We start from the raw sequence: 72,089 nt of genomic DNA, 5'->3' as shown, positions 1-72,089 counted from the left end.
AGACTGCAGCCCCAGTGGAAATGCCCTCATGGACAGCAGAGACTGACCCTTCCAATCCTTGTAAGTTGACCCTGGGAAGGACAACATGCTCTACTCCAGCCACAACCGGAAGCTGGCTCTTCCACATAGTACTGAAGCCTGAGGAACCTCGGTGTGGGGCTCCTTATTGTTGGACCAGGGGGGCAGGGGAGCTAAGGTCAAAGGAAAGCCAGGACAAGTCGCCTGAAGGTTTGATGCATGTGCTGCTATGAGTCATACAGAAAGAGGTTTAAGTCCCTTGGCTGGGAGAGAAGCTATATGGTAAATGAAAAGTATATATGTGCTCATAGCTACCACTGTGGAATGACCTGTGAATATTGATCATGTGTCCAATAGGCTACTTGGAAAAGGACACTTTTGAAAGAAAAAAGTATATTTTAAAAGAGGACTACTTGTTACTTAGTCCTCACTAAAGGTATAAAGTATAGAAGTACTTTAAAAGTTAAAGGTTTCTAAGTTACAGAAAGTTTGTGCAGGTTATAGAAGGTTTACTCAGAAAAGAAAAGTAATAAGGTGAGACTCCAGTATAATAAATGAGGTTCTGGAGATCTCAAAGGGGGGAATAAGGAAGGAAGCACCCCCCCCCCCCGAACCAAGAAGCTTCAAGGACGTTTTATGTTTTAGGCCAAGCGTTCAGAGATATTTTGTAAAGGACACTTTTTGTAATTGTTGATTGTAAAGGACACTTTTTGTAATTGTTGATTGTAAAGGACATTTTTTGTAATTGTTGAAATTGTATGACTGTAATGTACATCATTCCCAGCATTGGAATGCCAGTGTAGATAGAAAAGCAAGCAAAAAAGATAGAATGTTGACCAAATAAATTTGTAAAATATGATTTTTATACTTGTGTGTGGTTTACAAGGAGGGCCAGGCAACACCAGCTAAAAATGGTCAGTGAAGTTACGGATTGCCTTCCTGCTTTGGAAGGGCTATTATTTTGCTAATAGAGAGGTTTTCATACTAGAAAGTTTAAAAAAAAAGAAGGAAGGAGAAATCAGAGTGCCCCCTCTTCACTAAGGAAGAAGAGAAGCAATGAGGAATGCAGGAGGGAAGGGAGCTCACAGGAGATTATCTGAATAACCCCTTCCTCTCTCCTTTTCTTGAAAATTTTTGAGACCTTAATGGGCGAATTCCAACGCTTATTCTCTGATCTCACCTAAACCTCCTCCCATCCTGAAATCGTGTGATTGACGTGTACCTCTAGACAAAGGAATCATGAGCCCCTTGCATGTGAACTTGTGTTCTGTAAAGGGTATATAGGATGTAAGAAATCTAATTTCGGGGAGCACATGTCTTTGGAGCCACTAGCTCCGCGTGCTCTGCTGGCTTTTTAATAAATTCTCTTTTCCTCTTATAAAGTTATCTGAGTTATCTATTCTCTGTTGGGTCACTCTCCTGCAACAATATAACAGAAATTACAGGAACTTTTTGTAAACCCAGGCAAAAGAAACATATTTTCTGTTAAGAACTTTAAAAGGCATTAATTAAATTAAACTAGTAGTAGTATTAAATGCTTTCTAGACCACCTGGTTAAAAAACATTCAGAATAACTTGTATTTTATAGTATTATTAATCGTTGCAGAGGAGGCAAAACTTCTTATCTGTTCTTGGGAGCCTACTGAGCCTCAACTTGGACTTTAAAAGTGCCCTTCTTTTCCTCTACACTGAGGTCCTAGAGGACCCTCCCATTCTCACAGATGTTAACTCCCCTGTTGTTCTCAGAACCACAAGTTTTTAGACCTCCAGAAAGAGGCTTTAAGATATTTAAATAGCCTGTTTTCTCTTTTCTGAGTTTTACTGTCTGGAAAGGTGGGGTGAGATCTCCCCCCTGCTTTGAATTATTAACTTATTTATTTTCCACATATAATAGTAAGAATTTCAGACAGACAGACAGACAGATGAGACAGACGAGGGCCCTCAAACTGAAATTGATTCTCCTGGATCACAGACCTGAGTAGTTTTACATACAGACAAGACAGTTACAGTACAGAGACATGAGCATGACACATAAACAAGTCTGATGAATCCTAATAGAGTTGCTACTTGGCACTTAACTCTGAAGACAAAGAACACAGAGAATAGCAGTTAGTGCAGCAAGACCTTACAGAGTCCAGACCAAGAAACAAGTTTAGGATCCAAAATTCCATTCTATTTAAGTTTAAATGAGCGCTCCTTACATTTCTCATTTTAAAGCAACAATACCCAGAGTATTTGAATACAGGAATGAAACTATCTTATTTAGTTTAATATTAGAGCCGGCATTTCCAATTTTGCATGCAAGAACTTGGTTTAGGCATCAAAAGAGCCACATCTTGGCTCTCCTAGGTAGATAGAGTTCATTCATTGCTTCTTTTTTCCAGTCGTTCAGGAATTATCATCCCAATAAGTGGGCATTTGGCCCGGTGAAACATTGTGAGGTATTTTTGTGTGTGTGTGTGTCTGGTACCATTTTTGTCTCTTGTTGCTATTTTAGAGGTACGACTTCCCATCCTAACTGTGTGCGGCTCCTGAGGGAGGCTCAACCCCTCTTACTGGAGGTTTCTTGCTTCCTGTTCCTGATTAAGGAGTACTACACCGCACTGCGGCTTTTCTTACCTTGGTCCCTGCTTGGAGTTCCCTGGTTGCCGTGGTAACTTCTTTTAGGGCCCCTCCCTGCGTTGCCCAGAGTCCGGGTTTGTTCGCTGCCTGGGCTGAGCTCTGCTCCTAGCCGAGGGCCACCGCAATGGAGCAGCGGATGGGTCTCTCGACAAAAGTCCTGGGACCCCTCCTGAGGTGAATGAGGGTCCTGGACGAGCCCCTAGATTGTTAGAGATGAAATTAAGCAAGACTCATGGAGACAAAATGCCTTGGCAAGGCAACTCTAATAACTTCTGCAGAGGGGTATGCTGCTGCTTTTCAAAGCCAGCTAGCAAGCACACGGGCAGAGGGAAAATTCTGTTTTTATCCCTAACGCAGGCCCTAGGATGCTGGGTCTTGCTCCGCTGGCTGGACTGTTGACTGTACAATCTTATTTTTTCTCGATTGGCTAGTTTAAATGGCCACACCAAGGTGGAAGGGAGAGATGGAGATGTTATTCACTAGGTAAGGGGGTTGAGGAATGGTTGGAAACAACCGGATAACCAGACAAAGGGGGCTGGATGGAGGATTGATAAACAAGTTAGCTATTTCTCATCGTATTCTTCTGGTCAGAAGAATCCAGATGAAGGGTGTTGGGAATTAGTTGAAGAAAAGAACAGTGAGTTAAACATTTCCTTCATGCTCAAGCCAGATGAGCCCACACTCAAGCTGGCAATGTTGGGGTTTCGAGCCTGGGTCCTCTGCATCCCAGGCTGATGTTCTATCCACTGCACCAGTGCCTGGGCAGGCTGGATAAGCATTTTAATTAAATATCATGAACAACATTCTGTTTTATTTATGGGAGGACAGATACACTTTGTTTTGGGACTAAAAAAAGTTTAAATAAAAATATGGATAGTTTATTGTTACATTAATGTAATGTTATAGTAAATATATAGAAATATAGAAAAGATATAGAAATAAGTTAGGATATAATATTAAAAGCCATTAAGGCAAGTGAATAAGGTTATGCCATGACCAGGTGGTGGCGCAGTGGATAGAGCGTCGGACTGGGATGCGGAAGGACCCAGGTTCAAGACCCTGAGGTCGCCAGCTTGAGCATGAGCTCATCTGGTTTGAGCAAAGCTCACCAGCTTGGACCCAAGGTTGCTGGCTCGAGCATGGGGTTACTCGGTGTGCTGAAGGCCCGCGGTCAAGGCACATATGAGAATCAGTGAACAACTAAGGTGTCGCAACACGCAACAAAAAACTAATGATTGATGCTTCTCATCTCTTGATTCCTGCCTGTCTATCCCTCTCTCTGACTCTCTCTCTGTCTCTGTTAAAAAAAAAAAAAGATTATACCGTCTGGGCAAGAGCTAACCTAGTGTGTAGAGATGTGATAGGCAAGGCCATGCCCTCTGTGCAGGGCCCAGTCAGTGTGTGTGTGAAATGATATGTAGATAAAAAGAGCTCCCTGCTAAGAACTCCTCAAAAGTGTCTTGATGTGATAATCCTGTAGATTAACACCTGTTTGAAGGTGTATGCCAGAAAGGGTACTTAAGCCAAGGGGGCCCCAGCTCCAGTCAGTCATCCAGACTCCAGTGTTGATGTGGACTGTCTCCACGTCGCTCTGACCAAGGACACCCGAGAGCAGCACGCCAACAGGGCCCCCTTAATCTGTACCCAGGCATGCCATAAGGATTTGTGAGTAATAAACTGCCTGTGTGATTCTTGCAACTAGCTTGAGTGTTAGTCGTGTCCTTCCTCCAGGGGCGATACGTCTCAGTACCAATAAGTAGAATTCCTCGTAGCTGCCCCAAGAGTAGTCTTGAAGAGGCCGCCAGCCCTGCCGTTAAGGAGTGTCCCACTGCACAGAGAAGTCGAATCGATGACACCTGATCGATGTAGGGCTCGGGCTCTACTGGGACAGCTATATACTTGGCACAAAGTACAAGTAAGCAAACTCAGTCTGAGTGCCCTGTCTATTGGAGTCTTAGGAATTATATACTCTTAGCTTCGAGGCTTTGTTTCCCTGTTACCAGAGCTAATAATGGACAGGGTTTCAAGGTTTCCTTTTGTAGTTTTTCTTGTAACTATTGGGATACTTTGTTATCTTGTTTTGTCCAAACTGTTGATTCCCTTTTTCAGTGGATGAGATAAGCCCCCTTGTTCCCCTTCCCCTTTTCCTGCCATGATAATTGTCTGTCCTGCCTAACAGTGAGCCAGCTCTTGCTATGTGAGCATCCTGGGCCGAGTACAACACGGAGGCAGGTCTGGGGCCCTGAAGGAAGGCGCACAAGGACCGGGCAGAGCCCAGTTTACCCTCCATCTTTGCAGTTCAGGTTCAGTCTCTTATGTCTTGTTAGGGCACCTGCTAATTGTCCATCCCACGCTCTATCCTGCCGAGCCTGCATTTTGGGGGAAGAAGTGACCAGAGCTTGTTCTGGGCTCTTTCTTCCACTCCTGAGCCTGGGGTGGTGGGGGGTGAGGCCTCTTTACAGGACCCCCTGTGGGGTCTGGACCCAGTGGAATTCCCCCAGCTCTGCTGGACCTGCCAACCACTGGGGTTATGTTCATGGATCCTCACTGCTGGAGCAATGGCCTCCTAACATTAATTTTTTTTTTTAAATTGAGGTGAGATTCACACAGCATAAATTAATCATTTTAAAGTGAGCAATTTGGTAGCATTTAGTATATTTACAATAATGTGCAACCATTACCTCTATCCAGTTCCAAAATATTTTCATCACCCCAAAATAAAACTGTCCCCATTAGCAGCCACTCCCATTTTCTCTTTCCCCCACCCCCTGGCAGCCACCCTTCTGCTTTGTCTCTATAAATTTGCCTGTTTTAGACATTTCATAGATATGGAAATATACAATATGTAACCTTTTGTGTCTGGCTTCTTTCACTCAGTGTAGTGTTTTCAAAATTCACCCACATTGTAGCCTGTGTCAGAGCTCCATTCCTTTTCATGGCTGAATAATATTCCATTGCTTGGACAGATTACATTTTGTTTCTCTGTTTATCCATTCTTTGATGGGCATTTGGGTTGTTTCCACCTTTTGGTGATTGTGAATAGTGCTGCTATGAACATTAGTGTACAAATTTCTGTTAGTCCCTGTTTTTCAGTTCTTTTGGGTATATTTCTAGGAGCAGAATTGCTGGACCATGTATATACTTTCTGGTGAGGTGTTCAAATGTTCAAGTCTTTTGTCCATTCTGTAATTATTATTCTTTTAATAGTTTTTAGAAGATAAAAATGAACATGAATGTAAATTCTTCAGTTTTTTTTTTTCTTTCCTGAAGTGCCCTATATGGCATAGTTCCTGTGTGTGTATGTGTGTGTGTGCATGCCTGCATGTGTGTGCAAGCACACACCACCCTTCCCATTGCAGTCTGTGTGAATGGAATCCCTCGGAGGTCAGTGCAATGTACAACCTGCTCCACTGTTTTCCTAGCAGTCCTATATGATTCTCATTGCAACAGCTTGCCTGCCTTGCCTGCTCTACTTTGACAACAGCTGATGCTGGTCTATCCTCTTGCTGTGAGATGTAGTCCAACCTCACCTGGTTGGCATCAGGATCGTTTACAACAGAGCTTCAGTTGACCTTGTCGGTCTCCTCTATAGTTAGTTCCCATCCCCTCTCTATCCTAAAATCATGCTTTCTCAAGCCCCAGGACCTTTGTATATTCAGTCCCTCTGCTAGGAGTACTCCCATCCTTCCAGATTAATGATTCCTCATATTCTGCTCTCCAGGCCAAGTCCAAGGCTCTTCTTTTCTTCAAGACATTTGGCCTTCTCTGCTGACCAACCCCAGAACCCTCATTTTGTCCCATCCTTAAACATCTGGGCTGGAAGTGTCTGTGTCCAGCTTCGTGCTCCCACTCTGACTAGAACTTCTCAAGGGTAAGGTCTTGAATGGAGCTTTCTCTGCTCAGCATGGGGCTGGACACAGATGGCTGGCAGGAGGACAGGAACTGTTGTTGAAATAATAAGCATGAGTTTCAAAAAGGACCATGTGAGCCAGTATTTATGTTTTTGTGATGAGATCATATGAATTTTGAATTGAATGGAAAGACTCCACAAGAACAGGCCTACCTGCTCAGGCAGGCACCTGTTTCTTCATTCATTCACTCATTCAATTATATTGAGCATCTACTACGTGCCAAGCCCTGGGTCACATAAAGAAAATATCTTGCCCCTCACTCAGCTCACAGTTGACAGACAGAAATCCAGATTTGTACAAATCATATATTTATGATTATAATGTGACCAGGGTTATGAATATGTGATGCTAAGAGACAGGGTAATGGTAGCCCAATTTGTGGTCAGAGAAGGTTTTACTGAAAATGTGATACTGAAATGAGACACGAAGAATGAACAGGAGTTTAGAGGGGCAAAGTGGTAAGGGAAGTGAAGTGATTCAGGTCAAAGGAACAGTATTTGCAAAGGCAGGAGACTGGGTGGGGCATCCCTGGGCACCTGCACTCTTGGGAGCTCTTTCCTGCCTCATAGCAACCATATTAAAAAGCACCCATATTGTATCTATTTCTTCCTCTGTTTAGAAAGAGTAGAAAGAATAGTTATACTCTTTCTTTTGCAATTATGTCGTTGCCATGAAAACCTCATTTACTTATTGCACATCTACAGGAATTCTTGCAAATGGAGAATGTCCACAGATAACTTTTCAAAGTAATAACCTTTTGGGGAAATGTTTATTTTTAAAAATTTTATTGAATTTATTGGGGTGACATTGGCTAGTAAAATTGTACAGGTTTCCGGTGCACAATTCTACAGTACATCATCTGTATATTTTAGATTTTTAAATTTATTCATCTTTAGAGAGAGAGATGAGAGAAGGAGAGAGGTGGGGTGGGGAGGAGCAGGAAGTATCAACTTCCTCATGTGCCCCAAACAGGCTAGTCCAGGGTTTTGAACCAACGACCTCAGTGTTCCAGGTCCACGCTCTACCCACTGCGCCACCACAGGTCAGGCTACAGAACATCATCTGTATATGGCAGTGTGTTCACCACTCTAAGTTAAGTCTCCCTCCATCACTGTCTATCCTCCCACGACCCTCTTTCACTCCCCTCACCCATCCCTCCTGCAATTTTGGGAAATGTTCAAGTCAACACTGAATGAAGTTGACATCATGTTAGCTAAAGAAGAGATTTCATTCAAATGTTTGCTTTTGATTTATCAGCCTTGTTTTTATATTTTCAAGCATCACGCTGTTGTTTTAAATTATTTCCTGGTCTTGAAAATTTCAGAGTATTTATTGGAAAACCTACTGGCGTGGCAGTATGCCAGCGCCCCACAGTGTCCAAACTGGGAAATGCACCCTGTGGGGCTGTAGATCAAACCCAACTTGGGGCTGCAGAGAAATCAACTTAAAGCTATTGATAGCCACCCCCTCGTTTTTTACTCATAGTTGTCCCATTTCCACCAAACTCAACTTAGAATTAGAAGAAAGTGCCTTTCTCCCCTGACACCCACTTGTCTGCAGTGGTGGGATTCAAATAATTTAACAACTGGCTCCTCTGCCCTAATGACCATTTTAAGTATAAAAATAGACACACCAGAAGGTAGTTTATTATTTCATGCATTTAATACTTAAATAAGAACAATAAAAGAGGTAAAAAAATTAGATTATGTTATAAGAAAGAGTTTTAAAATATTAATGAAAAATATTAAATAATACCTGACAGAAAACAATAAAACTGTTAAAGATATTTCCATATTGCTTCTTGATTGGTGTCCTCACTTGCAGTTTTTTCACCTATGGGTGGATTGAACATTACTACAGGGGCTTAGAATACACTGTTGCATAGATGAATGTTAAAAAACAGTAAGGGAGCCTGACCTGTGGTGGCGTAGTGGATAAAGTGTCGACCTGGAATGCTGAGGTCACTGGTTTGAAACCCTGGGCTTGCCTGGTCAAGGCACATATGGGAGTTGATGCTTCCTGCTCCTCTCCACTTCTCGCACTCTCTCTGTCTTCTCTCTAAAATGAATAAAAATTTTAAAAAAGAGTAAGGGATGTAAATTTGTGATTTCCACATTGGACGGCTGTCCAGACGCCCACCTTAGAGAGAACCCTGATTCCAAGTATCATTTTAACAACTGGTCCGCCGAACTCAATAAAAAATTAGGTATCGATTCTGCTGAACCGGTGTGAACTGGCTGAATCCCATCACTGCTTCTCTGCCTTTGCACCCAGAGTTTCCTCACCATTTTTAAAAAAATTTATTTTTGTTGATTTTAGACAGAGGAAGGGAGAGAGTGAGAGAGAGACAGGAACCTCAATCTGCTTCTGCATGTGCCTTGACCTGGGATTGTACAGGCAACCTCTGTGCTTTGGAACAATGCTCACTATCTGGTCAGGGCTAACTATTCTCTTTATTTTGCCATTACTCCTGTTTTTTAGAGGAAGACTTAGAAGCACAAGGAAGTGAAATCACTCAGGTCTTTTTGGTTTCAAAGCCCATTCTTATCAAACATTATGATTTTGGAACATGGCCTACAAATATGAAGACTTTCTGATCCCATTTATACAATATGTAGATTAATTAGTCAGGGTTCAGAGAGGCAAAGTCACTTGTCCAAGGTCACACAGCAGGTCTGGTTGATTCCAGAGCTCCTGCTCTTTCTTTTAGCGCCCACCTGTTTACCTCTCTCCCCACTTATCTGGCTATGATGTCAGGCACTAAGCCCAGGGTGGCACATATATTGATAGTTCTCCTTTCTGGGTCTGGAGATATCTGTTGAGTGGTGAGCTGGATTCCATGGAGAATGGAGTCTGGGGCTTTGAATGATAGGAAGGTAGGTCTCTTGTCCCTCAGGAATGAACTGTAGCACTCACATCCCAATCCCTATGCTCTGGGCTTGGCCATGAGTGCCTTGTTAGAGATCCAAATACCAAATAATTGTCTGCCCTAGATGAAACCACTGCTAGCTATGGCCTCTTGGGGAAAGCAAGCAACACTCATCAGTTCTTTCTTGTCCTTTTTGCTCCACTTCTGCTGATCCTGGGGTGGTGAGAGACCCTGGTTTCTGAGGCACTTATCCTGGGGAGAACTTTCCTTGAGAGCTCTAGAAATGGTAGAATTCCCAGTGGTAAAATATGCCTCTGGAGAATCTTAGAACCAACTTACTTGATTTTGAAATGCTAGGGCCCCCTAGCTATTGGTTTGGAATACTTGCCAGAGAAGAGTCAGGGATTGAAGAATGAATTCATCTACATTTATATCTTCTTGATGAATTGACCTTTTTATCATTATGAAATGTTCTTTTTAAAGTTAATTAATTTTTTTTTTTGTATTTTTCCGAAGCTAGAAGTGAGGAAGTAGTCAGACTCCCGCATGCACCCAACTGGGATCCACCCGGCATGTCCACCAGGGGGCAATGCTCTATCCATCTGGGGCATTGCTCCCTTGCAGCTGGAGCCATCCTCAGCGCCCAGGCTAACTTTGCTCCAATGGAATCTTGGCTGCAGGAGGGGAAGAGAGATAAAGAGGAAGGAGAGGGGGAGGGGTGGAGAAACAGATGGGTGCTTCTCCTGTCCCCTGACCAGGAATTGAACCTGGGACTTCTGATGCTCTACCTCTGAGCCAACCAGCCAGGGCAAAATGTTCTTTTTTAACTCGGACAATTACTCTTACTTTCTTTCTTTATTATTATTATTATTGATTTTAATTTATTGTATTTACATAGATTCAAGTATCCCATTGAATATATCTCCTTCTCCACCCACCTCCATGTACCCCTTGATACCCACTTTGCCCCCTACCCCAATGCCCTACCCCCTTCCCTCCAGGATTTGCTGTCCTGCTCTCTTTGTCTCTGTTATGTATACATGATTTCACTAATCCCTTTCCCCTCTCTGATCCCATCCTCTTTTCCCCTTTCCCTCTGGTCCCTTTGACCCCGCCTCTGCCTCTATTCCATTCCTTAATTCACATTGTTCATCAGATTCCTCATATGAGTGAGAGCATATGATATTTTTCTTTCTCTGCCTGGCTTATTTCACTTAGCATAATAAGCTCCACGTCCATTCATGTTGTTGCAAAAGATAAGATTTCCTTATTTTTCATGGCTGCATAGTATTCCATTTTGTATATGTATGACAGCTTTTTAATCCATTCATCCACTGATGGGCACTTGGGCTGTTTCCAGACCTTGGCTATTGTAAACAATGCTGCAATAAATATGGGGGTGCATGTCTTCTTTTGAATCAGTCATTTGGTATTCTTAGGATATATTCCTAAAAGTGGGAGAGCTGGGTCAAACGGTTGATCCATTTTTAATTTTTTGATGAAACTCCATACTGTTTTCCACAGTGGCTGCACCAGTCTGCATTCCCACCAGCAGTGCAGGAGGGTTCCCTTTTCTCCACACTCTCACCAGCACTTATTGTGTGTTGATTTGTTAATGAGCACCATTCTGACTGGTGTGAGGTGGTATCTCATTGTGGTTTTAATTTGCATTTCTCTAATGATTAGTGATGTTGAACATTTTTTCATATGCCTATTGGCCATCTGTATGTTCTCTTTGGATAGAACTGTATGTTCTATTCAGTTCTTTTGCCCATTTTTTTGGTTGGATTATTTACCTTTCTGGTGTTGAGTTTTATAAGTTCTTTATAACTTTTGGTTATTAACCCCTTCTCAAACGTATTGTCGAATATGTTCTCCCATTGTGTGGTTTGTCTTTTTATTTTGTTCATATTGTCTTCAGCTGTGCAAAAGTCTTTTAGTTTGATATAGTCCCATTTGTTCATCCTGTTCTTTATTTTACTTGCCCTTGGAGATAAATCAGCAAATATATTACTGCGAGGGATGTTGGAGAGCTTACTACCTATGTTTTCTTCCAAGATGTTTATGGTTTCATGACTGACATTTAAGTCTTTTATCCATTTTGAGTTTATTTTTGTGAATGGTGTAAGTTGGTGGTCTAGTTTCATTTTTTTGTATATACCTGTACAATTTTCCCAACACCATTTGTTAAAGAGACTGTCTTTACTCCATTGTATGCTTTTACCTTTTTTGTCAAATATCAATTGACCATAAAGAACGTGGGTTTATTTCTGGGCTCTCTGTTCTGTTCCATTCATCTGTATGCCTGTTCTTATGCCAGTACCAAGCTGTTTTTGAGTACAATGGCCTTGTAGTATAGCTTGATAACAGGGAGTGTAATACTCCCCACTTTATTCTTCTTTTTCAAGATCACATGAGGCTATTCATGTTCTTTTTTGGTTCCATATAAATTTTTGGAATATTTATTCTATATCTTTGAAGTATGCCATTGGTATTTTAATAGGAATTGCATTGAATTTATAGATTGCTTTGGGTAGTATAGACATTTTTATTCTTTTTATCCATGAACACAGTATATGCTTCCACTTGTTTGTATCTTCCTTGATTTTTTTTATCATTGTTTTATAATTTTCTGAGTACAAGTCTTTAACCTCGTTGGTTAAATTTACTGCTAGGTACTTTATTTTTTTTGTTGCAGTAGTGAAGGGGGGATTGTTTCCTTAATTTCTCTTTCAGACAGTTCACTGTTGGTGTATAAAAATGCCACTGACTTCTGAATATTGATTTTATATCCTGCCACCTTACTGAATTCATTTATCAGGTCCAGTAGTTTTTTGACTGAGAATTTAGGGTTTCCTATGTACAGCATCATGTCATCGGCAAATAATGATAGTTTTACTTCTTCTTTTTCAATTTGCATACATTTATTTCTTTTTCTTGTCTGATTGCTGTGGCGAGGAATTCCAGAACTACGTTGAATAAGAAGGTGAAAGGGGGCACCTCTGTCTTGTTCCTGATCTTAAGGGGATTGCTTTTAATTTTTTCCCATTGATTATGATGTTGGCAGTGGGTTTGTCATAGATGGCTTTTATCATGTTGAGGTATGTTCCCTGTATTCCCACTTTGCTGATAGTTTTGATCATAAATGGGTGTTGGATTTTATCAAATGCTTTTTCTGCATCCATTGATATTATCATGTGATTTTATCCTTCCTTTTGTTTATATGATGAATCACATTTATTGATTTGCGAATATTGTACCAGCCTTGCCTCCCCAGAATAAATCCCACTTGATCATGATGTATGATTTTTTTCATGTATTGCTGGCTCTGGTTTGCTAATATTTTGTTGAGAATTTTAGCATCTAAGTTCATCAGGGATACTGGCCTATAGTTTTCTTTGTAGTGTCTTTGCCTGGTTTTGGAATGAGGATTATGCTCCCCTCATAAAAGGAGCTTGGAAGTCTTCCCTTCTCTTGAATTATTTGAAATAGCTTGAAAAGGATAGGAATTAGTTCTTCTTTGAATATTTGGTAAAATTTGCCTGTGAAGCCATCTGGCCCAGGACTTTTGTTTGTTGGGAGTTTTTTTGATAACTGTTTCAATCTCATTTGTTGTAATCGGCCTGTTTAGGTTTCTGATTCTTCCAGATTGATTTTTGAAAGATTATATGTTTCAAGGAATTTGTCCATTTCACCTAGGTTGTCCAATTTTTTGACATACAGTTCTTCATAGTATTTTCTTACAATCCCTTGTATTTCTGTTGGGTTGGTTGTTATTTCTCCACTCTCATTTCTAATTTTATTTATTTGAGTCCTCTCTCTTTTTTTCTTGGTGAGTCTGGTTAAAGGTTCATCAATCTTGTTTACCCTTTCAAAGAAACAGCTCTTGGTTTCATTGATCCTCTGTATTTTTTTTTTAGCCTCTATATGATTTATTTCTGCTCTGATATTTATTATTTCCTTCCTTCTACTTCCTCTGGTCTTTATTTGCTGTTCTTTTTCTAGTTCTTTTAGATGCAGGGTTAAGTTGTTTATTTGAGTTTTTACTTGCTTCTTTTTTTTAATTAATTTCATGGGGTGACATTGGTAAATCAGGGTACATATGTTCAGAGAAAACATCTCTAGGTTATTTATTTATTTATTTATTGTATTTTTATGAAGCTGGAAACAAGGAGAGACAGTCAGACAGACTCCCGCATGTGCCCGACCGGGATCCACCCGGCATGCCCACCAGGGGGCGACGCTCTGCCCACCAGGGGGCGATGCTCTGCCCCTCCGGGGCGTCGCTCTGTTGCAGCCAGAGCCACTCTAGCTCCTGGGGCAGAGGCCAAGGAGCCATCCCCAGCACCCAGGCCATCTTTGCTCCAATGGAGCCTCGCTGCGGGAGGGGAAGAGAGAGACAGAGAGGAAGGAGAGGGGGAGGGTGGAGAAGCAGATGGGTGCTTCTCCTGTGTGCCCTGGCTGGGAATCGAACCCAGGACTTCTGCACGCCAGGCTGACACTCTACCACTGAGCCAACCGGCCAGGGCCATCTCTAGGTTATTTTGACATTTGATTATTCTGTATTCCCATCACCCAAAGTCCAATTGTCTTCCGTCACCTTCTAATTTTCTTTGTGCCCCTCCCCTCCCCCAACTCCCTCCTTCTTCTCCCCACCACCCTATAACCCCCACATCTTGTCCATGTCTCTGAGACTCATTTCTATGTCCCACCTATGTATAGGATCATATAGTTCTTAGTTTTTTCTGATTTACTTATTTCGCTCAGTATAATGTTATCAAGGTCCATCCATGTTGTTGTAAATGATCCGATGTCATCATTTCTTATGGCTGAGTAGTATTCCATAGTATATATGTACCAAAGCTTTGTAATCCACTCGTCCACTGATGGACACTTGGGCTGTTTCCAGATCTTCGCTATTGTGAACAATGCTGCCATAAACATGGGAGTGCATTTCTTCTTTTCAAACAGTGCTATGGTGTTCTTGGGATATATTACTAAAAGTGGGATAGCTGGGTCAAAAGGCAGTTTGATTTTTAATTTCTTGAGGAATCTCCATACTGTTTTCCACAGTGGCTGCACCAGTCTGCATTCCCACCAGCAGTGCAGGAGGGTTCCCTTTTCTCCACATCCTCGCCAGCACTTATTCTGTGTTGTTTTGTTGATGAGCGCCATTCTGACCGGTGTGAGGTGATATCTCATTATGGTTTTAATTTGCATTTCTCTAATGATTAGTGATGTTGAACATTTTTTCATATGCCTATTGGCCATCTGTATGTCCTCTTTGGAGAAGTGTCTATTCATTTCTTTTGCCCATTTTGGATTGGATTGTTTGTCTTTCTGGTGTTGAGATTTACAAGTTCTTTATAAATTTTGGTTATTAACCCCTTATCAGATGCATTGTCAAATATATTCTCTCATTGTGTAGTTTGTCTTTTTATTCTGTTCTTATTGTCTTTAGCTGTGCAGAAGCTTTTTAGTTTGATAAAATCCCATTTGTTTATCCTGTCTTTTATTTCACTTGCCTGTGGAGACAAATTGGCAAATATATTGCTGCGAGAGATGTCAGAGAGCTTACTGCCTATGTTTTCTTCTAAGATGCTTATGGTTTTACGGCTTACATTTAAGTCTTTTATCCATTTTGAGTTTATTTTTGTGAATGGTGTAAGTTGGTGGTCTAGTTTCATTTTTTTGCAGGTAGCTGTCCAATTTTCTCACCACCATTTGTTGAAGAGGCTGTCTTTACTCCAATGTATGCTCTTACCTCCTTTGTCAAATATCAGTTGTCCATAAAAGTGTGGGTTTATTTCTGGGTTCTCAGTTTTTTTCCATTGATCTATATGGCTGTTCTTATACCAGTACCAGGCTGTTTTGAGTACAATGGGCTTGTAGTATAACTTGATATCAGGAAGTGTGATACCTCCCACTTTATTCTTCCTTTTCATGATTGCTGAGGCTATTCGTGTTCTCTTTTGGTTCCATATAAATTTTTGAAATATGTGTTCTATATCTTTGAAGTAAGTCATTGGTATTTTAATCGGTATTACATTGAATTTATAAATTGCTTTGGGTAATATAGACATTTTAATGATGTTTATTCTTCCTAACCATGAGCATGGTATATGCTTCCACTTGTTTGTATCTTCCCTGATTTCTTTTATCAATGTTTTATAATTTTTTGAGTACAAGTCTTTAATCTCCCTGGTTAAATTTATTCCTAGGTACTTTATTTTTTTTGGTTGCAATAGTAAAGGGGATTGATTCCTTAATTTTTCTTTCTGATAGTTCATTGTTAGTGTATAAAAATGCCTCTGATTTCTGAGTATTAATTTTATATCCTGCCATCTTGCTGAATTCATTTATCAGGTCTAGTAGTTTTTTTACTGCAACTTTAGGGTTTTCTTTTTTCTTTTTTATATTTTATTTATTGATTTTTTTAGAGAGAGAGGAGTGAGAGAGAGAGAGACAGAGAGAGAGAGAAGGGGGAGGAGCAGGAAGCATCAACTCCCATATGTGCCTTGACCAGGCAAGCCCAAGGTTTGGAACCGGCGACCTCAGTGTTCCAGGTCGACACTTTATCCCACTGCGCCACCACAGGTCAGGCAAGGGTTTTCTATATACAATATTATAGCATCTGCAAATAATGATAATTTTACTTCTTCTTTTCCAATTTGGATACATTTATTTCTTTTTCTTGTCTGAATGCTGTGGCGAGGAATTCCAGAACTACGTTGAATAAGAGTGATGAAAGGGGGCACCCCTGCCTTGTTCCTGATCTTAAGGGGATTGCTTTTAATTTTTGCCCATTGAGTATGATGTTGGCTGTGGGTTTGTCATAGATGGCCTTTATCATGCTGAGGTATGTTCCCTGTATTCCCACTTTGCTGAGAGTTTTGATCATGAACGGGTGCTGGATTTTATCAAATGCTTTTTCTGCATCTATTGAAATTACCATGTGGTGTTTCTCCTTCATTTTGTTTATGTGATGAATCACATTGATTGATTTGCGAATATTGTACCAGCCTTGCCTCCCAAGAATAAATCCCACTTGATCATGGTGTATGACTTTTTCATATATTGCTGGCTCTTGTTTGCTAATATTTTGTTGAGGATTTTAGCATCTAAATTCATCAGGGATATTGGCCTATAATTTTCTTTCTTTGTGTTGTCTTTGCCTGGTTTTGGAATCAGAATTATGCTTGCCTCATAAAAGGAGCTTGGAAGTCTTCCTTCCTCTTGAATTTTTTGAGATAGCTTGAGAAGGATAGGAGTTAGTTCTTCTTTGAATATTTGGTAGAATTCACTTGTGAAGCCATCAGGCCCAGGACTTTTCTTTTTTGGGAGTTTTTTGATAACTGTTTCAATCTCATTTGTTGTAATCAGCCTGTTTAGGTTTCTGATTCTTCCAGATTGATTTTTGGAAGATTATATGTTTCAAGGAATTTGTCCATTTCATCTAGGTTGTCTAGTTTTTTGGCGTACAGTTCTTCATAGTATTTTCTCACAATATTTTGTATTTCTGTTGTGTCAGTTGTTATTTCTCCACTCTCATTTCTAATTTTATTTATTTGAGTCCTCTCTCTTTTTTTCTTGGTGAGTCTGGTTAAAGGTTCATCAATCTTGTTTACCTTTTCAAAGAACCAGCTCCTGGTTTCATTGATCCTTTGTATTGTTTCTTTAGCCTCTATGTCATTTATTTCTGCTCTGATCTTTATTATTTCCTTCCTTGTACTAGCTCTAAGCTTTATTTGCTGTTCTTTTTCTAGTTCTTTTAGATGTAGGGTCAAGTTGTTTATTTGAGCTTTTTCTAGCTTCTTGAGGTATGCCTGTAATGCTATGAACTTCCCTCTCAGGACTGCTTTTGCTGTGTCCCATAAATTTTGAGTTGATGTATGCTCATTATCGTTCATTTCTAGGAATTTTAAAATTTCTTCTTTGATCTCATTGTTTACCATTCATTATTTAATAACATGCTATTTAGTTTCCAAGTGTTTGAGTATTTTTCAGTTTTTCTGTTGTGATTGATTTTTAGTTTCATGCCATTGTGATCAGAGAAAATGCTCGATATGATTTCAATCTTCTTAAATTTGTTGAGACTGCTTTTGTGCCCTAACATGTGGTCTATTCTAGAGAATGTACCATGAGCACTTGAAAAGAATGTATATTCTGCTGTTTTAGGGTGAAAGGTTCTGAAGATATCTATTAGATCGAGTTGATCTAGTATGTCCTTTAAGTCTGCTGTTTCTTTGTTAATTTTCTTTCTTGAGGATCTATCTAGTGATGTTAGTGGGGTATTGAAATCCCCTACTATTATAGTATTGCTGATGATCTCGCCCTTTAAATCCATCAAAGTCTGCTTTATATATTTAGGTGCTCCTATATTAGGTGTGTAGATATTTATAATGGTTATATCTTCCTGTTGGATTGCTCCCTTTATCATTATGTAGTGACCTTCTTTATATCTAACCATAGTCTTTGTTTTAAAGTCTATTTTGTCTGATATAAGTATTGCTACCCCAGCTTTTTTTTCATTTCCATTTGCGTGAAATATTTTTTTTCATCCTTTTATCTTTAGTCTATGTGCATCTTCTGTTTTGAGGTGGGTCTCTTGTAGACAGCATATGTATGGGTCCTGTTTTCTTATCCATGCAGCTACCCTATGTCTTTTGATCGGATCATTTAATCCATTTACATTTAAGGTTATTATTGATATGTAATTGTTTATTGCCATTTTATTCATTAAAACTGTATTTCTCTTTTGCTACATCCTCTTTCTCCTTTGATCTGTTTACAACATGCCTCTTAGCATTTCTTGCAGCCTTGGTTTGGTTGTAGTGAATTCCTTGAGTTTTTTTTTGTCTGGAAAGCTTTTTATTTCTCCTTCAATTTTAAATGATAGCCTTGCTGGATAAAGTAGTCTTGGTTGTAGGCTCATGTTCTGCATTACTTTGAATATTTCTTGCCATTTCCCTCTGGCCTCAAGTGTTTCTGTTGAGAAGGTGGAAGTCATCCTTATGGGGGCTCCTTTGTAGGTGATAGTCTTTTTTTCTCTAGCAGCTTTTAATATTTTCTCTTTATCATTTAGCTTTGGTATTTTAATTATGATGTGTCTTGGTGTTGATTTCTTTGGGTTTCTTTTTAATGGAGTCCTCTGTGCTTCTTGAAAATGTAAGATGTTTTCCTGCCTTAATTGAGGGAAGTTTTCAGCTATGATATACTTGAACAAAGTCTCTATCCCTTGTTCTTTCTCTTCTTCTTCAGGAACCCCTATGATGCGGATGTTATTTCTCTTCATGTTGTCACAGAGCTCTCTTAGAGTTTCCTCAGACTTTTGAGTCTCTTTCCTTTTTTTTGCTCTGCTTCCGTGCCTTTATTTATCGTGTCCTCTAACTCGCTGATTCTATTCTCAGCTTCATCCATTCTACTTTTAATTCCTTCCATTGTGTTCTTCATTTCTGATATTATATTTGTCATTTCTGACTGATTCTTTTTTATTATTTCAATGTCCTTTTTTATATTTGCTATCTCTTTATTTAGGTGTTCGTAATGACCATCTATTGTTGTTCTAATATCTTTGAGCATCCTAACAATCGTTATTTTAAACTCTGCATCTGGTAATTTGGTTATATCTGATTCATTCAGGTCCTTTTCTGGGGATTTCTCTTGATTCATTTGTGTTGCATTTTTCTGCCTTCTCCTTTTCTCTGTGTAAGGGAAGGTTTTGGCCACTGGAGTCCACTGGGTGTGGCCTCTGTTCCCTAGGTATGGTCTGTCTGCAGGCCCGCCACCCCCTCTGCTGTTGCTGCCTAGGGCATTTGGGTATGGGCGTTGCCAGTGCTTGCCCACTGGGGCTGTTGCTGTGGTTTCCACCTCTCCTTCACGGGAGTGGCTGTGATCACGTGCTCGAGTATAGAAGCCTTGGTAGCCTTGGCCTTTGCCCTGCCTCCGTGGGTGGCGTTATGCTCGGCCCTGAGGGCAGTGGCGAGCACCTTTGCTCAGCTGCAGGTCTCCGTCTGTTTCCGGGCTTTCACCCCGCCCTTGCAGGAAGAGCCCACTCGTGGGATGGCTTCAAGCCTTGGCTCCACAGGCCAGGTGGGACTGCATGCCCACGCTCAGTAGCAATACTCTGCTTGTTCTGGGTTTTTGGCTCCACCCCCATGGGAGGAGCTGGCTCCCAAGTCAGGCCACAAGCCTCGTTTCTGCTGGCAGGACAAGGCTGTGCTCCTGCGCCCTTGCTCAAGAGCAGATCTCCACCCTGTCCTGGGTTCCCACCCTTCCCCTGCTGGCTGGATTGCAGGCTGCCGGCAGCTGGACTTGACCGCTTTTGCACACCCCCTCCTCCCCAGCCGGGCAAGACTGAGCTCGTATCTGGGCCCAGTGGTGGCCACCCGGCTTCTGCCCTTGCTGACAGAACCGCGCTTCCGTGTCCCGCCGCCGCCCACCCTCCGGTGAGCCCTCAGCCATGTGGGGTGCGGGCACTGCAGCTCAGACCCTAACATTCACTACTCGCTGCTGCTATTTCTAATGGTGGGAAACAGCACCCATAGCACAGGCCCTCACCTCTCCCGGCCTCCCCCTCACTTATCTCAGTAATGATGGTCAATTAGAAATCCACGACACCCCAGAACAGTAGATTGGATGATGGTTGCTGTAGTTATGTGGTTGCTGATGATGGTGATCACAGGGCCCCCAGAGATGCGTACCCCACGGCATTCTGCTGCTCCCTGCTTCGCTGGCCGGAAATGAGGTCAAAGATCCCCTAACGGCCTAACTGGAAGTCCCAGAACTAGATGCTCTGTGCCAGAGTTCTGTTGTTTTGGCCTACAGACCTCTGGCACAGAGTGTCTACACTACAGCAAATGTTTTATCCTTGGCTACTGCACCTGGCCGTGCAGAAGCTGAGGATGAAACGTCTTTCTCAGCATGTGGCCCCATACTTCTCTGGTATGCGGCTGCATGTCATTGAAAATGGCTACGTGTGTCAGTGCTGACATGTGTGTCATAGGTTCACCATCACAGTCCTAAGTCCAATCTCTCAGCAGTGATCAAGAGCTACCAGTCTTCCCAGTTCGGCAGCTTCTAGGCAAGTTCAAGTATGAACTTTAAAATAGATGACCTCCCCTGGCATGCTCAGACTTGTGGCAGTGCTGATCAACTGAGATAAAACAAATGGTCATAAGAATAAGAACAATCTATAAATGTTCTCCCTCCAAATGCCTGCATATAGTCAAACTCAGTGTAATTATGAAAATGAATGATAAAACTATCAATTCCTGGGTTTTTTTTTGCCACTAATACCTTCCCTCTAATCGTGCCCAGAACCCAGAAAGCCTCACAAGCAGTGGGGTTCCAGACTTTCACCTATATTTGCCAGGGTCTGAGAGAACACCTCTGAGTCCCTACTCACATTTCAATTCTTATTTTTTTTTAAGCAAGAGAGACAGATAGAGGGAAAGATAGGGATGGACAGGAAAGGAGAGATGAGAAGCTTCAATTCTTTGTTATGGCACCTTAGTTGTTCATTGATTGCTATCTCATATGTGTCTTGGCCAGGGGGTACAGCCAGTGACCCTTTGCTCAAGCTAGTGACCTTTGGGCTCAAGCCAGTGACCATGGGGTCATGTCTAGGATCCTACGCTCAAGCCAGTGGCCCTGTGCTCAAGCCAAATGAGCCCAAACTCAAGCTGGCAACCTTGGGGTTTCAAACCTGGGTCCTCTGCATCCCAAGCCGAGAGTCTATCTGCTGCGCCACCGCCTGGTCAGGCTCACACTTCAATTCTTATCCTGGGACATTTTCTTGATAAAACCTCCCTGGACCCTGGCCGGTTGGCTCAGTGGTAGAGCATTGGCCTGGCGTGCAGGAGTCCCGGGTTCGATTCCCAGCCAGGGCACACAGGAGAAGTGCCCATCTGCTTCTCCACCCCTCCCCCTCTCCTTCCTCTCTGTCTCTCTCTTCCCCTCCCGCAGCCAAGGCTCCATTGGAGCAAAATTTGCCCAGGCGCTGGGGATGGCTCTGGGGCCTCTGCCCCAGGTGCTAGAATGGCTCTGATTGCGGCAGAGCGACGCCCCAAGATGGACAGAGCATTGCCCCCTGGTGGGCATGCTGGGTGGATCCCGGTCAGGGGCGCATGTGGGAGTCTGTCTGACTGCCTCCCATTTCCAACTTCGGAAAAATACAAAAAAACAACAACAACAACAACAACAAAAAAAAAACACCTCCCTGGAATCCAGCACCTTCGGTGAGTGAATCTTGCCTTGGTCAATGGGATGAATGGCAAAACTGTCCGTGGATAGACGCTCTGGGGGATAGCGCTGCATCAGAAAGCTTATTTTTTATCTCCCCATTTTTGTCTGAAAGAAAATTAACAACTATGGGAGCGAAGGGCCTTGAGATTGGAATCACACTGGAGACACAGTTTTCAACAATCAGCCAGGAAAGTGGGAAGCACTGTGGTGAATAATTAAACTTTTCAGAGAAGCTATACTTAAACAATTGTGTCAGGCAATTCAAAAGTCTTTCTTTCTCCTTTTGGGAAAAGGGGTTGTGTGAGATATATTCTTTTTTTTTTTACCATGGACACACATGCACACACACAAAATTTAACATTACTGGTCTTCAGAGAATCTCTCCTAAATGAAATGACGCTGTGATGTTGGAATAGCCAAAAATGGGCCAGATTCCTGATGTTGCCTATTATTAGTAATTCCCTTCTCAAATCTATATTCTCTGAGGTGCTCACAGAATTCACACACGAGAGAAAGTGGTAAACACCAAAAGTACTGGTGCCCATGAGAATCTTTGCAAGGTCACTAAAGAAGTGGAAGGGGTCTTAGTGTGTATCTCTAGAGGGCACATCAAGTAAAATGGGGAGAAAAGCCAGGCACCTGGCGCTGAAGAGTGTGAGCCATAGCCTCACGAAACATGACTGTCTGTCCAAGGTTGTGGATATACACTAATCACCTAGACTGCTTCCCGCACACCAGGTACATCTAAGTTCTGATCAGCTTAGCCTTTGATTTGTAAAAATACACTTATGAAATCCAGTAAAACCATATGTCTGTATGTATGGGGGTCAGTACTATTCGCGGTTTCAGACATCCACTGGGGGTTTGGAATATATGCCCTTGGATAATGGGTGAACACTGTATTTGTCTTTATGGTTCCATGAACTTGCCTGTGCCTCACAGGAGACAACACCAAGTATATCGAGAGATGTTGATCCTTATGCTGAACAAGGAGGAAAGAGTGATTGATGTAGGGAGTTTCCTTTCAAGGGCTGGGGAAGAAACTGTGCCAAGTGGGCGCAGCTCAGAGCAGAGCTGGCTGCAGCCTGGTCTGAAGGCAGGTGTGCGGCTGGAGGACTGCACAGAAGCTCCAGGTCCTGAGGCCTAACTTCCACCCAGACTGCAGAAAGCAGGCGGGACAAGGAGTGAGGCAAGGAAGACCTTTCATCCCCTCACCAGGCAGGCCTCTGGCCTGGTGCTCTGACTGCAGGAGAGGAGTGGTCCACTCCTTTGATCCCATTAGCCTCCATGCCCAACAGAAAGGAAAGTTTGTAAAGTATTTTAAATTCTCAACATAAATGATGCTTCAACCTAGAATCCCTCTAGAGTCCAGGCAGGGGATAGTTGTGGGAAACAGCTTTCTCCTCTGGTCCTGCAGGGAGAGACCCAGCATCAGACAATTTAACTCTGTGGGGAACTGAATGGAATCTGACTTCACCAAGGAACATCGTAAGATGTGACGATGCATTGTCAGGGGGAACAGAGGAGGTACTGATGAAGAATAATGAAGAGAGGATGTATGAGTGAGTTTCACATAAATATGTGTTATGTGAACCTGGGACTTTTAAAAATTGAGATATAACTGACATGTAACATTATATCAGACTGCTCACAAAAATTAGGGGATATTTTATCGCTTCATATTTTTTTGAAATATCCCCTAATTTTTGTGAGCAGTATAGTTTCAAGTGTACTACATTCAATTTATATATATATTGTAAAATGATCACCACAGTAAGTCTAGTTAACATAAGTCACTACATATAGATACAGAATTTTTTCTAGTGTTTTTTTTTTTTTAGTGAGAGGAGAGAAGATAGTGAGACAGACCCCCACATGCGCCCTAACCAGGATCCACCTGGCAACACTCTCTGGGGCCAATGCTTGAGTACTGAGCTATCCTCAGCACCTGATACCGACGCTTAGACCAACTGACCTATCCTCAGTGTCCGGGGCTGATGCTCAAACCAATCGAGTTACTGGCTGCGGGAGGGGAAGAGGGAGAGAACAGGAAGAGGGAGGGGGGAGAAGCAGATGGCTGCTTCTTTGTGTGCCCTGATGGGGTATTGAACCTGGGATGTCCATATATCTGGCCAATGCTCTATCCACTGAACAAATCAGCTGGGGCCCAGAATATTTTCTTGTGATGAGGACTTTTAAGATTTACTCTCTTAGGAACTCTCAAATATGTAATAAAGTATTATTCACTATAGTCACCATGCTGTACTTTATATCCCATGACTTCTTTATTTTATGACTGAACCTGGATTTGTTTTAATCAGGTATGGTAAGGCACACAGACAGGGACATGACTGTTATCAAGGAGGATTTTAATCACAGTTTCTTAGAAGCAGGAGGCAAGGCACGCCATGCAGGGCCACATGGGGAAGTGCCGGAGTCACTTAGGAGGCAGAGGAAGAGAGAGGTAACATGGGCAAAAGCCTTTAACATGGTCTCTGTGGGAAGGCACAGGCAAGGTAGGGTGAACAGGCTTAGCGTTGGGTAATTGGAATAATTTTGGTAGGCTCTGGGGTAATTGTTCCTAGTTGTCTATCACCTGCTCCTAGACAGTGGTTGGCAAACTCATTAGTCAACAGAGCCAAATGGCAACAGTACAACAATTGAAATTTCTTTTGAGAGCCAAATTTTTTAGATATAGGTAGGTACATTGTTATTAACTTAATTAGGATACTCGCCTGCACGTGGTATTTTGTGGAAGAGCCACACTCAAGGGGCCAAAGAGCTGCATGTGGCTTGCAAGCCGCGATTTGCCGACCACTGCCTGAGGATGATTCAGGAAGGTGGATAGTGGCCCAAAGTGTAAGGGCCCTTAGAACAGGTGGTTGGGGTTATAGGATGATTTGCATACAAAAGACATGCTCCTGGGTGAGTTTGGGCTAGCCTCTAGAAATTGGTTAATTTCTCCAAAATCCTTAATAGATGCCAAAACATAAGGAAATAAAGAAAATGAAAAGGCATGACTAATATAAAATACCAGTGCAAATTCAATAACTACTAATAGCCCTTGTCGGGTAGCCCAGTTGGTTAGGTCATTGTCTTGATATGACAACGTTGTGGGTTTGATCCCCAGTCAGGGCACATGTAAGTATCAGCTGATGAATGCACAATAATTAGAACAACAAATTGATTCTCTCTCTTTATTTCTTCCCCCCCCTTCCTCTCTCTCTAAAATCAATCAATAAATTTTTTTTTAAAAGTAACTGCTGACTGTTTGCTAAAAGGAGGAGGATGTGTATTAGCTGGAGCTTTAATTTTGTATAAACAAAGCTAAAAATCTACTATAATTTTGTACCCCCTTGCTGGCTACATGTGTTTATTCTGGATTTTTTAATTTTTTAATTATAAATTTAGCTAATTCTCTATTTATAAATTAGCATGTTCTTTGGGTCTTGTTTTTTATTCCCTAACTTTTCCAAGTGGCCAGACAGTGAGTCAGGGTACATGGAGTCTTGGTCTTTACCGCCAACATTCCTTGAATCATTTCTCCCCATGTTGGTGGAAACCACATTGATAGGAATTATTTAGAAGTCCATATTACCCAATATCAGCCTGAAAAAGATTCTGAATTGGTAGTTACATAAAAGCCAACTGTGTTGTGTCAAAATAAGATGACATTGTTATTATGTTGGACTAAAGAATAGACCCCTAGAAAATGCTGTTTGATCGATAAAGCTCAAGTAGGTCATCCAAATTGAAAAACTCATCTGTTTTCACATTTGATCACAAAAAGCAAAAGAGGGTGCTCTGGCTAGCTGACTCAATGGTAGAGCATTGGCCCGGTGTGTAGATGTACTGGGTTTGATTCCTGGTCAGGGCACAAAGGAGAAGTGACCATCTGCTTCTCCACCCTTCCCCCTTACCTTTTCTCTTTCTCTCTCTCTCTTCTCTTCCAGAAGCCATGGCTTGAATGGTTACAGCAAGTTGGCTCCGGGGAATTAAGGATGGCTCCATGACCTCGCCTCAAGTGCTGAAATAGCTCAGTTGCTGAGCAACAGAACAGTGGCCCCAGATGAGCAGAGAATCACTATAGGGGGCTTGTCAGGTGGATCCCAGTCAGGATGCATGCTGGAGTCTGTTTCTCTGCCTCCCTGCCTCCCCACCTCTCAGTTAAAGAAAAAAAAAAAGGACAATGAAAACCCTTACCCCATTAGTATATATATTATACTAATGTGTATATATCTATGTTGATCTATATCCATATACATCCATATATATTATGTACATAATGCTTAGCAATTATATAGCAGTTCAACTTTGCAAAGAATTTTTGTATCCCTTAGAACATTTTTACCTTTTATTGTGAAATACAATGCACATGCAAAAACATATAAACTTATGTTTATAGATAAGTATATAATTATAATAATGGGTGGGTAATTATTATGTAATTATAATAATGGATAATTATTATATAATTATAATAGTGGATAATTATAGAATGAATGTTCACACACCTACAACCCAGGCACACACAGCAAAAGATGTTTGTCAGACCCAGAAACACTCCCATGTATCTCTCTCCCATCATGTGGGTGGAAGTCTCCAGACTTCTCTATTATCCTGAGGTTGTTTTTTTTTAATCAATTTTACTAGGGTGACATCAATAAATCAGGGTACATATGTTCAAAGAAAACATGTCCAGGTTATCTTATCAATCAATTATGTTGCATACCCATCACCCAAAGTCAGATTGTCCTCTGTCACCTTCTATCTAGTTTTCTTTGTGCCCCTCCCCCTCCCCTATTCCTCTCCCCCCCCACCCCACCCCCGTAACCACCACACTCTTATCAATGTCTCTTAGTCTCGTTTTTATGTCCCACCTACGTATGGAATAATACAGTTCTTGGTTTTTTCTGATTTATTTATTTCACTTCGTATAATGTTATCAAGATCCCACCATTTTGTTGTAAATGATCCGATGTCATCATTTCTTATGGCTGAGTAGTATTCCATGGTGTATATGTGCCACATCTTCTTTATCCAGTCTTCTATTGAAGGGCTTTTTGGTTGTTTCCATGTCTTTGCCACTGTGAACAATGCTGCAATGAACATGGGGCTGCATGTGTCTTTACATATCAATGTTTCTGAGTTTTGGGGGTATATACCCAGTAGAGGGATTGCTGGGTCATAAGGTAGTTCTATTTTCACTTCTTTGAGGAACCACCATACTTTCTTCAATAATAGTTGTACTACTTTACATTCCCACCAACAGTGAATGAAGGTTCCTTTTTCTCCACAGCCTCTCCAACATTTGCTATTACCTGTCTTGTTAATAATCGCTAATCTAACAGGTATGAGGTGGTATCTCATTGCAGTTTTGATTTGCATTTCTCTAATAACTAATGAAGATGAGCATCTTTTCATATATTTGTTGGCCATTTGTATTTCTTCCTGAGAGAAGTGTCTGTTCATGTCCTCTTCCCATTTTTTTATTGGATTGTTTGTTTGTTTGTTGTTGAGTTTTATGAGTTCTTTGTAAATTTTGGATATTAGGCCCTTATCTGAGCTGTTGTTTGAAAATATCATTTCCCATTTAGTTGGCTGTCTGTTTATTTTGTTGTCAGTTTCTCTTGCTGAGCAAAAACTTCTTAGTCTGATGTAGTCCCATTCATTTATTTTTGCCTTCACTTCCCTTGCCTTTGGAGTCAAATTCAAAAAGTGCTCTTTAAAACCAAGGTCCATGAATTTAGAACCTATGTCTTCTTCTATGTACTTTATTGTTTCAGGTCTTATATTTAGGTCTTTGATCCATTTTGAATTAATTTTAGTACAAGGGGACAAACTGTAGTCGAGTTTCATTCTTTTGCATGTGGCTTTCCAGTTTTCCCAGCACCATTTGTTGAAGAGGCTTTCTTTTCTCCATTGTGTGTTGTTGGCCCCTTTATCAAAAATTATTTGATCATATATATGTGGTTTTATTTCTGAACTTTCTATTCTGTTCCATTGGTCTGAGTGTCTATTTTTCTGCCAATACCATGCTGTTTTGATTGTCGTGGCTCTATAATATAGTTTGAAGTCAGGTATTATAATGCCCCCAGCTTCGTTCTTTTTCTTTAGGATTGCTTTGGCTATTCGGGGTTTTTTATAATTCCATATAAATCTGATAATTTTTTGTTCCATTTCTTCAAACAATGTCATTGGAATTTTGATGGGAATTGCATTAAATTTGTATATTGCTTTGGGTAATATGGCCATCTTGATTATATTTATTCTTCCTATCCAAGAACAAGGAATATTCTTCCATCTCATTGTATCTTTTTCAATTTCCCTTAACAATGGTTTGTAGTTTTCATTATATAAGTCCTTTACATTCTTTGTTATGTTTATTCCTAGGTATTTTATTTATTTTTTGTTGCAATTGTGAAGGGGATTATTTTTTTGAGTTTGTTCTCAAATGTTTTTTGTTTTTTTTTTTTTTTTTTATATAATTTTATTTTTTTAATGGGGTGACATCAATAAATCAGGATACATATATTCAAAGATAACAAGTCCAGGTTATCTTGTCGTTCAATTATGTTGCATACCCACCACCCAAAGTCAGATTGTCCTCTGTCACCTTCTATCTTGTTTTCTTTGTGCCCCTCCCCACCCCCTATCTCTCTCCCATTCCCCCTTCCCCCCCCGTAACCACCACACTCTTATAAATGTCTCTTAGTTTCACTATTATGTCCCACCTATGTATGGAATAATACAGTTCCTGTTTTTTTCTGATTTACTTATTTCGCTTCGTATCATGTTATCAAGATCCCACCATTTTGCTGTAAATGTTCCGATGTCATCATTTCTTATGGCTGAGTAGTATTCCATAGTGTATATGTGCCACATCTTCTTTATCCAGTCGTCTATTGATGGGCTTTTTGGTTGTTTCCATGTCCTGGCCACTGTGAACAATGCTGCAATAAACATGGGGCTGCATGTGTCTTTATGTATCAATGTTTCTGAGTTTTTGGGATATATACCCAGTAGAGGGATTGCTGGGTCATAAGGTAGTTCTATTTTCAGTTTTTTGAGGAACCACCATACTTTCTTCCATAATGGTTGTACTACTTTACATTCCCACCAACAGTGTATGAGGGTTCCTTTTTCTCCACAGCCTCTCCAACATTTGCTGTTACCTGACTTGCTAATAACAGCTAATCGAACAGGTGTGAGGTGGTATCTCATTGCCGTTTTGATTTGCATTTCTCTAATAGCTAAAGAAGATGAGCATCTTTTCATATATCTGTTGGCCATTTGTATTTCTTCCTGGGAGAAGTGTCTATTCATATCCTCTTCCCATTTTTTTATTGGATTGTTTGTTTGTTTGTTGTTGAGTTTTATGAGTTCTTTGTATATTTTGGATATTAGGCCCTTATCTGAGCTGTTGTTTGAAAAAATCATTTCCCATTTAGTTGGCTTTCTGTTTATTTTGTTATCAGTTTCTCTTGCTGAGCAAAAACTTCTTAGTCTGATGTAGTCCCATTCATTAATTTTTGCCTTCACTTCTCTTGCCATTGGAGTCAAATTCATAAAATGCTCTTTAAAACCCAGGTCCCTGAGTTGAGTACCTATGTCTTCTTCTATGTACTTAATTGTTTCAGGTCTTATGTTTAGATCTTTGATCCATTTTGAGTTAATTTTTGTACAGGGGGAGAGACTGTAGTCCAGTTTCATTCTTTTGCATGTGGCTTTCCAGTTTTCCCAGCACCATTTATTGAAGAGGCTTTCTTTTCTCCATTGTGTGTTGTTGGCCCCTTTATCAAAAATTATTTGACTATATATATGTGGTTTTATTTCTGGACTTTCTATTCTGTTCCATTGGTCTGAGTGTCTATTTTTCTGCCAATACCATGCTGTTTTGATTGTCGTGGCCCTATAATAGAGTTTGAAGTCAGGTATTGAAATGCCCCCAGCTTCATTCTTTTTCTTTAGGATTGCTTTGGCTATTCGGGGTTTTTTATAGTTCCATATAAATCTGATGATTTTTTGCTCTATTTCTTTAAAAAATGTCATTGGAAGTTTGATGGGAATTGCATTAAATTTGTATATTGCTTTGGGTAATATAGCCATCTTGATTATATTTATTCTTCCTAGCCAAGAACAAGGTATATTCTTCCATCTAATTATATCTTTTTCGATTTCCCTTAACAATGGTTTATAGTTTTCATTATATAAGTCCTTTACATTCTTTGTTATGTTTATTCCTAAGTATTTTATTTTTTTTGTTGCAATCGTGAAGGGGATTATTCTTTTGAGTTCCTTCTCAGTTGTTTCATTGTTGGCATATAGAAAGGCTATTGACTTCTGTATGTTAATTTTGTATCCTGCGACCTTACTGTATTGGCTTATTGTTTCTAGTAGTCTTTTTGTGGATTCTTTGGGGTTTTCGATGTATAGTATCATATCATCTGCAAAAAGTGATACCTTTACTTCTTCTTTTCCGATATGGATGCTTTTTATTTCTTTGTCTTGTCTGATTGCTCTGGCTAGAACCTCTAGTACCACATTAAATAAGAGTGGAGAGAGTGGACAACCCTGTGTTGTTCCTGATTTAAGGGGGAAAGCTTTCAGTTTAGTGCCATTTAATATGATGTTAGCTGATGGTTTATCATATATGGCCTTTATCATGTTGAGATATTTTCCTTCTATACCCATGTTCTCAAATGTTTAATTGGCATATAGAAAGGCTATGGACTTTTGTATGTTAATTTTGTATCCTGCGACCTTACTGTATTGGCTTATTGTTTCTAGTAGTCTTTTTGTAGATTCTTTGGGATTTTCGATGTATAGGATCATGTCATCTGCAAAAAGTGATACCTTTACTTCTTCTTTTCCGATATGGATGCCTTTTATTTCTTTGTCTTGTCTGATTGCTCTGGCTAGAACCTCTAACACCACATTAAATAAGAGTGGAGAGAGTGGACAACCCTGTCTTGTTCCTGATTTAAGGGGGAAAGCCTTCAGTTTTGTGCCATTTAATATGATGTTAGCTGATGGTTTATCATATATGGCCTTTATCATGTTGAGATATTTTCCTTCTATACCCATTTTGTTGAGTCTTAAACATAAAATTGTGTTGTATTTTATCAGATGCCTTTTCTGCATCCATTGATAAGATCATGTGGTTTTTGTTCTTTGTTTTGTTGATATTCCGCTATAAGTGATCCGATGTCACCATTTCTCCTAGCTGAATAATATACCATGGTGTATATGTGCCACATCTTCTTCATCCAGTCCTCTATTTTTTTTTTACAGTGATTAAAAGCCTTTAAGCAAACTCTTGGCCAATACAGCAAGAATCCATGAATGAGTAGTGTCCTTAACATGTTCCCCAAGTCCAAGTTGGCCCCATCACCATGCCAAATCCCTGAAAAATGCAACCCAACCACAGTTCAGTCTGTTAGGAGCTGTCACAGGGAGCAGGAGTCCAGGAAAGTTCCCCACAGGAAAAGTCCGCATGGCACTGGAATTGTTGTCACCATTCTGTACTTTGCAGCTCATGTCCAAGTCCCAATGACCGCTGCTTCTAGCTGGTAATGATTCAGGTAGACTGGAAAAAGCCATTTGCAGCATGCGTGGATATGGAGCTTCTGTTCTCCTCTGCCTGGAGAGTTGAGACCAGGTTGCTTTTCCCTGGAGCTCTGTGACTGTGGCCTGGTAAAGAGAACCTTAGGATACACTAAGCTGGGTGGCAGAGGTAAATTCATAATACAAGTTGCCAAAAGGAGGAAAGAGAGCTCTAAATTAAGAGTAGGTCCCAGCCTGAAATATGAGTGGGGCATTGAGGTAGGAGGGATAAAGGAAACACTATATATTAAGCAAAGCAGCAGAAAATAGGACTATCAACACCCACAACAGAGATCTTTGAGGGAAGAATAAAAAACCTGACTATTCAGGCAAAACATAGTTAAGTGGCCCTTGTGCGAATGAGATCAGTTTACCTGCTTCTTGGAAGAAATACCCTAGGTTCATCCACAGTGTCGTAAATGGGGCTGACGGCCCTGGGCACCTTCAGCCTTCAGTGGCAAACCCCAGCTTTCTGGGCAAGGTTAGGTCATAGTGGCTGGAGCAGGGCTGGAAGAGACTGAAGCCTCCCTTAGAGGAGCGAGGGGGAAGCCCACCTTCCAGTGTCCCTGTTTCCTCACAGCAGAGGCGTGTAAGCCTGGCAGGCTTTAGCTCAATGACCTTCCTTTCCACTATTGAAGCAGGACCCAGATGGCATCCTATGAGACCCCTTTGGGGTGTTGGAGCCTTTAAGGGTGTATCCTAAAAGCTGGTAGTTCCCCTGATCTCTATTGGGCTTTTTCTGCCTGTAGGTATCTTAAAAGCCATTCTCAGAAGATCTCGCTGAGGGGTTTGAGGATCCCCTTCCGCCTATATAAATCTTTTCCATATATCTGGAGCTATTTGGAAAAAAGACAGAACAGTGTTATTAGCTAGATCTAATAAAGAAGGTAGTAGTTTGCAGGCGAAAAAGATTTGGTGTCTCCTGTTCATCAGCATTCAAAAGAAATGTAAATTTTTTTTTTTTAAGTAAAAAGCATGATATGGTAGACCCGTCGGAGTCATTGGCCTGGTGTGCAGGATTCCCGGGTTCGATTCCCGGCCAGAGCACACAGGAGAAGCGCCCATCTACCTCTCCACTCCTCCCCCTCTCCTTCCTCTTGGTCTCTCTCCTCCTGCCCGCAGCCAAGGCTCCACCGGAGCAAATCCACCCTGGACCCTAAGGATGGCCCCATGGCCTCCGCCCCAGTTGCTAGAATGGCTCCGGTTGTAACAGAGCAATATCCCAGATGGGCAGAGCATTCCCCCCGGTAGGCATGCCAGGTGGATCCCAGTCAGGCGCATGCAGGAGTCTGTCTGACTGCCTCCCCATCCCCATCCTCAGAAATATACAAAAAATAAATAAATAAAAGAAAAAATACTAAAAAAAAGGGGGGGGGGCATTCCCTTGTGCTAAAGCACCAGGGAGCATGGAGTGAGCTTGAGTATGTCCTATGAAACATGGAGCTCTATGTTTACATATAAGTCTTTGAAGAAGGAGGAACTGCTGAAATAGTTTATCAGCATTTGTCCCTAAGACAGCAGTCTTTATAGTGGGAACACCATACGTAAATATTTGCTGTCTGTCTATAGATTAAGGGGAGAATATGGCAAATGCTGAAAAGCCATGATCTTTGTGCCCCTCCCCTCCCCCCACCCTGTAACCCCAACACTGTTGTTCATGTCTCTGAGTCTCATCTTTATGTCCCACCTATGTATGGAAACATATAGTTCTTAGTTTTTTCTGATTTACTTCTTTCACTCAGTATAATGTTATCAAGGCCCATCCATGTTGTTGTAAAAGATCCTATGTCATCATTTCTTATGGCTGAGTAGTATTCCATAGCATATATATACCAAAGCTTTTTAATCCACTCGTCCTCTGATGGACACTTGGGCTGTTTCCAGATCTTTGCTATTGTGAACAATGCTGCCATAAACATGGGGGTGCATTTCTTCTTTTCAAACAGTGCTATGGTGTTCTTGGGGTATATTCCTAACAGTGGTATAGCTGGGTCAAAAGGCAGTTCGATTTTTAATTTCTTGAGGAATCTCCATACTGTTTTCCACAGTGGCTGCACCAGCCTGCATTCCCACCAGCAGTGCAGGAGGGTTCCCTTTTCTCCACATCCTCGCCAGCACTTATTCTGTGTTGTTTTATTGATGAGCACCATTCTGACTGGTGTGAGGTGATATCTCATTGTGGTTTTAATTTGCATTTCTCTAATCATTAGTGATGTTGAACATTTTTTCATATGCCTATTGGCCATCTGTGTGTCCTCTTTGGAGAAGTGTCTATTCATTTCTTTTGCCCATTTTTGGATTGGATCGTTTGTCTTCCTGGTATTAAGTTTTACAAGTTCTTTATAAATTTTGGTTATTAACCCCTTATCAGACGCTATGTCAAATATATTCTCCCATTTTGTAGTTTGTCTTTTTATTCTGTTCTTATTGTCTTTAGCTGTGCAGAAGCTTTTTAGTTTGATAAAGTCCCATTTGTTTATCCTGTCTTTTATTTCACTTGCCTGTGGAGACAAATCAGCAAATATATTGCTGCGAGAGATGTCAGAGAGCTTACTGCCTATGTTTTCTTCTAAGATGCTTATGGTTTCACGGCTTACATTCAAGTCTTTTATCCATTTTGAGTTTATTTTTGTGAGTGGTGTAAGTTGGTGGTCTAGTTTCATTTTTTTGCAGGTAGCTGTCCAGTTTTCCCAACACCATTTGTTGAAGAGGCTGTCTTTACTCCATTGTATTGTCTTACCTCCTTTGTCAAATATCAGTTGTCCATAGAGCTGTGGGTTTATTTCTGAGTTCTCTGTTCTGTTCCATTGATCTATGTGCCTGTTCTTATGCCAGTACCATGCTGTTTTGAGTACAATGGCCTTATAATATAACTTGATATCTGGAAGTGTAATACCTCCCGCTTTTTTCTTCCTTTTCAGGATTGCTGAGGCTATTCGTGTTCTTTTTTGGTTCCATATAAATTTTTGGAATATGTGTTCTATGTCTTTGAAGTAAGTCATTGGTATTTTCATTGGTATTGCATTGAATTTATAAATTGCTTTGGGTAATATAGACATTTTAATGATGTTTATTCTTCCTAACCATGAGCACGGTATATGCCTCCACTTATTCATATCTTCCCTGATTTCTTTTATCAATGTTTTATAATTTTCCGAGTACAAGTCTTTAATCTCCTTAGTTAGATTTATTCCTAGGTACTTTATTTTTTTGGTTGCAATGGTAAAGGGGATTGATTCCCTGATTTCTCTTTCTGACAGTTCATTATTAGTGTATAAAAATGCCTCTAATTTCTGAGTATTGATTTTATATCCTGCCACCTTGCCAAATTCTTTTATCAGGTCTAGTAGTTTTTTGACTGAGACTTTAGGGTTTTCTATATACAATATCATGTCATCTGCAAATAATGATAGTTTTACTTCTTCTTTTCCAATTTGGATGCCTTTTATTTCTTTTTCTTGTCTGATTGCTGTGGCGAGGACTTCCAGAACTATGTTGAATAAGAGTGGTGAAAGGGGACACCCCTGCCTTGTTCCTGATCTTAAGGGGATTGCTTTTAATTTTTGCCCATTGAGTATAATATTGGCTGTGGGTTTGTCATAGATGGCCTTTATCATGTTTAGGTATGTTCCCTGTATTCCCACTTTGCTGAGAGTTTTGATCATGAATGGGTGCTGGACTTTATCAAATGCTTTTTCTGCATCTATTGAAATTATCATGTGGTTTTTCTCCTTTCTTTTGTTTATGTGATGAATCACATTGATTGATTTGCGAATATTGTACCAGCCTTGCCTCCCAAGAATAAATCCTACTTGATCATGGTGTATGATTTTTTCCATATATTGCTGGATCCGGTTTGCTAATATTTTATTGAGGATTTTTGCATCTAAGTTCATCAGGGATATTGGCCTGTAATTTTCTTTTTTTGTGTTGTCTTTGCCTGGTTTTGGAATCAGAATTATGCTCGCCTCATAAAAGGAGTTTGGAAGTCTTCCTTCCTCTTGAATTTTTTGAAATAGCTTGAGAAGGATAGGAGTTAGTTCTTCTTTGAATATTTGGTAGAATTCACTTGTGAAGCCATCAGGCCCAGGACTTTTCTTTTTTGGGAGTTTTTTGATAGCTGTTTCAATCTCATTTGTTGTAATTGGTCTGTTTAGGTTTTCTGATTCTTCCAGATTGATTTTTGGAAGATTATATGATTCAAGGAATTTGTCCATTTCATCTAGGTTGTCTAGTTTTTTGGCGTACAGTTCTTCATAGTATTTTCTTACAATATTTTGTATTTCTGTTGTGTCAGTTGTTATTTCTCCACTCTCGTTTCTAATTTTATTTATTTGAGTCCTCTCTCTTTTTTTCTTGGTGAGTCTTGTTAAAGGTTCATCGATCTTGTTTACCTTTTCAAAGAACCAGCTCCTGGTTTCATTGATCCTCTGTATTGTTTCTTTAGCCTCTATGTCATTTATTTCTGCTCTGATCTTTATTATTTCCTTTCTTCTACTAGCTCTGGGCTTTACTTGCTGTTCTTTTTCTAGTTCTTTTAGATGCAGGGTTAAGTTGTTTATTTGAGCTTTTTCTAGCTTCTTGAGGTATGCCTGTAATGCTATAAATTTCCCTCTCAGGACTGCTTTTGCTGTGTCCCATAAATTTTGAGTTGATGTATGCTCATTATCGTTTGTTTCTAGGAATTTTTTAATTTCTTCTTTGATCTCAATGTTAACCCATTCATTGTTTAATAACGTGCTATTTAGTTTCCAAGTGTTTGAATGTTTTTCAATTTTTCTATTGTGGTTGATTTTTAGTTTCATGCCATTATGATCAGAGAAAGTGCTCGATATGATTTCAATCTTCTTAAATTTGTTGAGACTGCTTTTGTGCCCTAACATGTGGTCTATTCTAGAGAATGTACCATGAGCTCTTGAAAAGAATGTATATTCTGCTGTTTTAGGGTGAAAGGTTCTGAAGATATCTATTAAATCGAGTTGATCTAATATGTCCTTTAAGTCTGCTGTTTCTTTGTTAATTTTCTTTCTTGAGGATCTATCTAATGATGTTAATGGGGTATTGAAATCTCCTACTATTATAGTATTGCTGTTGATCTCGCCCTTTAAGTCTATCAAAGTCTGCTTTATATATTTAGGTGCTCCTATATTAGGTGCGTAGATATTTATAATGGTTATATCTTCCTTTTGGATTGCTCCCTTTATCATTATGTAATGACGTTCTTTATCTCTAACTATGGTCTTTGTTCTAAAGTCCATTTTGTCTGATATAAGTATTGCTACCCCAGCTTTTTTTTCATTTCCATTTGCGTGAAATATTTTTTTCCATCCTTTTATCTTCAGTCTGTGTGCATCTTTTGATTTAAGACGTGTCTCTTGTAGACAGCATATGTATGGGTCCTGTTTTCTTATCCACGCAGCTACCATATGTCTCTTGATCGCTTCATTTAATCCATTAACATTTAAGGTTATTACTGACATGTAATTGTTTATTGCCATTTTTTTTCTTTAAAACTGTTTTTCTCTTTTGCTATATTCTTTTTTTTCCTTTGATCTGTTTATAACAGGTCCCTTAGCATTTCTTGCAGCCTTGGTTTGGTTGCAGTGAAATCCTTGAGTTTTTTTTTGTCTGGAAAGCTTTTTATTTCTCCTTCAATTTTAAATGATAGCCTTGCTGGATAAAGTAGTCTTGGTTGTAGGTTCTTGTTCTGCATTACTTTGAATATTTCTTGCCATTCCCTTCTGGCCTCAAGTGTTTCTGTTGAGAAGGTGGAAGTCATCCTTATGGGGGCTCCTTTGTAGGTGATAGTCTTTTTTTCTCTAGCAGCTTTTAATATTTTCTCTTTATCGTTTAGCTTTGGTAATTTAATTATGATGTGTCTTGGTGTTGGTTTCTTTGGGTTTCTCCTTAATGGAGTTCTCTGTGCTTCCTGAACATGTGAAATGTTTTCCTGCCTTAATTGGGGGAAGTTTTCCGCTATAATATGTTTGAACAAAGTCTCTATCCCTTGTTCTTTCTCTTCTTCTTCAGGAACCCCTATGATGCGGATGTTATTTCTCTTCATGTTGTCACAGAGCTCTCTTAGAGTTTCCTCAGACTTTTTGAGTCTCTTTTCTTTTTTCTGCTCTGCTTCCGTGCCTTTATTTATTGTGTCCTCTAACTCACTGATTCGATTCTCTGCTTCATCCATCCTGCTTTTAATTCCTTCCATTGTATTCTTTATTTCAGATATTGTATTTGTCATTTCTGTCTGATTCTTTTTTATTATTTCAATGTCCTTTTTTATATTTGTTATCTCTTTATTTAGGTTTTTGTAATGGCCATCTATGGTGGTTCTAATATCTTTGAGCATCCTAACAATCGTTATTTTAAACTCTGCATCTGGTAATTTGGTTATATCTGATTCATTTAGGTCCTTATCTGGGGATTTCTCTTGGTTTATTTGTGTTGTATTTCTCTGCCTCCGCATTTTCTCTTCACAAGAGTGGCTGTGATCACGTGCTCAGGTGCACAAGGGTTGGTGGCCTTGGCCTTTGCCCCGCCCCCGTGTGTGATGTTATGCTCGGTCCTGAGGGCACTGGCAAGCACCTTTGCTCAGCTGCGGGTCTCCGCCTGTTTCTGAGCTTTCGCCCTGCCTTTGCAGGATGATCCCACTCAAGGAAAAGCTGCTAGCCTTGGCTCTACCACCAGGCAGGGCTGCTTGCCCAGGCTCAGCTTCGTAGCGGAACTCCGCCTCTTCTGGGCTTTTGGCTCCACCCTCGCGGGAGGAGCAAGCTACCAAGTCAGACCGCAAGCCTGGGTTGCACGGGCGGGGCAGGGATGTGCTCCTCTGCCCTTGCTCCGGGGCTGGTTTCTACCCTTTCTGGGTTTCCCGCCCTTCTCCCGGAGGCTGGATTACAGGCTGCCGGCAGCTGAGCTTGGCCGCTTTTGCACGCCCCCTTCTCCCCAGCCGGGCAAAGTTGAGCTCACACCTGAGCCCAGTGGTGGCCAGCTGGCTTCCACCCCTGCCAGCAGAACCACGCTTTTGTCTCCTGTTGCCGCCCGCCCTCCGGCGCGCCCTCAGCTGCGTGGGTGGGGGCGTTGCAGCTCGGACCCTAAGACTCACTACTGTAGACCCGAAAGCTCCCTCCTTCTATGCGACTCTGCTCTGAATGCTGCGGGGGAGCCTGTTTGGCTGCTCTCCTGCTTCCCTTTGCTGGTATTGCTGTTTCCGGGGGAAATATTCACTTCAGCTTTGGGGAGTGACTCGTCCCGGGGGTTAGGGTGGCTATCTCCCAAAATGTTTTTCCCTATGCCTCCTAGATTGCACTCTCTTCCTGTTACTGTGGTTCTCTCCCCTCTCCCTCCGTCCCCAGGAGCCCCGGGTGAGTGTTTGTGAGAGAGATGTTCTGCGTGGTCCCTTTAAGAAGGATCCTGGGTCTGAGAAATCAGACTCTCTCACAAACAGTATCCTGACTTGTTTCCAGCTAAATACTGTCCTTACGCTTCTTCTGGGCTCTGGGGCTGCAGGCTGGGGCTTTGTTCCTGGGGCTCAGGACCCTTTCCCCTCTGCTAAACTCACTTCCCGCCACGCGAGTCTCTCCCTGCTGCTGTTCGCTCCGAGAAGCTGGGCAGCCCTCTCCGCGTTTCCGCGTTTCCGCTTTCCCTACCAGTCTCTGTGTGGCTTCTTCAGAGTTCCTTGGTTGAAGAGTCCTTTTAGTTTAGTCCAAAGTTGGTTTTTCCAGCTGATAGTTCATAAAATTAGTTTGTAATCCACATTGGTTCTGGGAGGTAGATGCTGGTACGTCCGCCTACTCCAGCGCCATCTTGTCTCTCCTGTAGTTTTCTTTTTTTGTGCTGTCCTTGCCCGGTTTCGGTATGAGGGTTATGTTGGCCTCAGAAAATGTGTTTGGAAGTATTGCTTCTTCTTCAATTTTTTGGAAGACTTTGAGTAGAATAGGAACCAAGTCTTCTTTGAATGTTTGATAGAATTGGCTAGTATAACTGTCTGGGCCTGGACTTTTATTTTTGGGGAGGTTTTTAATAGTTTTTTCTATTTCTTCCCTACTAATTGGTCTGTTTAGGCTTTCTGCTTCTTCTTGACTCAGTCTAGGAAGGTTGTATTGTTCTAGGAATTTATTTATTTCTTCTAGATTGTTGAATTTAGTGGCATAAAGTTTTTCATAGTATTTTACAATAATTCTTTGTATATCTATGATGTCCATGGTGATTTCTCCTCTTTAATTTTGGATTTTGTTTATATGAGTTCTTTCTCTTTTTTCCTTGGTAAGTCTTGCCAAGGGTTTGTCAATTTTGTTGATTTTTTAAAGAACCAGATCCTCGTTCTATTAATTTTTCTATAGTTTTTCTGTTCTCTATTTCATTTATTTCTGCTCTGATTTTTATTATCTCCTTTCTTCGGCTGGTTTTGGGTTGTCTTTGTTCTTCTTTTTCCAGTTCCTTAAGGTGTGAAGTTAAGTGGTTCACTTGGGCTCTCTCTTGTTTGTTCATATATGCCTGAAGTGATATGAACTTCCCTCTTATCACTGCTTTTGCTGCATCCCATAGATTCTGATATGTCGTATTGTCGTTTTCATTTGTCTGTATATATCTTTTGATCTCTGCACTTATTTCTTCTTTGATCCATTCATTTTTAAAAAGTATGTTGTTTAGTTTCCACATTTTTGTGGGTTTTTTCCCCTCTTTTTTGCAGTTGAATTCTAGTTTCAAGGCTTTATGATCAGAAAATATGCTTGGTACAACTTCGATTTTTCTGAATTTGCTGATGTTGTTTTTGTGGCCCAACATATGGTCAATTCTTGAGAATGATCCATGTACACTGAAGAAAAATGTATACTCTGTCACTTTAGGATGAAATATCCTATAGATGTCTATCAAATCCAGGTCCTCTAGTGTTTTGTTTAAGACCAATATATCTTTATTGATTCTCTGTTTGGATGATCGATCTAGAGCCGTCAGCAGTGTATTGAGGTCTCCAAGTATGATTGTATTTTTGTCAGTTTTTGTTTTAAGGTCAATAAGTAGCTGTCTTATATATTTTGGTGCTCCTTGGTTTGGTGCATATATATTAAGAATTGTTATGTCTTCTTGATTCAGCATCCCCTTAATCATTATGAAATGACCATTTTTGTCTCTGAGTACTTTTTCTGTCTTGTAGTCAGCATTATCAGATATGAGTATTGCTACGCCTGCTTTTTTTTGGATGTTATTTGCTTGGAGTATTGTTTTCCAGCTTTTTACTTTGAATTTGTTTTTATCCTTGTTGCTTAGATGAGTTTCTTGTAGGCAGCATACAGTTGGATTTTCTTTTTTAATCCATTCTGCTACTCTGTGCCTTTTTATTGGTGAGTTTAATCCATTTACATTTCGTGTAATTATTGACACTTGTGAGTTCCCTATTGCCATTTTATACATTGCTTTCTGCTAGTTTTATGTCTTGTTTGATTCTTCTCTTTCATTTTTCTATCTTTTCTTTTTGTTTGGTTGTATTCCATACACCTTTCCTCTGTTGCTATCTTTTTTAAATCATGTGCTTCTCTGGTGGTTTTTTCAATAGTGGTTACCATTAAGTAATGAAAAGAATTCCTACCCTGTTCATTGTAGTGCACTATCTTGTGAGTACTTTTGCACTCCATCGTCCTTTGCTACTGTTAATCTCCGTCCTCTCCCCCACTTTTTTTGTTGTTGTTATAACAGTTTAAATTTGGTTTTATTGTGTTCTTGGTGGAGCTTTTACTTGTGGTTTTGTTTTGTTTTGTTCTTTGTATCTGGTTGGAAAACTCCCTTTAGTAATTCCTGGAGTGGGGGTTTTCTGATGATAAATTCCCTCATATTTTCTGTATCTGTGAATGTTTTTATTTCTTCTTTGTATTTGAAGGATAGCTTTGATGGGTATAGTATTCGTGGCTGAAAGTTCCTCTCTTTCAGGACTTTAAATATTGGGGTCCACTCTCTTCTAGCTTGTAGAGTTTCTGTTGAGAAATCAGATGATAATCTAATGGGCCTTCCTTTATATGTTGTATTCTTCTTTTCCCTGGCTGCCTTGAGAATTTTTTCTTTGTCATTGGTTTGTGCCAATTTCATTATGATGTGCCTTGGAGTAGGTTTGGTGGGGTTAAGAAAGCCTGGAGTTCTGTTTGCTTCTTGAATTTGAGGCTTTAGTTCTTTTCACAGGCTTGGGAAGTTCTAATCAATTATTTGTTTGAATATGTTCTCCATTCCATTTTCTCTCTCTTCTCCCTCTGATATACCTATTATTCTTATGTTATTCTTTTTGATGGAGTCAGACAATTCCTGTAGGGCTTTCTCATTTTTTTTAATTTTTGAGTCTCTTTCTTCTTCTCTCTGTTGTGCCTCAAGTTGCTTGTCTTCTATGTCACTAATCCTACCTTCTATCTGGCCTGTTCTATTAGCTAAGCTTGTTACCTCGTTTTTCAGCTCGTGAATTGAGTTTTTCATCTCTGTTTGATTTGTTTTTATAGTTTCAATTTCCTTGGTAATATATTCTTTGTGTTCACTGAGTTGTTTTCTGAGCTCCCTAAATTGCCTTTCTGTGTTTTCTTGTATATCTCTGAGTATTTTTAGGATTTCTATTTTAAATTCTCTTTCATTTAGCTCCAAGGTTTCCAATATATTAAATTTTTTTCTCCATAGATTTTTCCTCATCTGTTTGTGCTACCTCTCTGTCTTTTGTATCCATGATATTCAATTTCCTTTTCTTTAATGGCATCTTAGGGTGATTTTGTTGATAGTACTAATGAGAATTAATAAAGAATAAAAAGTTAAAAAAATAAAAAAGAATAAAAAAATTATTATTCCCCCCCTTTTTTTCCTCTCCTCTCCTCTCTCCTCCTTCTTGAGAAAATCTTGTGGTGAACTGTGAATTATATTGTGCTAAATAGAACAAAAACTACCTATAATGGAGGGCCTGAGTTGGGGAGAAGTGATAAAGGGGCAAGAAAGGGAGTATGGACCCACAAAATGCAAAAAAGGAAAAAATTTGGGTCAAGAATAAAATGATTTGCTTTTAGGTGATGATTGACTAAGAGATATGATGAGAGGAATAAGAGGGAAACAGAAAAAAGAGGAAAAAATTTAAAAATTACTATTGTATTTAGTGGAGCAAGAACTAGATAAAATGGAGAGCCAGGGTTTGGAGCACTGCTAATGAGTTTAAAAAGTGAAGTAAGAAAACCCCAAAGCACCACAAAGATAAATTTGAGTCCCAGATAAAGTAATTTGTTTGTGATTGAGGATTGAATGAGAGGAAAAGTAAAGGAGAAAAGAAGAAACTAATATAGAGGGAGAAAAAAGAAAGAAAGAGGAAAACACAAAAAGATGAAAAAAGAATAAAAGGAGAGAGAGAGAGAGAGAGAGTTAAGGGTTTTGGAGTGCAACCCTCATAGAGAGAAAGGAAGAAGAAAGAAAAGATAATGGGAGATGTAACACTTATGGGTAGTGTAGTTCCAGGAGAGGAGAAAGTAAGACCAGCAGAGAATTAAATGACCAAATTGGAAGAGGAAGAAAATAATCAAGACAAGAAGATAAGAGAGGCCCTGGCTGGTTGGCTCAGTGGTAGAGCGTCGGCCTGGCGTGCAGGAGTCCTGGGTTCGATTCCCGGCCAGGGCACACAGGAGAAGTGTCCATCTGCTTCTCCACCCCTCCCCCTCTCCTTCCTCTCTGTCTCTCTCTTCCCCTCCTGCAGCTGAGGCTCCATTGGAGCAAAGATGGCCCGGGCGCTGGGGATGGCTCCTTGGCCTCTGCCCCAGGCGCTAGAATGGCTCTGGTCGCAATATAGCAGCGCCCCGGATGGGCAAAGCATCGCCCCCTGGTGGGCAGAGCGTCACCCCCTTGTGGGCGTGCCGGGTGGATCCCGGTCAGGCGCATGCGGGAGTCTGTCTGCTGTTTGACTGTCTCTCCCCGTTTCCAGCTTCAGAAAAATAAAAAAATAAAAAAAAAGAAAATAAAAAAAGAAGATAAGAGAAACAGATGAACAAATATAATAAAATGGGATAGGTTATAAAGTCTGTGGATTATTCTTGAATTTGAGAGGTTATCTTCTTGCTTTTTCTTTTCTCTCCCTCTTCCTGGTCAGTGACTGTACCCTGGGTTCTGCCCCTGTGGCACGCTTAGGTAGAGATTTGCAGTTGATAAGTCTCTATGGCGATGTCATATATTGGGCTTCAGTCTCGTTGGCAGTCGAGGCTCATTAGCATTTGCAGGCTCCGCCAATGAGAGAGTCCATATTCCTGGAGCCTCTCTCCTAGTCTTTCCTTCCTGAATTAGTAGACTGATGATCCAGCTATGAGGTTGCTGCTGCCTCTGCCTGGTGAGTAAGAGGCTCAAAGAGCTGGAAAATCCCCACTCTATTCCCAGTCAGCGCAGGGCTCTGGGCAAGGTTCAATCAGTCAGAGCAGCTAGTAAAATCAGGCGGGGCTTCGGCCCACACAAAGACCTCTGACTCTGCCCCTCTGTCTGGGAACATGGGTGCCCACTCCTGGGGGAATCTCTCGCCCACTATCCACGCTCGCCGACCAGGGGATCAGGCCAGCAGCCTCTCACTCCGGGTGAGGCACCCTGCCTGCATGGAAAAGTTCAAGCATAGGGAATTTCGCTCCCGCTCCCTCCCCGTGTGCCGCTTTTTCAGGGCACAGGGGTGACCCCGAGATTTTGCTTTTGGCCCACACAAAGGCCTCTGACTCTGCCCCTCTGTCTGGGAACATGGGCGCCCACTCCTGGGGCGCTCGGAGGAATCTCTGGCCCACTATCTGCACGCGCTGACCAGGAGATCGGGGCGGATGGCTGTCCCAAGTGCCTTTCTTTGTCTGGGTTTGGCGCGAGCGTTAGCTTGCGTTGACTGGGTTGCCACAAGCACAGTTTTTCCTCGGCTGGGATGTCCATGCCACAGCCTGGTTTGGACGTTTGTGCCGCAGTCTGGTTCTATTCACACCCTATGCCCGTCTTAGTTCCTATACTCTCAGTTCCCAGTGAAAGCAACCCTTATTTAGGGTAGTGAGGAAGGCGGAGTGTTTCTTCCTCCTTATTTCCTTCGGGGTTGATTATATATTTAGTCAATTTTTCGCTCAATCATACCTTCGTGTTTAGTGTGGAACTTCTGGAGGCTCCAAGGATAGATTTTTCTGTCTCTGGTTGAAGATCTTGTTGAAATTTAGATTTATTGGTATCGCTCCTTACAGTGCCATTTTTCTGACGTCATTTCTCCTGAAGTTTTGATAATCATTTCCATGCTCTCTCTGGTGCACCATCCTCCCATCACCTTGATGGGTTTAGCAATCCAGAAGCTCTCCAAATTCTGTTATTTAGAGAGTTTTATGCAGGTTTCATCATCTATGCTTGATTGATCAAATCATTAGCCAATCATTGCTGATCAACCACATCTTCCCAGAGGTCATGGGTGTGTGGCACTGAAAGTTGTAACTCTCTAACTGTGCCTCTAACTCTCTTTACAGTGCCAGTCCCATCCTGCAGCCACCTAGGGGCCCCAGCCACCAGACATGTCACCAACATGCAAAAACATTCATCACTCTGGAGATTCTATTTTAGGAGCTGCGTGTCAAGAACCAGGGACACAATGAAATATCATCTCTCACCTGTCAGAATGGCTATTATCAAAAAAAAGGACAAACAAGAAATAACAAGTATTGATAAGATGGAGAAAAGGGAACCCTTGAGCATGGTTAAGATAATGAATTGGTGCAGCTACTATGAAAAACAGTATGGAAGTTTCTCAAAGAATTAAAAGAACTACCATATGATCCAGCAATTCCACTTTTTGGTATTTATACAAAGAAAACAAAAACACTACTTTGAAAAATATATATACATGTACCCTGATGTTCATTGCTGCATTATTTACAATAGCCAAGATATGGAAACAAATGTTTATCAATGGATGAATGGATAAAGAAGATATGGTACATGTATACAATATTACTCAGAAATAAAAAAAAGAATAAAACCTTGCCATTGCAACAACATGGATGGACCCTGGGGGTATTGTGCTGAGTGAAGTAAATCACACAGAGAAAGACAAATACCTTATGGTTTTACTTATATGTAGAATCTAAACACAACACAACACAAAACAAGTGAACAAACAAGACAAAACCAAACCAAACTCATAGCTACAGTGAAGTCTAGTGTTTGCCAGGGGGCAGTGGGGTCAAAGGGCACATGGACTGGGCGAAGGGGAATAACTGGTAAAAACCTGATGGAGAAAATAAGTCATGGGGCTGTAACATAAATATGGAGACTATAACCAATAACAATATATTGCACATTTGAAAATTGTTAAGTAAGTAAATCTTAAAAGTCCTCTGCACAGAAAAAAAGTTTTTGTAACTTTAAATGGGAACAGATCATAACTAGACTTATTGTGATCATTTAGCAATGTATACACATGTTGAATCACTATGTTGGGTATGCAAAACTGATAAAATGTTGTATGTCAATTATATTTCTTTTTTTAAAAAGATTTTATTTATTTATTTTAGAAATGAGATGGGGGGGGGGGAGAGAGAGAGAGAAGGGGAAGGAGCAGGAAGGATCAACTTCCATATGTGCCTTGACCAGGGAAGCCAGGGTTTTGAACTGGCGACTTCAGTGTTCCAGGTCCGACGCTTTATCCACTGCACCACCACAGGTCAGGCAATGTCAATTATATTTCAATTAAAAAAAAGAACCAGGAACAAAGACCAAAAAAACAAATATTTATGTTTTATTATACCACAGAGAGGAATATGCTAATATTAGACTGTCTGGCTTGCATCACTGGGTGACGGGGATAGGGTAGAACTTGACTGAGAAGAGAAGTGGGACTATCCATTCAGCCGAAGACACTGGACACATCCACTGCCCAAAAGAAACCATTCTCTAAGACTCACTCCAGTTTACCTTCTTCTGGGAAGCCTCTAGCTGCCCTCAAGCTAGACTACATCCCTGGATTCTCACTCTGGGCTCCTCCAGCTCCCGCCTCACTCTGAAAGTCCCTTGACCCCAAGGGTTTGAGGGCATCTGTATCCAGCCTATGCAAGGGGTGGGGCCTCCCTGGGCAAAGAGAGACAGGCTTCAGGGAGCTTTGTTGTGTGTGTATAGTTGGAACAAATAGTGGATCCTGTAGGTCCCCAGTGCTCCCTCCTGGCCTCTGCAGACCCTTAGAGCAGGCTTTACAGGTTGGCTCCCTGGGGGGCCACCAGGAACAGACTGCTGGGGAGCTGCCCAGGGATAAAGCACACAGTGTCGGATTGTGGTGCCCTGAGGTTTAGCCCATACCTGCCTGCGGGTGCTGCTGACAGCATCAAGCAGGAGAGCTTCTGCCCCTTCCTGCTGGCCGCTTTGTGGGAGAGGCAGCTCAGGCAGAGGGGGACCATGAGGGAGAGGGTAGGCAGCCAGAAGTGGACAGCATGGGTGATACTGCCCAGCCTGGGGATGAAGTCAGGCTGGGGAGAAGAGGATCAGAGCCCCGGGAAGGGTCTTCTCAGGCAGCCCATTCTAGGCCCCGGGTTCTTCACCCGCCTAAGTGCCCTTCCAGGGCAGGGGTCCTCAGTCTGGGGTCTTTGGAGATATTGCATGTTTTGGGTTAATGCCTAGCTATTTTGTAACAGAGGTTTTCAAAGTGTGATATGAGAACCCCTGAGTGTCCTGGAGACCCTTTCTGTGTGTCCATGAGGTCCTTACTCTTCTAATGACATGTGAGAATTTTTTTATCATCTATTTCAACTCAAACAATATATTGCCATAGACTGAATGAAGAAGCACACAGAACACCAGCATGTCTGTTATCAAGGCAGACATTAGATGTATTTGCAAAAATGTAAAACAAAAACTTTTTTGAAAATGTACTTTCCTAAAAATATGTTACTTATGTTAACATGTAACAGGTTTATTATTGTTCTTTTAAATGTATTAGTAACTACATATTTTTAAAGATTCTCAGTTTCAATTTCTAACCTGGTAAAAACAAATAGTTATAAAGTACCCAAACAAAAGCTCTTAAGAAGCCTTAATAATTTTTAACAGAAAGGGATTCTGAGGCCAAAATACTTGAGAGCTATTTGTGTCCCTTTTGGGAATGTTAAACATATATTTTCCTTAAATTTTATATTTTTAATGATTGTTATAAGAAATAGGAGTTTGGTAAGATGATTTGCCTTCTGCAGTATTCCTTCTTTCTTCTTATAGCCCAGCTCATGGCTTCCAGTTCCGTCCGTACTGCAGAGCAGCAGAGACAGTGAGTAACCTTGACTTGTTCTTGATCCAGAAATAAGCATCTAAATTTTCCAACTAGTGTCCTATTTGCTAGTTTTGTAGTGTATATTCTTTATCTAGCTAGGAAAGCCCCCTTCCTATAACATGTTGCAAAGAGACCCTTTAAAAAGTCATAAGTAAATCTACATGTATCAAATCATTGCTGTACACCTAAAACAAACACAGTGTGCCTGGCCAGGTGGTGGCGCACTGGCTAGAGCATCGGACTGGGATGCAGAGGACCCAGGTTTGAGACTCCGAGGTCGCCAGCTTGAGAACGGGCTCATCTGGTTTGAGCAAAGCTCACCAGCTTGGACCCAAGGTCGCTGGCTTGAGCAAGGGGTTACTCTGCTGAAGGCCCACAGTCAAGGCACATATGAGAAAGTAATCAATGAACAATTAAGGTACTGCAACGAAAAACTGATGATTGATGCTTCTCATCTCTCTCCGTTCCTGTCTGTCTGTCTTATCTATCCCTCTCTCTGACTCTCTCTTTGTCTCTGGAAAAACAAAACAAACAAAACAAAAAAACCACATGTTAAATGTTAATTATAGCTCTTTAAAAATCATAAGTAGGACTTGAATTTTAGAAAACACTGAGGACAGCTTGGTTGATTTGAGCATTGGCCCCAGAGGGGGGTTACCGGGTAGATTGCTGTCGGGGCACATGTGGGAGTCTGTGCATCTTCCCTCCTCTCACTTAAAAAAAAAAAAAAGAAACAAACAAACAAAAAATATATATTACTGCTCTGATTGAAATAATTTTATGATTTTTTTTTTTAGTTTATTCATGTGGTCACATGATAGGCTTTCTGACGCTGAACCAGTCTTGTCACTCATTGCATAAGCCAACACGTCTTGATTGTAATAAACTATTTTAAATAAACCACTGGTGAGTGGAAATGAGGAAGAAAAAAATGAATAAACCACTGGATTTGACTAGGCTATGCTATGTCTTATTATGGCTTTTAAAATCTGCACAGATAGGCCCTGGCTGGTTGGCTCAGTGGTAGAGCGTCGGCCTGGCGTGCAGAAGTCCCGGGTTCGATTCCCGGCCAGGGCACACAGGAGAGGCGCCCATCTGCTTCTCCACCCCTCCCCCCCCTCTCCTTCCTCTCTGTCTCTCTCTTCCCCTCCCGCAGCAAGGCTCCATTGGAGCAAAGATGGCCCGCGCGCTGGGGAAGGCTCCTTGGCCTCTGCCCCAGGCGCTAGAGTGGCTCTGGTCGCAGCAGAGCGACGCCCCGGAGGGGAGGGGCAGAGCATCGCCCTGGTGGGCGTGCCGGGTGGATCCCGGTCGGGCGCATGCGGGAGTCTGTCTGACTGTCTCTCCCCGCTTCCAGCTTCAGAAAAATACAAAAAAAAAAAAAAAAAATTGTCAACCTAAGGGAAGAGAGGTCAGTGCCCCTGACTAAATTAGTCAGGTATTGCATGCTTTAAAAATTCTTGCAGCACACCAGATGAAAATTGCTGTATTAACCTGATGAAATGAATTTAGAGGATTTCATATATTTTCTAGGTTTAAAAAAATTGTTTTTGAAAAAGGTTTATAAGATGCTCATCAACTATCCCTTAAAAGTTTAGGAGAACTTACTGGGGGCCATACCACCACTGAGCCAAAGCTATTAGGGAGGGATGGCCTCGACCAAACTTTTCATTGTCTTTAAAACTTATTTGCGTATCCAGGGCTCCTATTTTTGCTTGTACCAACTTGGAAGTCTATTATTTTTCTAAGAATTTATTTTTTTCATCTACTGTTTCAAATTTGTTAACTTAAATACTTTTTTTCTATTTTTATTAATTTAAAAATAACCATTATTAGTCATTTTCCCATTTTAATTTTGTGTTTTGTTATTGGCATTTTTTTGCTTCTCTCTATCCTATTAATTTTTTCCAATAACCTGAAGATCCTGTTTCTAAATAAGGTCACATTCTGAGGTCCCAGTGGATATGAGTTTTTTGAGGGGATTTCATTCAGCCCACCACAGGACCCTTGCTTTTGTGTTCCTGGCTTATCTTAGTCCCAGACCAGCTCCAGGCAGCTGGGAAGCACTCAGTAGACATGTGCAGAAAGAGTCTCTGTTTCTAAGTGTTTCCTGGGTGTCACTGTCGCCGTGTGTTTCAGAACCCATGTACCTGTGTGCTGGTCCTCAGTTCCGTCCGTTCTGTGAGCACAGTCTTAGGTCTATGACACAGGAGCATAAGCAGAGAAGCAGGGAGAGCTGAGTGGCTTGAAGACTGTCTTCTTAAGGAGGAAGCGCATAGGAGCGGATTGGGGAGCCCTGGCTTGAGGCTCTGGATGAGAGCACTGGTCCTTCTCTTCCCTTAAGTCTAGACTTGTGCAGGTGACTTGGAGAGCCTTCTTAAGAGTTCTGCCGAACCTAAAACCTATACAATTATGTTAACCAGTGGCATTCTAATAAATTCAAATTTTGAAATAAGTCCTGTCTTGGGAAAGAGTGACACAGGCAAGCCCCAGAGGGAGACAGGAAGCTGAGAGAGCCCATACACATACATATATATGTACCCAGGGTTCCTATTTTTTTTGTTATGTAGGCTCTCTATGGATCATACACATATATTTACAGCCATCCCTCACCATAGCACGGTTCACTTTTTGTGGCCTCACTGTATTGTGGATTTTAAAATTGTATATATCTAATTTTGTTTCGTGGATTTTTTGCTATATTGTGGGATTTTGCAGTATATAGGTATTTTTAGATATTTATTATTTTAATTATTTTTGCAGTAAAATAAGCAAAATAAGTGTGGGAAAGGTTAATAACAGTGTGGGAAAGGTTTATAAGAGCATGGGGGAGGTTTATAAAGCCTTAAAATATACATATATAAATAATAAAATAAATATAAGGTTGCTACTTCTCTGATTTTTGCCTATTGTGGGGGATTCTGGTACCTAATCTTTGCGATAGACAAGAGACCAGTGTGTGTGTGTGTGTGTGTGTGTGTGTAACATTTGGTTAGAAGCTGGTACCCTGGAGCCCTTTTGTAGCCAGAAGAGAGGAGAAGGTGGGCTGCCCCAGGGATCGGGGTTTGGGAACAAGGGGCATTCAAGAGTCAGAAGAGCCCTGGCTGGGTAGTTCAGACAGAGCGTCATCCCGATATGCCAAGTTTGTGTGCTCAATGCCTGGTTAGGGCACGTATAAGAATCAACCAATAAACAAATATGTAAGTGGAACAACAAATTGATGTTTCTTGCTCTCCCTTCCTCTCTCTCTAAAATTAATTTTAAAGAAAGTCAGAGGAAAGATTAGCCTGGAACTAGGGTGGAAACCCTGGATTGTCATGGCACCAATATGTGTCATCTGGTGAGTAAAGATGAGTGACAACCAGCCAACAGTGACGATAACAGATGACAACAATGCCAGCTAGCATTCCTTGAGAACTTTCTCTGTGTTGAGCACTTGGCATCCAATTCCCATAGAGAACCTATGAGGGCAGTTCCCTGGTTGTCCCAGCACACCGTGAGGGCCGAGATTTGAACCTTGGGTTGGCATGACTCCACCACCTGCGTGTATCTCAGAACACAGACTCTAGTAGCAGGAGGAGGGGTGGAGCAGAGGAAGGGAGAAAGGCAGGCACAGTGCTCCAGGAGACAGGGCATGAGGCCAGAGCCACAGCTGGGGCCACGGGATGAAGAGGCAGAGAGTGGGGCATGAAAGTGGTGGTTAAGGGATGAGGAAGAAGAGGGAAATGAGACTTGCACCCCAGTTATTCTCTGGGCTGCTTAGGTTCCCTCTAGCCCACAAATGCTACTTTCCTGTATGAGGACTCCATCCTGACTCTCAAGCCAAATGTCCATTTTCCAAATGGGATTCTGAGTTCTTCTCTAAGCATTGGTTGGCAGTGGCTATGAGGAAACAGTGACAGTCTTCTAGGGGGAAATGAAAGGGACTTTTGTAATATTGGAGTATACCTTGTCTGAGGGTATTTGAAAATGTTACCAAATATATATAGTATATAAGATTGATATATGTATATATCATTGATACATATATAAGTATGAATATATATATTCACAAATTTTTGTTGGATTCAAACTTAAGAGATGAGTTCATCATGATTTGCACAACGATCCTGTTTTATCTATTCCTCACCCCCAACAGGCAGCTGTTCTAATTTGTTCCATGCGTGCCCTTCTATTTGCATGAATTCCTATAAAATGTATGTTGTTGCACTTATGTGTTTGACTGTGGTGCATTACACTGTGCTGAAAGTCTCCTACTTTTTCCTAATGTTTAATCCAGTGTCCTGCTTGTAAGAGCCATTCATATTGCTATGTCAGGTTTGGTTTTTTTCCCCCAAAACATTGTTTCGGGCTTCATGGTGCAATCCCACCACATTTTAATTTTCTACTTCCACAGATAGTAGGGACCTCTCAGACTGTACCCAACTCTCTGCCAACACAGACAATGCTGAAATGAGTGTGTGTGTGTGTGTGTGTGTGTGTGTGTGTGTGTGTGACAGAGACAGAGAGAGGGACAGATGGGGACAGACAGGCAGGAAGGGAGAGAGATGAGAAGTATCAATTCTTCGTTGCAGCTCCTTAGTCTCCTTAGTTGTTCATTGATTGCTTTCTCATATGTGCCTTGATGGGGGTAGGGGGGTGGGGCTACAGCAGAGCGAGTGACCTCTTACCAGCGACCTTGGGCTTAAGCCAGTGACCATGAAGTCATATCTATGATCCCACACTCAAGCCAGTGACCCTGCACCTAAGCTGTGAGCCCCCACTCAAGCTGGACAAGCCTGTGCTCAAGCCGACGACCTCAGGATTTCTAACCTGGGTCCTCTGTGTCCCAATCCTATGCTCTATCTACTCTGCCACCGCCTAGTCAGGCTGAAATGAATGTTCTTGATCACATCCCCTCACTGACCTGTAGGTTTCATTCAGATGGAGACTCAGGAGCAGGGTTGTAGGACTTAGTGTTGCCTTAATTTGGCCATGAACTGCCAAGTTCCTGCTAGAATGACTGAAGTTCATTCATCTTCACATCTGGGCCAACACAGAGCAGAATCTAACTTTCTTGTTTTTGCTACTCTAACAGGTATAAAGTGATGCCACATTGCTGTGTTAAGTTGCATTCCTTGAGCAATGGCATGTCTTCACTTCCTGTTTGCTTATTGTGTCTCCTCTTCTGCACATCGCCTATTCCTGCCCTCTGCCTACTTCCTGTTATAATTCCATTCCTTTTTCTCATTGGTTTGAAGACATTCCTTGTAGATTCTAGATATTAGCCTCCTGTCAGTGTTTTCCCAGTTTCATTGAGGTATACACACATATTATTCTGCACATATTATTCAGTGTATATATTTTGATGAGTTTGGACAAATGCCTGCATCTGCGATACCATCACCACAAAGTAATAAGCATATCCTCACTCCCAAAAGGTTCTCGTGTCCCTTTACTTTTTTGTGTGTGGAAAGAGCACAACATAAGATCTACCTGCTTAACATGTTTTTTTTTAATTGAAATATATTTGACCTATAACCATGTAAATTTAAAATGTACAGGTCAATTCAATACATTTATACATTTTAATATGATTGTCATTGTCTTGATAGCACCTTTATCACATTGTATAATTACCATTTCTTTTATGTGGTGGGAATAATTAAAATCTAGTTTCTTAGCAAGCTTGATGATTATAATACAACACTGTTATCTATAGTCTTGGTTTTTTCTTCAGTAATTCAACTTTATTTACTGGGTGTTTCTAACAGTCAAGGAAATAAATATTAGGCTTCAAGAACACAAAATGAGTTAAGACAGGAACAAGTGTCCCAGGTTGATGCTCTATCCACTGTGCCACCACCTGGTCAGGCTCATTTTGTTTTTATCTGTAGAATAACTCTGCTCCACAGCATCCCCTAAACAAGTTGTCATTCTCTGGTTAATCTGTGGCATGACCTTTACTATATATGAATGGCTTCATACCTGAAGTCTCCACTCTGCACCACTGGTCTGTTTGTCTGTTGTTGCAATAATCTTACATTGCTTTATTTCCAAGACTTTCGTAGAATTCTCAGATTCCCAGAAGGCAATATCCCCCACCTCCTTTCAAGGTTGCCTTAGTTATTTATGAGTCATTATCTTTTCATAGAAATTTTAGAATACGTTTATCATCCTTCTAAAAAAATCCAATTGGGCCTTACCGGGTGGACCCAGGTTCGAGACCCCGAGGTCGCCAGCTTGAGCATGGGCTCATCTGGTTTGAGCAAAGCTCACCAGCTTAGACCCAAGGTCACTAGCTTGAGCAAGGGATCACTCACTCTGCTGTAGCCCCACGGTCAAGGCACATTTGAGAAAGCAATCAATGAACAACTAAGGTGTCACAATGAAAAAAAACCCTGATGATTGATGCTTCTCATCTCTTCCTGTTCCTGTCTGTCTGTCCCTATCTATCCCTCTCTCTGTCACTGTAAAAAAAAAATACAATTGGATTTTTATTCATATCATTTTTGTTTTATTTTTTAATGTTTTCTTTTTAACTAATTCTAAGTTTACAAAAACATTGCAAAAACAATACAGAACATTTTTGTTCTCCCCTCATTCAACTTCAAATTTCAGCATCTTACAGAACCCAGTACAAGGATCAGAATTAGGAAATTAACATTGGCATAAAACCGTATAGCAAACTACAGATCTTACTAGAATTTCTCTAGTTTTCCCACTAATATCCTTTTTCTATTCCAGAGCACAATGCATTTTATTTAATCATTTCAACTTTTTGTTATCATTTAGGTTGTATTTTTAAATTTTTTGTTGACTCAAAGATTCAAAGATTAATGAGTAGTATGTTGCTATGCCACTGTCAAATGGTTCTCCCTAATATTTGTGTCCCACGTATATAAGAACTTCTTAATTTCCCATTTTATTGCAGTATAGTCAGATAACCCGGGTCTTTGCAATATTGAGACTTGAAAGTTTACTTAGACTTCCTTTATGGTTCACACAGTCCTTTTTGGTGACAATTCCATGTTATTATTGTTTTTTTCTTTGTTTGTTTTGGGAGGGTTTTGGTGTGTGTTTTTGGTTTAGTGAAAAAGAGCATGCGCATATTGCTGTGTTTGTATATGTTAAATATACATGTATGTGTATATATTAGTGGTTTTTATTAACATATAAATATTTACATACACCTCATGTATTAAATAAAATGACAGAATTAAGTCCAAAATAACAGTAATTACCAAAAAAGATAAATACATGAAATATACAAGTTAAAAGAGAGATACAATCAATCATAGGTTGCTACATTTTGAGAGAATCCAATTCTGGTCATTTATGTCTGTCCTCAATCTCTACTTCCAATTCTTTATTCCAGGCACTGAGAAAGGTACCTTATATGTTTATCTTATTTAATCCTCATAACAACCTTGTCAGCTAGGAATTATTATGACTAAATTCCTTTAGAGGATGAGAAAACTAAGGTTCAAAAAGATTAAGGAAACAACCTAATGATGTTGTTGAAGCACTGTTTTAAAACAACTTCTCGCCCAACCGGTGGCGGCACAATGGATAGAACATCAACCTGGGGCACTGAGGTCCCAGGTTCAAGACACTGAGCTCGCTGATTTGAGCATGGAATCATTGGCATGAATCCATGGTCGCTGGCTTGAGCCCAAGGTTGCTGGCTTGAGCAAGGGGTCACTAGCTGTGCAGGAGGCCCCAGTCAAGGCACATATGAGAAGCAATCAATGAACAACTAAAGTGCTACAACTATGAATTAATGCTTCTCATCTTTCTCTCTTCCTGTCTCTATCTCTTTTGCTCTCTCACAAAAAAAAACCCCACAAACAAAACAAAAACAAATTTTTTTTGCTTATGTGGATAATATGTAGAATTTTGAATAAAAAAAAAAAGAGCCACCGCTTAATACTTAGTAAGCTTTGTAGACAGCTCACAGTTTAGCATACTTGAGCATAGTGAACACAGGACTTGCATTACTTTTTAAAGATGAACTCCAACCAGCTCCAGATTTTTCCAGTCAAAAAATTTTATTAAAGATCTCACCATATATATGGTGCAGCCATTGTGGAAAAACAATACAGATGTTCCTCAAAAAATTAAAAATAGAACTTCCTCATGATTCAATGATTCTACTTCTGGGTATACAGCAAAGAAGCCCAAAACACCAATTCAAAAAAATATGTGCACCACGATGTTCACTGCAGTGAACATATTTACAATAGCCAAGATATGAAATCAACTCAAATGCCCATCAATGGACAAATGGATAAAAATAAGCAAGTAATACCACAGAATATTACTTGCCATAAAAAGGAATGGATAAATTTGGAGGGTATTATGCTAAGTGAAACAAGTCAGAGGAAGACAAATACCATATAATTTCACTTATATGTGGAATCTAATGAATGAAATAAACTAACAAAATAAAAACAGGCATGACCAGGCAGTGGTGCAGTGGATAGAGCATCGGACTGGGATGCGGAAGGACCCAGGTTCGAGACCCTGAGGTCGCCAGCTTGAGCATGGGCTCATCTGGTTTGAGCAAAAGCTCGCCAGCTTGGACTCAAGGTCGCTGGCTCGAGCAAGGGGTTACTCGGTCTGCTGAAGGCCTGTGGTCAAGGCACACATATGAGAAGCAATCAATGAACAACTAAGGTGTCGCAACGAAAAACTGATGATTGATGCTTCTCATCTCTCCGTTCCTGTCAGTCTGTCCCTATCTATCCCTCTCTCTGACTCTCTCTCTCTGTCCCTGTAAAAAAAGAAAGAGCCCTGGCCGGTTGGCTCAGCGGTAGAGCATCGGCCTGGCGTGCGGGGGACCCGGGTTCGATTCCTGGCCAGGGCATATAGGAGAAGCACCCATTTGCTTCTCCACCCCCACCCCCCTCCTTCCTCTCTGTCTCTCTCTTCCCCTCCCGCAGCCAAGGCTCCATTGGAGCAAAGATGGCCCGGGCGCTGGGGATGGCTCCTTGGCCTCTGCCCCAGGTGCTAGAGTGGCTCTGGTCGCAGCAGAGCGACGCCCCAGAGGGGCAGAGCATCGCCCCCTGGTGGGTAGAGGGTCGCCCCCTGGTGGGCATGCCAGGTGGATCCCGGTGGGGCACATGCAGGAGTCTGTCTGACTGTCTCTCCCTGTTTCCAGCTTCAGAAAAATACAAAAAAAAAAAAAAGAAAGAAAGAAAAATAGAAACAGACTCACAGAACAGACTGATGTTTGCCAGATAGGAGAAGGTATGGGGAAATCTGGGTAGAAAAAGTGAAGGGATTAAGAAGTACAAATTGATAGTTACAGAATAGTCATGGGGATGTAAAGTACAGCATAGGGAACATAGTCAATAGTACTGTAATAACTATGTGTGGAGGAGGTGGGTACTGGAGATATTAAGGGGAATGCTTTGTGAAGTATATAATTTTCTAACCACTATGCTGTACAGCTGAAACCAATACAACATAATATAGAATATAAACTGTAATTAAAAATAAAAATAAAAAAAAACCTTAAAGAGCCTGACCAGGTGGTGGGGCAGTGGATAGTTCATCGGACTGAGACGCGGAGGTCCCAGGTTCGAAATCCCGAGGTTGCCAGCTTGAGCCTGGCCTCATCTGGTTTGAGCAAGACTCACCAACTTGAGCCCAAGGTTGCTGGCTTGAACAAGGGGTCACTGGCTCTGCTGTAGCCCCCCGGTCAAGGCACATATGAGAAAGCAGTCAATGAGCAACTAAGGTGCCACACGAACAATTGATGCTTCTCATCTCTCTCCTTCCTGTCCGTCTGTCCCTATATGTCCCTCTCTCTGTCTCTGTCATAAATAAATAAATAAATAAATAAATAAATAAATAAATAAACTTAAAGATCCCACCCTAATAATTTATGTTTTAAAAGACCAAATTATTGCTTTGCTTTAAAATTTCCATTCCTATTTAGAAGAATGACTAGAGGCAATGACAAGTTCCAAAGTGGGGACACTATAACTGCAGAACTAGCTGAAACTGGTCCTGTTCTGTTTCTAACAAGACCCCAAAGTAAAGTTTAAACCTTGGATACATCACTCACGAGTAACATTTGTGAGTCCTCAACTGCTCCCCTTACAGAACCAAAGGACCAAACATGACTGTACCCTGACTGCCAGAACCCTTTCAGAGAGAAGTGAACGGTCCATTGTCCAGGAAGATCTGATGCTGAAACCTTTAATCTTGCCCCCAACTCTGAATTGAGGAGTCAGATTTGAGCCTTGCCTCCTGTCTCCTTGCTGGCTGAACTCACAAATAAAAGCTTTCTTGGCCCTGGCCAGTTGGCTCAGTGGATAGAGCATTGACCCAGCCTATGGACATCCCAGGTTCAATTCCCAGTCAGGGCACACAGGAGAAGCACCCATCTGCTTCACCCCCCGCCCCATCCTCCTTCTCTCTTTCTTCCCCTCTCATGGCCAGTGCTTCACTAGTTCAAGCGTTAGCCCCAGGCACTAAAAATAGTTCGATTGATTCAAACATTGGCCCAGACAGGGGTTGCCAGGTGGATCTGGTTGGGGTGCATGTGGGAGTCTGTCTCACTATCTCCCTACCTTTCACTTAAAATAATAATTTTTTAAAAAGCTCTTTTTTTTTCTCAAAAGCCGTTGCCACAGTATTGGCTTCCATGCATGTTGGGCAGTGAACCATTGCTCAGTGACAACTCCACCCACCTTTGGCTAAATAGAGATTCCCGAGTTCCTACTACTGGAATTTAAAAATAATGGTCATGGTAATGGTAATAATAATGATCTATTTATTGAATTCTTATTGTGTGCCAGGACCTGTGGAAGCATTTTAAATGCCTGATCTTATTTAAACTTCAAGCAGCCCTGTGAAGCACAGACCATCATTATGAACATTATTTTGCAGATAAACTAACCATGACTTGGAGAGGTGAAGAAACCCCTCAGGGAAGTCCTCCTAGGTAGAGCTCACTAAAGACCCTGAGTTTCTACCCACAGAGTTCTCTCCTCTCTCCCACACCAGGTGCATCCACCGTGCTAAACCACACCTTCATGTCTGAATTCATCCTCATTGGCTTCTCCACCTTCCCCCAGCTTCAGCTGATGTTCTTCCTGCTGTTTATGCTCATGTACCTGTTCACGCTGCTAGGAAACCTGCTCATCATGGCCACCGTCTGGGGCGAGTGCAGCCTGCACACGCCCATGTACCTATTCCTGCGTGCCGTCTCAGTCTCCGAGATCCTCTATACCTTCACTGCCATCTCCTGCTTGCTGGCCGACCGGCTCCGCACCCACCGCTCCATCGCCTCCTGGCCTGCGCCAGCCAGATGTTCTTCTTCTTCAGTTTGGCTTTACCCACTCTTTCCTGCTCATGGTCATGGGCTATGACCACTACGTGGCCATCTGCCATCCTCTGCACTACAGGGTGCTCATGAGTCCCCATGGCTATGCCTGCCTGGTGGCCTGGTCTTGGGCTGGTGGCTCAGTCATGGGACTGGTGGTCACAACAGCCATTTTCCACCTCACCTTCTGTGGACCCAATGAGGTCAACCATTTCTTTTGCCATGTGCCACCTCTTGGGAAGTTGGCCTGTGGGGACAATATCTCTACTGTCCCCACATCACATCCTGATGTACATCACGGCCCTGCTGGGCTGCTGTCTCCTCATCTTCCTCTCCTACACCTTCATTGTAGCTACCATCTTGAGGATCCCCTCAGCTGAGGGCCGCCACAAGGCCTTCTCCACATGCGTGTCCCACCTCACTGTGGTAGCCATGCACTGTGGCTTCGCCTCCGTTTTGTACCTCTGCTGACTGAGCTGAATATAGATCTAAGGATGCGAATCACAAAGAGAAAGAGGGAACCTGAGTGTCTCTGTGAGAGAAAAGAAATGTGTAGAGAGTGCATGCAGGAGTCTGTCTCTACCTCCCTGCATCGCACTTAATAATAATGAGAATAAAGGAAGTGCAATATTGTATCCTGTCTTTATTTCAAACATTGTTGTTCATGAAATTTTTGCATTAATTTGATGTTTAAAAATCTTGCAGTAAGTGTGATTTATCTTGATCACTAAATTTTTTGGTGATCCCTTAAATTTGATAGTCAAGCCTGACTAGGCGGTGGCGCAGTGGATAGAGTGTCAGACTGGGATGCGGAGGACCCAGGTTTAAGACCCCGAGGTTGCCAGCTTGAGTGCGGGCTCATCTGGTTTGAGCAAAGCTCACCAGCTTGGACCCAAGGCTGCTGGCTCGAGCAAGGGGTTACTCAGTCTGCTGCAGCCCCACGGTCAAGGCACATATGAGAAAGCAATCAATGAACAACTGAGGTGTCGCAACAAAAAACTAATGATTGATACTTCTCATCTCTCCATTCCTGTTTGTCTATCCCTCTCTCTGACTCTCTCTGTCTCTGTAAAAAACAAAACAACAACAAAAAAAAACAACCAAAAAACAAAACAAAAAAAACAAACAAAAAAACTTGATAGTCAAGGTGAGTAATTTAATTGCCTGACCCCAGATTCCTCTACCCCACCCCCTTCCAGAAAAATCTTGCATTTCTCTTCTCTCAAAAGACCAAAAATAGAAGCCATCTTTAATATACCTGGTGATGGAAAATAGGAGTAAGTACCAGGGTTTTGGGGTGCTGACCCTCCACACCACAGCCCAGTCACTCAGCCCATTAATGTCATCTGGGACCCTCCCAATGCCCAGAGACCCTTCCCTTCCATTATTCAGCTCCCACTTTGTGAATTCCCCCACCCCCTGCGTTCCTAGCTGCTTGTCACTTCTGGCTAATGGCCCTTTGTGCAGCATTCTTTGGTATCCCCAAGGCAGGGCCAGAGCCCAGAGAGGTGATTAATGGACCTGGAGAATGGAGAATGGCTGTTGGTGAGGAGATCTCCAGACTGTATGGTGCCCCTCCCTGGGCTAATTGAAGCCCCCCCCCTAAAGTTTAGATGCTTAATTATTGGAGGCAAAGGCCAGTTTGAGAGATGCAATTTGCTGCCTTCACCTCTCTTGTTCTGTTTTGCCGGGGTCCAGCCCCGGGGGGAAGGATCCAGGGGTCCCACAGGAAGAGACGGCGTCGGCACGAATCGAGTGAGAGAGCCGAATTCTTTTCTTTCTCTTTATTCTCCGGTTAGCATTTACTGCCAGGCATCTCTACCAAATGCTGGTCTAACTTTCTTTTTATACACACACACTAAGTTACAATCACATAGTATTCAGAATACATTAATCAATCATTGTTTCTAAAAATCAGGTGATAAGTCATTCAAAGTACAGTTATACAATCACTTGAACAGCAAGAACAATGTTGGAACAGACTTCTAAAAAGTCTGTACTGAATAACAACTCTATCTTACCTATGATGCTATTGTCTAATCAAATTTTATTTTTTACTATATTCGTACACTAGTTAAGTTTTAACTTTACTTTTCTCAGAATGTTCCACCACCTGCAGGTCAGGTATGCAAGAAGAATGGAAAGTTTCTTTATTCTACTACATGAAAGGGCTAAGGAGGACAAGTGATGAATTAAATGAAGGCTGAAAGGTGCTCTGTGTATAGCTACTGTTTCCTACCTATTCATAAGTCACAATCTATTCTTTCTAACATGATTAATAAAAAGAAGTTCTCCTACCAACTTAACCCTTTATGAGGAATATCATAGCCAGCCTCTTATGTCTATGAGCCCAGTTCAAGGGGCTTACAGGCTTTTCTGTGGAACTCACACCCTCTGTCTCATTTCCAAAGAACTTACTATGAATCTACAGGGAAAGCACGGTACTATTATCCCTGTGCCATAAATGATAGCACACACCCAGAAAAGGGGGGATATAAGGCCAGATTAATTCAAAAAGGTCAAAAGGGGGAAGTATCGTTGTGCCTCTCCTCCGCGGTGACTTTGTCAACCCGCAGCTGTTAGTCTTCACTGCGGTGACTTTATTAACCAGCAGCCATTGGTCTTCTTCTGCTGTGACTTTGTCAACCAGCAGTTGTGGATCTTCTTCTGCTGTGACCTTGTTAGCTAGCACTAGTGGATCGGCTCCCGACATCTCCCCCTTTTTTATTATTTAAATAAAGCTTTTGTATTTTCACCGCTGTTTCCCTGAGACCGTTATTTAAAAATCGGAAGATGACTGGAAGGACAAGAAGAGCGATGATTACCACAGCTACTATAATGCCTATATCAGTAACCAAAGAGGTCAGGCCATGCATAGAAAACATACTTTTAATGTTTTCAACAAATTGATCAGCTACTTCTGAGGCAGAGACTAAAGAGCCTGAATGCCCTAAGTTTTGTATCTGCTGATGTAATTCCCTCAAATCTAAACTAACATCACTATTATTCCATACACCTAACAAATGATTCTGTATATTATTCCATGATATGATAGACTGATTGTATTCTAAAGGAGTCACACATATCCACTTGAATCCTGCATGGCATCTAAGAGTCATCCTAGCCTTCATAGCTAATAGCTCATTACTTATGTGAATAAAAGCCTCCTCTAAAGTATTCACTTTCATTTCTAACTTCCTATCTATAGTCTCCTGTACTGCTAAGGCAAGAGATATATTACGAGATAAACTATCTACATGATTTGCAGTGTGAACTGATTGAGCTAAAGCAGTGGTGGAAGCAGCTACAGATCCTATAATAGCAATAAGAGCAGTAATTCCTAAAATTAATTCTGCAATAAATCGCTTTCCTCGATAGCGAGCAAGCGCTTCAGAAGCAGCCTGTAGTGCATGCAACCCTGGGTCATCATACCAAGGCCGAGACAAACTAACAGGTAACATCACATAAGGTGGCTGCTGCAAAACAAACATGACTTGAGCTTTGGTGTCATAAGATAGACAGTTTGTTAAAACACAGCGAGAGCAGGAAATGTTAAATATAGAATTATAATTGCTAACAGAAAGATTACTGTTCCTTGTAGCAATCAAAAGTACATAAGGAGCCTGTACACAAGCCTGAACAAAAATATTCTGAGCAGGATAAGGGTGAGGCCTAACCATATATGCTGGTGCAGCAGCTGCAATTAGCTGCCAAAGCTTTGTTTGATACCTGGTGGTTGATTCATCCTGATAAGTCAGCTGTGCAGGTATCCATCCAGTAGACTGCCATCGTGTGATGATTTTATTTAAAGGATCATAATTACTTGACCAATTATAAACATCTTTCATTTCCTGCACCAATTTTCTATAATCATATTCAAAATAAGGACTAGACCAATCTTGTACAGTGAAATTAATAGCACATGCAGTATAATTCATATAATTAGAATATGCACACTCTTGCCATGGGGGAAAACCAAATCTATTCTCTACAGACCACCAATAAGGCTCTTGAGTTGCCCTTTTTGGAGGATAAAGTTTACATGGGTGAAATCCCTTAGGAGGCAAAGTAACAGGATTATACTCATGGGTGTCAGGGCCTCCAGGCATTAAAATTGTGAGAGACCATAAATCTCTTGTAATGTGTCCAGGTCTATTACTTTTAGGAGAGTCAGCCAAAATAGTCTTAAGTGTAGTAGGAAAACATCCAGAAATCTTGCGAGTATTGTTAAACATAAAACATATGGGTACATTATCTGTTTTTCCATGAAATGAGAAATTTGAATCAGTTTTATGCATAATAAAAGAACTAGATGATCCTCCCAAAAACTTAGTATGATTATTAAACACAGGTATATCATCTCCTCCCCAAGTAACAGGCTTAACCAATGGTGGATTTGGAATATAAGCCCAATAAGATTTGTTTTGTCCAGTAGCTTCAACATTAAGTACCTGAACTGAAAGTACAGCGAGCATAGCAATAAACATATTAACAGGGTTACAATGTATATTTTGTTGACGACAAATTAAATCAGCCCTTTCAGACAATGCCTTCAACTGGCCCCAGGTTGGTGGGTTAACAGTTCGAGTAGAGCGAGCCATCCGGTAATAGGGAGGTCGTCTAGCTTCCCGCAGTGACAATCGCTGTATCCCTTGAGTAACAGGATCATACGGAGAGTTCCTTGATGACCTTCGCCGGGAAGTCACCGGTGATGCGGGTGGCACAGGAATCTCCTCCTGGCTGGGAGGGGGCAGCAGTGGCAGCGGGGGCCTCTGGTGAGACATGGCGAATCAGCCGGTCTGGGGTCCAGAGAGGCGAGTCAGCATCCTGTGGATATACAAGCATACCCTCTCCCCTGGGTTAGAATTATATCTGGTCCCTTCCATTGACCTATCAATAAATCCTTCCACTTTGCCATTGGTTCAGGCTTATCCAGATTTGGATTCCAGTGTCTCAGCATACGAATGTGGCCTTGATAGTCTGAATTAAGATTGTTAATAACAAACAAAGCATGATTTAAAAGCTGATGTGGGGAACTATATCTTAACTCACCTTCCTGTAGTTTTTGAATCTGCATTTTCAGGGTCTGATGAGTCCTTTCTACTATACCTCGTCCCTGTGGATTGTAAGGGATGCCAGTAATATGTGAAATATTGAAAGTGTTACAAAACCTTTTAAAGGCAGGCTTTAGCTCAAATGACCTTTCTTTTCACTCTTGCTCAGATTTTGTTGAGGGGTTTGAGGGTTCTTATTTGCCTATATAAATCATTTCCGTATATCTGGAGCTATTTTGAAAAAGACAAAATAGTGTTATTAGCTGGATCAAACAAAAGAGGGTAAAAGTTTGCAGGAGAAACAGGTTCAGCATTTCCTGTAGGATTCCAGAGTCTCTCAGCTGTTGAATAATCCTGTATATTAGCATTCAAAAGAAATTTTTTAAAGTAAGAAGCATGATAAAGATTTGCAGGAGTTTCAGTATATGATTTTCCTATATTCATAAAAACATTTCTACTCTATTAGTTAACAGGCAATTTAAAGAACACATTAAAGCTGGAAAATTCTAGTGTGACTTTTATTATTTTCCTATATTAAAAAAATCTACACCTTTGTTAGGTAAATCTACTCTGCTTCATGCTCTGTAGCCACAGCAAGCAGCCTGAAGCTTGAAGCAGTTTAGTCAAAATCAACAAGTCTTTAGGATTCATATTTCATTTTATTTAAATTTAAATGAGCGCGCTTTACTTGTTTTAATTAAAATTATAAATTTGTAGGGATGATATATTTATAATATTAGAGCCGGCATATTCAATTTTTGCATGCAAGAACTTAAAAAAATCACATTTAGACAACATTAAACAAAGACCAAACACAAACAAGAATCAGACAAAGTAGACAAATCAGACAGATTAGAGAGAAACCCGGGTTTTTAGAGATTAGAATATGGCCTGCTTGATCTTTACACAGGGCTATTCTGATTGGAACATATTGGATAAAAACCAAACAGAACTCTCTCTCAAAAAGTTTCGAGAACGGCCGTTTATGAGATTCTGTTTAGTCATATCCAAACAGGTGCTCCCTTTGCCCTCTTTTCAGGCATAGAACAGGAAAGAAATAAAATGAGTTGAGAGAAAGAGGAGAACAGAAAAAATTGTAATTTTTCCAAACTCTTAAGTCCTTCTATTTACTAAAGAAAATCAGATAATAACACAACTTTAAAACTCATCTCAGTCTCTAATCATTCTTAAATTCTAATAGCTGCTACAACCGGCAGCCGAAATCCCTCCATTTCAACCCCCACAAGAGGCTTGCTTCTCATATTTTGCATTCCAAAGCAGGTAATTTTCTCCAGATAAACAGGCTTTAGGAACTTGTTTCCAATCATAAGGAGTCATCCAATTATGAGAAACTGTTTCCACCAAGGACATAGTATAAGGAGAGGTGGGTCCATATTGACTGCAAGCCATTTTCAACTCTTTCAATAATTTATAAGAAAGCGGCTCCCATGTAGGAGTCTCTTCATCATCAAATTCACCAGCCACAGCCACAGGAAAACACAATGCCAAATCAGTTTCCCCTTGGTCGCAAGAAGCTTGAATTGCCTTCTGCAACCCTGTTAACCCTGATGATTTTTTCTTTTCATTAATATCTAATGATTGTATTGGTAGAGGCAAAGACATTCTAATGTCCTTATTTTTATCCTTTTTGTCAGTCTTGGGGGGATATAATATGGGCAAGACTGTTTTTGAATTCCAATCCTCATTATCCCTATTATATTTAGCTGCCTCATCTTCTAATTCAGCCTCATCAGATGGAGATAAATGATCTTCACTATCATCCTGATGTTTACTTAATTTTAAAGAGGCCATTCCATAATCTGTACTATCTTGAGACTGCCTTCTATTTCTAATTAATGGAGTCTCTTCTTTTGGAGGAGCAGTTGCCTTAGAAAATTTATGCATCTCATGTTCTGGATCTAAGGCATCTTTAATCAAGCTCCATAAAGCAAATGTATCAACTGGGACCCTTTCAGGTCCATGTAGCTCATAGTAAAGTTTTAAATCTTCTCCAACCTTAGCCCATGTCTCAAGACTCAGCGTTCCCTCATCTGGAAACCATGGAGAACATTCTTGTATGAAATGCAGAAAACGAGCTACTTGTTGAGGGGAAACACTAACTCCCTTTAGGGAAAGTGTATACTTAATGACTTCTATAAAGAGTCTTCTTTCTTTAGACTCAGTATGGCCCATGACTTCTCAAAATCTTAAGTTCTGAAATCCTCCACCTATCCTCACCCCGTCTTCCTTACAGGGGGGTCTGCAGCACCCTGAGTGGAGTCCTAGCCGTCCCGAGACAACGAGGGGGGCTTACCTGTGGGTCCCTGTTTCGGGCGCCAAATGCCGGGGTCCAGCCCCGGGGGGAAGGATCCAGGGGTCCCACAGGAAGAGACGGCGTCGGCACGAATCGAGTGAGAGAGCCGAATTCTTTTCTTTCTCTTTATTCTCCGGTTAGCATTTACTGCCAGGCATCTCTCCCAAATGCTGGTCTAGCTTTCCTTTTATGCACACACACACTAAGTTACAATCACATGATATTCAGAATACATTGATTAATCATTGTTTTTGTTTCACTATGGTTACATTCTCTAGGTAACAGTTAATTCATTTCTATAAACTGTAAGTCATTCAAAGAACAATTATACAATAACTTGAACAGCAATAACAATATTGATACAAACTTCCAAAAGGTCAGTACTGATTAATAACTCTACCTTGTCTAGGATACTATTGTCTAGTCAAATTTTATTTATTACTATATTCATACACTAATTAAGTTCTAACTTTACTTTTCTCAGAGTGTTCCACCACCTGCAGGTCAGGTATGCAAGAAGAATGGAAAGTTTCTTTACTCTACCACATGAGAAGGCTAGGGAGGAAAAGTGTTGAATTAAGTGAAGGCTGAAAGGTGCTCTGTGTATAGTTACTGTTTCCTACCTATTCATAAGTCACAATCTATTCTTTCTAACATGATTAATGAGAAGAAGTTCTCCTACCAACTTAACCCTTTATGAGGGATATCATAGCCAGCCTCTTATGTCTATGAGCCCAGTTCAAGGGGCTTACAGGCTTTTCTGTGGAACTCACACCCTCTGTCTCATTTCCAAAGAACTTACTATGAATCTACAGGGAAAGCACGGTACTATTATCCCTGTGCCATAAATGATAGCACACACCCAGAAAAGGGGGGATATAAGGCCAGATTAATTCAAAAAGGTCAAAAGGGGGAAGTATCGTTGTGCCTCTCCTCCGCGGTGACTTTGTCAACCCGCAGCTGTTAGTCTTCACTGCGGTGACTTTATTAACCAGCAGCCATTGGTCTTCTTCTGCTGTGACTTTGTCAACCAGCAGTTGTGGATCTTCTTCTGCTGTGACCTTGTTAGCCAGCACTAGTGGATCGGCTCCCGACACTGTTTTTCAGAAATGTTGACCCTATCCCCTTGCTCGTGGATGAAAGTCCAGACTCCTCCTCAAGGATGTTTCCTTTCTCCTCCCCTGCCCCACCGTCTCTGTCCAGCATAAGAGAGATATTTGTGAAGGGAAAATGTAAACTATTACCTCTCTGCTCATAGCCTTAGAATACATTACAAACCGCAGTGTGGTCGGGGTTGTACTTCATCTCCAACTCCGTCCTTCTGCCCTCTCCAGCTCTCCTGCCCCTCAAGCTCCCAAGATCTGGCGGTTAGTGCAATAAACCACACACACTTGGACCCCACGAAGTCTGTACATGCTGCTGCTTCTACCTGGAACACCTACTCCTACACCTCCCTAGGTCTGATCTTGAATGTCACCTTTTCAGGAAAGCCTTCTCCAATATCCCCATATCAAGTCACCATCTCCATTATAAGCTCTAATAGCAATTCCTTTCTTTTCTTCATAGGTTTTATCACATTTATCATCTATTTATTAGTGTGATTATTGTTTAATATCCACATCTTCCCTTCTCAAATGCAAGCCCTGAGACCAGTGGTCATATCTAATGTGTTCAACATTGTATCTTCAGTGGTGTCAAAAAAAGTGCCTGGCACAAAGTAGGTGCTCAATAAATGTTTCTTGAGTGAATGTACTGTCTTCCTTGAAGTGTTGCTATTTGGGGTTGGCTCATTCTTTGTAGTACAGTCTGTTCTGTGCACTGTAAGATGAGCCACATCCCTGGCTTTGACCCACTAGATATTGTAGCACATTTCTCTCTCCTTCAGTTTTAACCAAAAGTGTTAAACTTCTAAGTGTCCTCTGGGTGGGTGGGTGGGGGGCACTGGGGAGAACCAGTGGAGCAAAGGAGCGAGGGAAGGTCTGGCTGCTGCACCCCAGGCTACAGCAGCTGTGCCCCTTTTTGTGGCCCTTAGCACTTGGGCCATATCTTGGTGAGAACACTGATATTTCTGTGTGTGTGTAATTCTATCTGACACCATGCAAACTTGTCAAAGACAGGGACTAGCAGCAAACCCATCTGTGTACTCCCATGACTAGCACAGGATTTGAGACACAGAAGGCCACAAATAATTATTAAATAGATCTGTAGAAGCTGGCATTTATTGAGTGCTTATTGTATGCCAGTCACTGTCAATTACCCTACAGAGATGAGGTTATTTAATTCTCAGAACTATCCTAAGAGGTGGAGACATTATAATTAAACCCATTTTAGTGATGGGAAACTGAAGCCAGGAGATGAATGTGAGTTAACCAAGGCTACTTTGCTTCACCACTTACCCACTACACAGCCTTATCTGCAGTCCAGAGAGTCTCTCTGGAGAGAGCAAGGACTACTTTGCCATCTGTTGCCATCTGCTATTGCCATAGTGATGAGTCATGAGGACCATTCTTGGAGACTAGGAGCCATAGAGAGGAAGCTATTCTTGGAGAAGGAGGTTCTGGGAGAAGGGAGTAGGTGAGGAAACTCAACTAGAGTAGCACTTCCCCCTGCGGTGCCTCCTGCTGGACCACAGCCCTCTTCATGACGTCCCTCTTTTCCTGTCTCACTGATAACCAAGACAGATACATCGCAGTAGGTGGACCCAATTGGCCATTCCCTCAACGCATTCCTCTCCCTCTGATTCTAAGCTCAACAAAAACATAAAATTATAATATCGTCCTAACTGCTGTTTAAATCATCTGTAGATTAAAAGGCTCTTAGGATGCTGGAGTGTTTAATTTGAAGATGGACTAGTCCTTCTTGGACAGGGAACCCACAAACCCCACTGTAGGAAGATGATATGTGAAGTATTAGAATCAGAACAGACTTAACATTGGAAACCTGCCCTACAAAGTTGCAAGATCTTGGATAAGTCATGCAACTGTTTTGTGCCTCAGTCTCCCCTCTGTCAGTGAAGTGGATGTGAGTTTATCTGCCATGACACTTCATTGTGAGGCTATAATGACACAATGTACGGGAGGGGTAAGAGGAAATATGCAGTATAGTGTGTCCGTAAAGTCATGGTGCACTTTTGACCGGTCACAGGAAAGCAACAAAAGATGATAGAAATGTGAAATCTGCACCAAATAAAAGGAAAACCTTCCCAGTTTTTGTAGGATGATGCGGCAGCATGTGCGCATGCGCAGATGATGACATAACACCGTGTATACAGCGGAGCAGCCCAGGCCATGCCAGTCGAGATGTGGGTAGTACAGAGGAAAGTTCAGTGTGTGGCTTGCTAAATTCGAATCTGTGACCAAAGTGCAACAGGAATATCGGCACGTTTATAACAAAGTGCCACCACATAGGAATAACATTACTAGGTGGGATAAGCAGTTGAAGGAAACCGGCAGTTTGGTGGAGAAACCCCATTCTGGTAGGACATCAGTCAGTGACGAGTCTGTAGAGGCTATTTGGATAGCTACCTAAGGAGCCCTAAAAAATCTGTGCGTGAGCCCACATCGAACTGCACTGAAAAGGTATGAAACTGGGAGGGTTTTCCTTTTATTTGTTGCAGATTTCACATTTCTATCGTCTTTTGTTGCTTTCCTGTGACCGGTCAAAAGTGCACCATGACTTTACGGACACATTGTATATTCTGCAAGGGAAAATGCTTTGGGCTGCCCAGTTTTGACTGAAACTGTTTTGCAAATCTTCCCATTTCATGCTAACATGGGATGTTTTTACTGCTCAAGTGATAGAGAAAGATTGAATTCAACTTAAGACGAATGATGCACCATTGACTATTCAACTTAAACAGGAATACACATACTTTCTTTTTTTCTAACTTTGGCTAATTTGATTAATTTATTGCTTGTGCATTTTAATTACATTTTGCTTGGTACAACAGTATCACCATAAATTCATGTCCATTAAGTATTATTATAAACTACTATTTTCTTTTTGATATATATTTTTTTTGACAGAGACAGAGAAAGAGTCAGAGAGAGGGACAAATAGGGACAGATAGGAAGGGAGAGAGATGAGAAGCATCAACTTCATTGCAGCTCCTTTTTTCATTGATTGCTTTCTCATATGTGCCTTAACTGGGGGGGACTACAGCAGAGTGAGTGACCCCTTGCTCAACCCAGCGACTTTGGGCTTCAAGCCAGCAACCTTTAGGCTCAAGCGGCAACCTCAGAGTTTCGAAACTAGATCCTCCATGTCCCAGTCCAATGTTCTATTCACTGCACCACCACCTGGTCAGGCTATAAATTGTTATTTTAAAATAAAAGTGTAAATTCATATTCAGAAACAAAGTTCTCAAGAAAATCTTTTTTTTTTTTTTTTTCATTTTTCTGAAGCTGGAAACAGGGAGAGACAGTCAGACAGACTCCCGCATGCACCCGACCGGGATCCACCCGGCATGCCCACCATGGGGCGACGCTCCGCCCACCAGGGGGTGATGCTCTGCCCATCCTGGGCGTCACCATGTTGTGACCAGAGCCACTCCAGCGCCCGAGGCAGAGGCCACAGAGCCATCCCCAGCGCCTGGGCCATCCTTGCTCCATGGAGCCTTGGCTGCGGGAGGGGAAGAGAGAGACAGAGAGGAAGGTGCGGCGGAGGGGTGGAGAAGCAAATGGGCATTTCTCCTGTGTGCCCTGGCTGGGAATCGAACCCGGGTCCTCCACACGCTAGGCCAATGCTCTACCGCTGAGCCAACCGGCCAGGGCCTCAAGAAAATCTTTTTTAAATTGATATTTTAGTTGACATATAATATCATGTAAGTTTAAAGTATACAATGTGTTGATTTGATATATTTATATATTGCAATACAATTAGCACTATAGTATAAGCTAACACCCTAGTCATGTCACATAATTACCATATCTTTTTGTTTGTGTGTGTGGTGGAAACAATTAAGGTCTAGTTTCTTAGCAACTTTGAGTTTTGTAATGTAGTACTGCTATAATCACTATGTTGTGCATTAGACCTCTAGGATGTATTTATATACTGGTTACAAATTTGTCCTTTAAACATCTCCCCATTTCCCATATCTGTCAGCCCCTGGTAACCACCATTTTACTCAATTTTTTAAAATTATTTATTTATTTATTTATAAATAAATAATGTGCAGGAGTATGTGCAGGAGGCAGAGAGATAGACTCCTGCACATACCCTGACAGGATCCAGCCAGCAAGCCCACTAGGGAGCAATGCTCTGCCCATCTGGGGCCATTGCTCAACAACCAAGCCTTTTTATATTTTTAGCACCTGAGGTGGGGGCCATGGAGCCATCCTCAGCACCCAAGGCCAACTTGCTCAAGCCAATCGAGCCATGGCTGTGGCAAGGGGAGAGAGAGAGAGAGAGAGAGAGAGAGAGAGAGAGAGAGAGGGGAAGGGAAGGGAAGGGAAGGGAAAGAAAGGGAAGGGAAGGGAAGGGAAAGGAAAGGAAAGGAAGGGGTGGAGAAGTAAATGTTCACCCAGGACATCCACATGCCGGCTGATGCTTTACCACTAAGCCAACCAGCCAAGGCCTTACTCTATTTTTGAATTTGTCTCTTTTATGTTCCACATAAAAGTGATATCATACAGTATTTGTCATTCTCCTAAATACATATATTGGCAACAATGATAAATGCTGTGTACCTGAAACCCCCTCATACCCATGGGAGAGCATTGAGCCAGTGTGACCACAGGTACACCTTCATCCTGTGCTCTACCCTCATGTGGTTCAACAGAGTTCTGGCCCTGTTCCACTGTCGGGAGCCGATCAACAACTGCTGGCTGACAAGGTCACAGCAGGAGAAGACCCACAACTGCTGGCTGACAAGGTCACAGCAGG

General features: G+C 41.4%; 1 protein-coding gene across 1 annotated transcript; it reads left to right on the top strand.

Annotated features, from left to right (window-relative positions):
• The first annotated feature begins 58,413 nt into the window (after positions 1-58,413).
• Positions 58,414-59,309, top strand: LOC136388312 (olfactory receptor 10H2-like). Its single transcript, XM_066360227.1, is given in 5 exon segments — positions 58,414-58,426; positions 58,520-58,801; positions 58,804-58,836; positions 58,839-59,118; positions 59,120-59,309. Coding segments are annotated over 5 exon segments (798 nt in total).
• Positions 59,310-72,089: the final 12,780 nt, after the last annotated feature.

Source organism: Saccopteryx leptura, chromosome 1 (genome assembly GCF_036850995.1).
Source record: "Saccopteryx leptura isolate mSacLep1 chromosome 1, mSacLep1_pri_phased_curated, whole genome shotgun sequence".
NCBI lineage: Eukaryota > Metazoa > Chordata > Mammalia > Chiroptera > Emballonuridae > Saccopteryx > Saccopteryx leptura.
Note: the sequence above shows the minus strand (reverse complement) of the source record. Positions and strands in the feature narration are given on the sequence as shown.